This window comes from Lactuca virosa, chromosome 4, assembly GCF_052849685.1.
Source record: "Lactuca virosa cultivar CGN04683 chromosome 4, Lactuca_virosa_CGN04683_v6, whole genome shotgun sequence".
Lineage (NCBI taxonomy): Eukaryota > Viridiplantae > Streptophyta > Magnoliopsida > Asterales > Asteraceae > Lactuca > Lactuca virosa.
Genome location: NC_136429.1, coordinates 229,895,410 through 229,967,498, shown reverse-complemented (window position 1 = coordinate 229,967,498; position 72,089 = coordinate 229,895,410). Strand labels below are relative to the sequence as shown.

General features: G+C 35.7%; 1 protein-coding gene across 1 annotated transcript; it reads left to right on the top strand.

Moving 5' to 3' along the window:
• Nucleotides 1–43,672: 43,672 nt before the first annotated feature.
• On the top strand, nucleotides 43,673–44,580 carry LOC145108057 (uncharacterized). Its single transcript, XM_079045049.1, has one exon. The coding sequence runs from the start codon at nucleotides 43,749–43,751 to the stop codon at nucleotides 44,349–44,351; it is 603 nt and encodes a 200-aa protein (XP_078901175.1). The 5' UTR covers nucleotides 43,673–43,748; the 3' UTR covers nucleotides 44,352–44,580.
• Nucleotides 44,581–72,089: the final 27,509 nt, after the last annotated feature.

Genomic DNA, 72,089 nt, shown 5'->3' with positions numbered 1-72,089 from the left:
GATGGATTTTCTTGTCAATCTTCATTGGGAGCTTGGCTTCAGCATTTATCTTCGAATTCTTTACAGCTTCATGATGAAGATGATGAATCTTCAATAAATGACTTCATCTTGAGTACTTGGGCTTTTCTTCAGAATTTGGCATTGAACGCATGTTGGGTGAGGAGGCATCTTGAATAGATTCTTGAAAATTTCGCTTTCAGCTTGAGAATCTTCAGAGAGAATAGAGGACGAAACTTCTGGATCACTTCAGTAGGTTCATAGATAGCAGCAAATTGATTAAGGAGGCTTCAATGCAATATATCACATAATCTTCAAAAACAGCTTCACCTTGCTTCTGGGGTTGAAGGATTGAATGTTGAAAGAATAATCTTCATTTCTTGTTCCTTCGAATGAGAATTCTTCGATGCTCACGGATGAAGCCTTGGCTTAGAAATTTCGATACAGTCTCCATGAGTCTCATCTACATCTGAATTCACTTTTCAAGACAAAAAAACTAAAAGAAAACTTAGCACACAATATATTTTTTTAATTTTTCATTTTTTCTGGAAAAACATAAAGAAAAATATTTTTAGATTTTTTATTTTTCTGAACAAGAAATAAAACAGAAACAACCTTATTTTTGGATTTTTAATTTTTCTGATTTTTGTTTGACTTTTGATTTTTTTAATTCTCCCCCTTATTTTGCCAAGATCTATCCAAAAACGCAGAAATCCTTCAAAAATATGATCAAATAAGCTCCAGATCTGGAAAAATCGATTGATATAACCAAGCTCTGATACCACTTGTAAGTCTCCAATCTGCATGTGTATCAATCATATCCGTTTGATGGTGCGGAATCCCAATAAAACGGATGATGCCAGATCTAATAGAAGAGAAGGAGAAGAAGAATATGATAAATCTTGAATGTATTGAAGATATGAATGATGCTCCTTACACAAGATTCTCTCACACACACTATTCTTCTCTCTAACTTTCTCTCTCTACAATATGCTCTCCACACTTAGCCTCTTCACTCCTCTTGTTCATTAACCACTTCTCACCCTTACACCTATATATATAGGAAACATGGGCCGTACACGGTTTTACGGCCGTACACACCAAGTTGGTTGTGAACACAGCCGCAAACACATATTACACTTCAGAAAAATACAGTTGTCTAGAAAAGCAAAATATAAACCATAATTTTAGACCCAACAATCTCCCCCTTGGTTTATAGCTTTCTTTTCTAATGGAACCAATAAACTCCCCCTAAAAAGTAGCTGAATTTTCTTGTCAATCTTCATTGGGAGCTTGGCTTCAGCATTTATCTTCGAATTCTTCACAGCTTCACGATGAACATGATGAATCTTCAATAAATGACTTCATCTTGAGCACTTGGGCTTTTTTTCAGAATTTGGCATTGAACGCACGTTGGGTGAGGAGGCTTCTTGAGAAGATTCTTGAAAATTTCGCTTTCAGCTTGAGAATCTTCAAAGAGAATAGAGGACGAAACTTCTGGATCACTTCATCAGGTTCATAGATAGCAGCAAATTGATTGAGGAGGCTTCAATGCAATCTGTCACATAATCTTCAAAAACAGCTTCACCTTGCTTCTGAGGTTGAAGGATTGAATGTTGAAAGAATAATCTTCATTTCTTGTTCCTTCGAATGAGAATTCTTCGATGCTCACGGATGAAGCCTTGGCTCAGAAATTTCGATACAGTCTCCATGAGTCTCATCAACATCTGATTTCACTTTTCAAGACAAAAAAAACTAAAAGAAAACTTAGCACACAATATATTTTTTTAATTTTTCATATTTTCTGGAAAAACATAAAGAAGAATATTTTTGGATTTTTTATTTTTCTAAACAAGAAATAAAACAGAAACAACACTATTTTTGGATTTTTAATTTTTCTGATTTTTGTTTGATTTTTGATTTTTGGATTTTTAATTTTTCTTATTTTGCCAAGATCTATCCAAAAACGCAGAAATTCTTCAATAATAAGATCAAATAAGCTCCAGATCTGGAAAAATCGATTGATATAACCAAGCTCTGATACCACTTGTAAGTCCCCAATCTGCTTGTGTATCAATCAGATCCGTTTGATGGCGCGGAATCCCAATCAAACGGATGATGCCAAATCTAATAGAAGAGAAGGAGAAGAAGAATATGATAAATCTTGAATGTATTGAAGATATGAATGATGCTCCTTACACAAGATTCTCTCACACACACTATTCTTCTCTCTAACTTTCTCTCTCTACAATATGCTCTCCACACTTAGCCTCTTCACTCCTCTTGTTCATTAACCACTCCTCACCCTTACACCTATGTATATAGGAAACATGGGTCGTACACGGGTTTACGGACGTAAACCCGTTTACGGCCGTACACACCAAGCTGACCGTGAACACAACCGCAAACACATATTACACTTTAGAAAAATACAGTTGTCTAGAAAAGCAAAATATAAACTATAATTTTATACCCAACAATCTCCCATTTGTTTATAGCTTTCTTTTCTAACGGAACCAACAAACTCCCCCTAAAAAGCAGCTGAATTTTCTTGTCAATCTTCATTGGGAGCTTGGCTTCAGCATTTATTTTCGAATTCTTCACAGCTTCACGATGAACATGATGAATCTTCAATAAATGACTTCATCTTGAGTACTTGGGCTTTTCTTCAGAGTTTGGCATTGAACGCACGTTGGGTGAGGAGGCTTCTTGAAAAGATTCTTGAAAATTTCGCTTTCAGCTTGAGAATCTTCAGAGAGAATAGAGGACGAAACTTCTGGATCACTTCAGCAGGTTCATAGATAGCAGCAAATTGATTGAGGAGGCTTCAATGCAATCTGTCACATAATCTTCAAAAACAGCTTCACCTTGCTTCTGGGGTTAACGGATTGAATGTTGAAAGAATAGTCTTCATTTCTTGTTCCTTCGAATGAGAATTCTTCGATGCTCACGGATTAAGCCTTGGCTCAGAAATCTTGATACAGTCTCCATGACTCTCATCTACATCTGAATTCACTTTTCAAGACAAAAAAAACTAAAAGAAAACTTAGCACACAATATATTTTTTTTTCATTTTTCATATTTTCTGGAAAAACATAAAGAAAAATATTTTTGGATTTTTTATTTTTCTGAACAAGAAATAAAACAAAAACAACACTATTTTTGGATTTTTAATTTTTCTGATTTTTGTTTGATTTTTGATTTTTTTAATTCTCCCCCTTATTTTGCCAAGATCTATCCAGAAACGCAGAAATCCTTCAAAAATAAGATCAAATAAGCTCCAGATCTGGAAAAATCGATTGATATAACCAAGCTCTGATACCACTTGTAAGTCCCCAATCTGCTTGTGTATCAATCAGATCCGTTTGATGGTGTGGAATCCCAATCAAATGGATGATGCCAGATCTAATAGAAGAGAAGGAGAAGAAGAATATGATGAATCTGGAATGTATTGAAGATATGAATGATGCTCCTTACACAAGATTCTCTCACACACACTATTCTTCTCTCTAACTTTCACTCTCTCTACAATATGCTCTCCAATCTTAGCCTCTTCACTGCTCTTGTTCATTAACCACTCCTCACCCCTTACACCTATATATATAGGAAACATGGGCCGTATACGGGTTCACGGCCATGAACGGGTTTATGGCCGTAAACCTGTTTACAGCTGTACACACCAACCTAGCCGTAAACATAGCCGCAAACACATATTACACTTCAGAAAAATACAGTTGTCTAGAAAAGCAACGTATAAACTATAATTTTAGACCCAACAAGGGGATTAGTGAGTATTTTGGCATTTTGTGCCCATGATGTGGCCAAATAAGGCCACAATGTGGAGGGCTCCAGATTGGCAATTTTGACTATGACTTTGGCCGTTGATTTTTTACTAGTTTGACTTTTGTTCAGACATGAGTATAATTGAGCATTTTGCTACGGATTTATTTTGGTTTAGCTTTAGGAAGCTTGGGTTAGATGTTCTATTATTGATGAAGTTTTTGGGCTTCTGTTGAATATTTTTGGTGAGTCTTTTCACTTTACTTGTAGGCGAAGGCACCAATGTCGGCCCACTGGATTATATTTGTAGGATGATAGTTGTCTTTATGACACTTGGTGATATACATGTATGTGCTTTTTGACTTTGTAACTCTTGCTTATATAACTGCATGCTTAGCTATAGGGGTGAAGTAGACCCAGTATCGTCTGAAAGATACCGAAGGCGGTGAAATAGACCCAATACCATCTGAACGATGATGAAGGGGGTGAAATAGACCGAGTACCGGTTGAAAGATACCGAAGGGGTGAAATAGACTCAGTTTTGTTTCAAGTTGTTATGTATTTTTAGTATGGGATATTTTGGAGAACTCACTAAGCTCTATGCTTACAGTTTATGTTTAAAATCTTTTCAGGTACTGCTAGTTTCAAAGGAAGGGTCTGACTCGATCACACTGTATCCCCCAAAGATTTATTCTGCACTGAATGTTTACGAATTACTGTAATGTTTTGTGAATACTTGACTCTGTTCGTCTTTTGGAACAATAAATGAATGGTTTTAACTTATTTAAAAATTAAAATTTTACTTGGTATTTTTGGGACGTTACAAGTTGGTATTACAACCTTGGTTTGAGGGATTCGGGCACACTCTTGGGTGTGTCTGAACTCAAACTGAGGATTTATAAAATCTTTTAAAAGAAAATTATTTTCTAAAAAGGTTTTATAAGAAAAAGGGGTGCGATGTGTGCAATCAGCCAAACTCAAGTAAGTTTTTCCCAAAATACTCATGCATATGATATGCTTATTGTTTTTGTATGAATATGTGAGAATTACATGCTAGATTAGGGCTAAGGATATGCTCGGGATTTGCATGATAGGATGCTAGGAGAGATGCCTTTATATGCCTATTAATTGAGCTTTTGGAACTGCATGCTAGTATGGATTTCAGATTGTTTGATTGAATGGCCTGATTTAAGTGAGGAATTGGTTTAGATTACTCGATGCTCAAATGTTGCTTCCTTTGTGCTTTTACGGACCTCTAATAATATCAACTAACTATTAAACAAATACATTAGCTTACGTGTTTCGGGGATTACATAATTTTAGAAGGTTAGGTTTAACTCTATTATGCAGTTGTTTTTTTAGTCCAATCGTTGTAATGTAAGACCTAGCAGTCGCAGAATTATCTAGTGCATGTGGCATGTAATTTTATTCGTGAGGTAGTTATAAGGTATTAGGGGGATTCTCTTCTGCACCTGATGGCGGAGAGTGGTGTAAATGGAACCCTATGAAATCCTTGGAAGAATGTTAGTATGTTCTTGTGTGAGTCGGAGGTCCAAAGCAAGTTGACATCATATGTATGTGCTCTAGAATGCATGAGTTGTCTTCATGGCAACAAGTTGTTGGACAAGGAGCTCTGTGTAGCCAGTGGTTCCTTTTGGGATGCTAGTGAACTGATAAAGAGGCATTTGGGATGCTTGGGTTGAGTATCGATTGTTGAGGGATTCATCATCTCGTTGTGTAGGTTGCTATCTATAGACTAGACTGGGCAGTTATTGATCGATAAATCAGCTTCAGATCTTGGTGTGTTTAGTTATGCATGGGTTTTCGTTTAGTATTTTATTGGATCATTGGATCCATTCTCAATACATTCTCGATTGTTGGTCATTTCCTTCATCGTAAATGGTTAAGGTTCTTCGAAGGTTTGGAGTTGTATTAGTTGATGTTTAATGGATGCGTCAACCTATCGTCAAATTATGTATTCGGTTTTTCGGTATGGGTACCATCAATTACTGGTTATGAAGTATTGTTCATAGCGGGCTCAGGCTCAGCAGTTGTCCTTAGTTATTTGGAGTTCGTATGTCGATGCGGTATCCTTAGTTTTTTCTGTGAAACTCTAGATCAGTGTAGAATCCAATTTTAAGGCATGTCAAGGTCGGTATTGGATTGATCGGACACGAATTTTATCAAAAAAATATAGATAATTTTGGAAGTTTTATCGAGCTAGTTACCTATTAGGGGGATCTGTAGTGTTTCAATAGAGGTGTGTGATCTTGTATCAGTCGCTGAAGAGGATGTTTTTGCTAATGATTGAGGTTCATCATATCGTTAGATAAGTTGGTACCTCACCCTTTAGGTAAGGTTGTGAGGAAGAAGGAATGCAGTAGATCAAAGGTTGGTTATGTGTGTCCCTTTGGGGGTGTACATTGTGGTAGTGTCTCAATTATGGTCACGATGTAGTGTTTGTGGACTGAGTGTGATAGTATGAGAGCACTTGATTCAAATTACTTGCATGGTTCTTATTCGGTTTATAGCTTTTGAATTAGAACAAGAGTACGACTGCCTATCTTATTCTCTAATTGTATGTGACTATGTTTTCATATGATTTTGCATTGGTAACAGCCTGTACTGTGAAAGGAATTGTGTGTGATAAAAGGGTATGGTCCATCTTGTGTTCGGTTAACATTGACGGAGGTGTTGATTGGGTTCCTGCAAGTCAGTGAATTGGTGGTTGAGTCTCTTTAGGCTCCTGTGGTGCTGGTCGTGAGTCTTCAGAACCATGACGGAATAGCAGCGAGATTGGCATAGTACCGTGACCTTATTGGTCTAGTGGCTAGAGGTGCCACGATGTATCATGGAACAGTGGGTGTTTGGGTGGAACCCAATACTTTTTTACCAATTCATAAGGGTGGAACCTAATAGTTATCTGATTAAGACTCTTAGGTCTTGGATCGTTACTCTTGTTGGCATGTTTGGGTGTTAGTGCATTGATAGGAGTCGGGAGACTCAGTAACCAGCTGCTTTGGATCGTGTGGACAATAAAAGGTTTTTGGGAGTATTAATTGTGCATATACAGTCTCTTGCCGAGTGTTTGCATTATGAAACATGTTTGCTTTCGGGTTGTTCATTAGGATTTTGGTTATCGATGTTGGGTGTCGGTTCTGAAATCTCGAGTCCTGAAGTTCATTGTAATTGTCTCGAGTGATTTTTCAGATGGATATACATCTGAGCTAATGAGGGACTTGGATGAAACACGAGATTCTTGGATTAACCATCATGACGCTCATAGGAGCAGTGGGTTGGTGATGACTTGTCAGGAAGTCAAGTGTATGTCACTATTAGAAAAACTGCCTTTAATGACACACAATGCACGTCACAAAAGGAACAGATGACACGTAAATGCGTGTCAAGGAATCCCCTGTCATTAAGGAAGACGACACGCACTTTTGTGTCGTAACCTTACGACGCGGATTTACGACATGTATTTACGACACGCAGTGTGTATCATTAAAGCCCATGCCATAAAAGAAAGATGACACACATTTTTGAATGTCATAATTTTAAATATTTTTAATATATATATATATATATATATATATATATATATATATATATATATATATATATATATATATATATATATATATAGAGAGAGAGAGAGAGAGAGAGAGAGAGAGAGAGCTAGGTTCAAGTATTCTAACTAATTATTGTGTCGATATCGTATGCTATGAGAATGATAAAGAAAATATGTTGTTTCATAATATAAATACGTTCAATCTTACATAACTATTGTCATTAACATAAATTCTCACTAATTAAATCGTCTATAAGGTTATTATACACTTATTATTATTCTCATTTCTGTCAGAATGTTGTCAGAATGTTTTATTCGGTTGTATTGTGTCATAATGAAAATGAGTGAAAAACGATGTGTGAGAACAAAAAAAATAATAATAATTAGTGAGAATGCATGAAAATGACGATATTTTTGTAAGGATGAACGTATTCGCATTGCTAAACAACTTATTCTCTTAGTAATTCTCATAGCATACGATATCCGCATAGTAATTAGTTACAATAGAATAACCTAAGCCTATATATATATATATATATATATATATATATATATATATATATATATATATATATATATATATATAGATTTATTAAATTTCAAATTAAATAACACATTTAAAGACTCATAATACAAAATAAAATACCATCACAAGAAAGATATATCATTGCACAAAATATATTATCTCAAATACATATAATCATTCCAATGACTAAATCGAATAAATTGCTATTATTTAATAATATTTATTATAGTAAAACAAAACATAACATTAAAATGAACTCGTGTGTAAGTTATCCTTTGATAGTATCCATGACAGCTTTAAGGCTTGTAACTTCTCCACTTGATGATGCATCCATCTCAACCAGTTTCGACTCTTTTACACTTGGGGACATATATGAATCGTACATTAAAATAGTAAAAAAAATTCAAGTCAAATCAATTAAGGTATGCTGCTATTTCTTGCATATTAACTAAAAAGGCCTAAATGCATGAAATAGCAACTTATGTAAACTTATTTGTGGTACATAAGTCCTAAATGAAAGAAATAGAAAAGTACATTGTTATTTCATGCAATTGGGGGTAAAAGCAGATAACAAAATGAGTTAGATGATTAAGGTGTCTGGTACCTGCAAGATGAAATCAATCAATAAAAAATTATACTTTTTAACAAATATTTTCCATAAGAATTGAGTTACATCTTTTGTGTAGGTTTCCCATAATCCTTGAGGCATTTCATTGAACATTATAGATCTAGCAAAACTAAAAGTATGGGTATTCTCATGATCTTTAGTCATTGACAACCTTATAGTACCAATTAGTTCGACATATAATCAGCCATCCTTATCCATAGGATCTAAGTTTAAAAAAGAATAGTTAACATCAAAAAAATAAAATTAGACCTAGTTGGCTAGAACAAACAAATGCAACAAGTGAAGAATAAACTCTGACTAAAGTGTAAATTTTTGTAAAACTTGATTAACCATTTGGTCATCTTACCATATCCATAAAATATATGAGTTGTATCACAGCTAGAGAACGTCTTTAGCTCTTCCAACCTTTTCCCTTCATTATATATATATATATATATATATATATATATATATATATATATATATATATATATATATATATATATATATTTGGAAACCAACTACAACTCCTCATGATAAAGATGAAGCTCAAGACCAAAACGAGCACAATCTCGGCAAAATGCCATGGCTTCTACTTTCTGCAGAGGATCATCGTAGCCTACATTATCTACTGATGAAGTTTCAGTCGACTCCCAAAACATCTGCTCAAAAATCATCACACAAACTATATTATTCGGGAAAATTTATAAAATCGTTAGACTTAATGTAGAAAGTTGAATTAGTGTAGTAAGCCCTTCTTTCTACATCAACTCAAAATACATATTGGTTATGCATCTATGTTTAAACTATTCATCATATTATGCAACAATATTTTACTTTTTTACCAATTTATCCTACAACATTTTCATTCATTTACCAATTTATGAAACAATATTTCACCTTTTAACCTGTTTCAACTAGTTAAACATGTCACAAGTAAAATATTGCATCTGTTGATCATATAATGAAACACATCTGCATATTTTGTAGAAAAAAACACTTTGTTGCATAAAATTAGGAAAAGATTGATGAAATTTGTATTAAAAGAAAAGTACAAGTTATTACACCTCTGCATCAGTCCTATAGAGTGTTACCAAATAAGTAACTGTAACGCCCACAGATTCGGTCTAGTCAATTTAGAGACGATAAGCGTAAAAAAATGACTTTTTGATAGATTATTATTTATAATAAATAATCTTAACTAAGTTGTAGTATATGTCACAAGGTTTTTGTGCATATAAAGAACGCTGAAATCCGAGTTATAACGAAGAAGTTATGCTCTGTCGAAGTTTCGCAATAAAACCGGCACGACACCAGGAATCGTAAAAAGTGAGTTTATGATAGATTACTTTTTCGCCTTATGGTTCTAAATGAAAGTTGTAGATTACATCACCACCTTCACGTGGATATAAAGAACGTCGAAAACGGAGCTCGTATGCAAAAGTTATGGCCTTCCGAAGATGCAGCTGTTGAGAGCATGACACGTGGCTGAAACCCTAGCCGCCTCAAGTCACGGCATGAACATGAGATTCACGACGTGAAACTAGTCAAAGACACTAATCGAGGCTAGAAAACACACGTTAAGGCTACGTGATGACTCATGGATGTTCACGACGTGAATGGGCCCAGAACACCCTATAAATAGCTAGTTCAACCCTTTCATTCCTTACACCATTTCTTTTCTCTTTCCCTCGTTTGCTGAAGGCGTTCCGCGTCCTGAGCCCGACGATCAGGAACCGCTGACCGTTTCTAGTTAGATTCTATCAACTCACGCTACTAAGGTGAGTGCATATTATTTTCATCTTACACATAGATATGAAGTATTTTATATAAATTACGTGCTATGTGTGCATATTATCTGTATACTTGCCATCTATGATGGATGAACAATTTTATACATATTTTAATTGATTTAAATTGTATATGTATTTTATATCTACAAATATGTTGGGTAAAACATGGTTAGATGAATTAGACGTTGTGTGATGAAATAAAAATTGATGAGAGGTCTCGATGTTTAAAACGATCTAGTCATCTAGAAGAGTATAGACATAGTTATTTGGTATTAATCTGAGAGTATGGATTAAGACATAACTAATTGTACCTAGTCCGAGAGAATGGAATGGGCACAGTTATTGATCCGGGAGTATGGATCAGGTAAAGAGGTTAGTTTTAGATCCGGAAGTACGGATTAGGTATTTTTGAACTAAGTGTTCACTTGGTGTTTTTGAACTAGGTGTTCATTAAGTAATTTTGAACTTTGTGTTTACCAGATGTTTTGAACTATGTGTTCACCAGTTGTAATTTAAGAACCCTGGCAGCTGTGGACTTAGTGCCTTATATATGTACGTTGGTAGCTATGGATTTAGTACCGTATAGATGAACATTGGTAGCGATGGACTTAGTACCTTGGCATCTACGGATTTAGTGCTTGTTGTATAAATCTCAGGCAGCGATGGACTTCGTGCCTATTCCTTAGGTCAATCCTTAGGAATGAAGGATAGCTGATTCTTAGGGCAGATCCTTAAGATTAAAGAAGATAATGGGGATGGGTAATTGGGTTGATTGTTTGATGATTAAACATAACAATTACATTATTGTGGGTTGAAAACCCTATGTGCTCACCAAGTTTCCAAACCTAACCCACTCAATATATTTGTATCACATGTATAGATACGAAGCTACTTTACACTTAGAGATTTAAAAGAGATGTAGATCACTAGTGTAAATGAATGTAAGTTCTGTTTATGCTTATGTTTCAGGATTGACGATGACATCCCAAAGTTTTAATATGAATAAAATACATTTCTTCGGAAATGCTTTGATAACGTATTTATCATGTTTTTATGGGAATAAATTCAGCAACATTTTTATTAAAAGAAGTACTCTGATTTTTATAAAGCATAAACAAAATCGGTCTTTTTTGGCCGTGAAATTTGGGGATGTCACAGTAACAGAGATGAATTTTCCCTTTGTTGAATAGTTAATACTTCGGACTTTTCCAGACCATTTTGTAATAAATTTAAATTTAAATTAAATATATTATAATATAACCAAAGAAAGTAAGGTAAAAATACAATTTACAATCTTTGGCATAATACCTGGATCATGAAAATTCATAATCATGTTCACAATATTCCTGGTAATTAAAAAAGAATATCATATCAGTCCCTTATCTAAATGCTAAGTACACATCAATAACCATTTTAATAGTTAAATCATATTCTGAAACATTTTCAAGGGTAGACTACCATAAATATAAATGTATATATATATATATATATATATATATATATATATATATTGTAAGAAAAAAGCATTAGGATGTAGTCTAGGTATGATGTAGATAATATTGTCTATTAGCTGAGAGTGATAGTATTGAATGATTGAATTGGAACCCAAAGACTACAAAGCCCTAACTACCTTTTGAGAGGACAAACTCTCCCAATGAATGAGTAAGCAAAATTGAATCAATCAATGACTAACAAATTATCACTAAGTTATCCTAGAATACTATTATACCCCTGATACAGATTAAAAGACAAGCATAACAGAACTCAACCAACACATGACACTTAAAGGTAAAATTCAACCACACCAACTATTGTTTTCCTTTCGATAGCTTAATCTACTAAGATCATCGATATAACCTTACCTGGTAAAAAAATGAAGAATATGATACCTTGTGGAGATGATTAGGAGGGGTTTGCGAAGAGATATAACGAGCAATATCCATAGATGAAGGAAGAGGAAGACTCACCATGCTCTATAGAAGAGGAACAAAAAGTTTATCCCATTTTTGTTTTCCCATATCAAAAACCTTCTTCTTGTAACCAGGAATTGAAGAACAGCTGGTTGTTGAGTTGCTCGTAGTTGTAGTGGCCGATTGGAAGAGTTCGTCCAAGTCACAAACGCTATCCATCAAAAAGATCTTCTAGTGTAAATGAGCGAGATTTATGGTTGTAGTGGTTGATTGCGCGAGGCATTTAGGGTTTCCTTTGGTTACCCCCTTCACGTCTTAGACAATATTCATCTAGCGGAGGAGAGAGACGAGAGAAAACCTAATGGAAGGGGAGAGACGAGAATGTGGAGGCGTTGATTAGGGGTGGTCGAACTGGTAGCTCCGATTGGCAAGGAGATCTCATTCGTTATGCATTGTAAGATTCGTAGTTGTTGATCGACACTGAAATCGATGGGAGTTGCAGTCACTGATCCACTCAGTGTGATGATCGATGTGGAAGAAATCGAAATCCAGCGAGGAAATTGAGAGATGAGTTATACGAATAGAAAGGAGTTGTAGTGGTCGGTGTGTGAATAGAGAAAAGTTGCAGTCGCTGATGAAGTTGTTGTTGCAGATGAGCGTGAGATAATTATGTGTGAATAGAGACAAAGGGTACGGTTTTAGGAGATTTGAGAAGAGATCTACTAAAACTAGCAATTTTCATTTTTGTCTACGGAAGGAGGTGCACGAAGGGGCAACGACTTCAATTTTTTGGGTATTTAGTTTTTCTGCCTTAACTATTAAAGTGGAGGACGCGGGTTCTTAAAAAAATTATAAAACGATAGAAATTTTAGGTCACGCAAAAACGCGTGTCCTAGATCCTTCAAACTTTGGGTAAGCTGACATTATTTTTAGGACACAAATTTTTTCGTATCATAAAACAGTGTGTGTCATTGTTTGTGTGTCATTAAAGGATTGTTTTCTAGTAGTGTATGTAAGATTTTTGGGCATAACTTTCGGATTTCGATTGGTTAAAAATCATGATCGACATGTTTTGAGTAATTTTTTTTCATGATTTGGTGGTATTCCTAGTCAGGGAACTAGGGGTAGGTATGACAAATGGATGATCATCAGACGTAGGGTACGGTTTATGAACTTTAGACTGACGGGTTCCCGGTTACGGGAAGTATACTAATGGAATTGGTTTGTGGTTATGGTATTGAGAGTTTCCAGTTTGAGTGGTTCTCACTAGAAGTTGGGTGTTCAGTTAGGGAGAGAAATATACTTGTTACGGGTGAGTATTTTTCAAGTTTTTGTGTTGTTTGTTGGCATCTATGGGTTTCTGAGTGGTCTCTCGAGTTTTATTTATAATATGCATTGATTTCAAAGTTCTTAGAGGAAGCTTATGGAATGTGTTGGCATAGTTTTTAGAGATCCTAACCAAGACAGATTTCGAAGAGGAAATCCAGTTTAAGTGGGGGAGAGTTGTAACAACCTGTTTTGAGAAGTTTCTTATTCCGAGATTATGGAAAATAAATGGATCAGGTAAAGGCTTTGGGCTTCAAGAGAATGGGATTTAGACCTTATTGGATGATGATAATGTTGGATAAGTAATTAAAGCCTTGGTTTGTGTCTTGGAGTCAAAGTATAAAATGGGAAAAGTGATGTTTTATATTTTTTTTTAGGTGTGCTTTAAGTCAAGATTAATTAGATAGGGTTGTGGGGCCCATCAATACCTTTCAGTGCATATAAAGAAAGCTAAAAATGGAGTTGAAATGAAGAAGTTATTATTGTTTTAAGTTGGAGTAAAATTGGGTGAAAACTCGTTCTCACGGGGTGAGAAGTATTTCTCACGACATGAGATTCCTCATGAGGTGAAAATATATTCTCACGACATGAGAACTGTGCAACCCAATGCCCACAAATTTTTAGGGTTTTTAAGGTATTAATGGTACGGATTCATGTTTTAAGTTATTTTCTTAGCCTCCATCATATCAAAAACCTCTTGGGAGAAACCCTAGCCTTCATTTTCAAGATTTTAGCCTCCTATTTCCTCTCTCGTCCATATTTGGAGTTTTTGGTGGTTTTGGAGCAATGTTTTCATGCAAGAATGATCCTTAAAGCTTGGCAATTAAAGATCTCAACTTTCATGTACCTTCTAGAACATTGTAAGTTATAAAGATCCATGCTTTATTGCATTCCATCTTTGGATCTAAGTGTATTTGGTGTTTTGGTCCATTTTAATGAGTTTTAAGTGAGATTTGGGAATAAAGTTTGCAACTTGATTACTCTCCAAGGTCCCAACAACATTGTATGTTTTAGCTCTGGACTCCAACACCTTTTCATCAGTTTAGAATGTTTTCTTGTATCTCATGGAATAGGGAAGTTTTGATCTTTTGCCTTCCCTTTTAGCCATGCAAGTTATTTTGGTCATTTAGGGCATTTTGGTGTATTAAAGTTTAGATCTTGAAAGCTTGAGACATTATTATGAATAAAGTTGGAAACTTTATCCATCTAAACATCAAGTTGATTTAGATGTGAAGGTTGGAGACTTGGACTTAAGGGATTAAGTTGAGAAAAATGCACTTTTGGGTCCCTTTGAGACTTAAAATATAGATCTTGGTTGGTTGGACCTTCCTCGTGGATAAAGTTGAAAACTTTATCCATTAAGACCTTGGAATGGATCAGATTCGAGATTTTGAACTCTTGAAATAAGAAGAAAATGGATTAAGCTCATTTGAGTTGTTCAGACCAGTCCCCACCCCGTGGTCTTAGGTTTCCACGATGTCGCGACTGGGGGGTTAGTGACTATTTTGGCATTTTGTGCCCATGACGTGGCCAAAGAAGGCCACGATATGGAGTGTTGCAGATTGGCAATTTTGACTTAGACTTTGATCATTGATTTTTAACTAGTTTGACTTTTGGTCAAAATTGAGTAGAATTGAGCATTTGGCTAAGGATGTATTTTGGTTTGGCGTTAGGAAGCTTGGGTTGGATGTTTTGTTGCTGAGGTAGCAGTTGGGCTTCTATTGAATAGTATAGGTGAGTCTCTTCACTATACTCGTGGGTCGAAGGCACCAAAGTCAGCATATTGGATTATATTGGTAGGATGATAGTTGTCTTTGTGACAATTGTTGATATGCCTGTATGTGCTTGTTGTATTTGTGAATCTTGTTGATATGACTGCATGCTTAACTGTAAGGGGTGAAATAGACCTAGTACCGGTTGAAAGATACTGAATGGGTTGAAATAGACCGAGTAACGGTTGAAAGATACTGAAAGGAGGTGAAATAGACCTAGTATCGGTTGAAAGATACTGAAGGGGGTGAAATAGACCCAGTACTGGTTGAAACATACCCAAGGGGGTGAAATAGACCTAGTACCGGCTAAAAGATACCGAAGAGAGTAAAATAGACCCAATTTAGTTTCAAGTTGTTATTTATTTTTAGTATGGGGTATTTTAGGGAACTCACTAAACTTTGTGCTTACGGTTTATGTTTAATATGTTTTCACGTACTACTAGTTTCAAAAGAAAGGGCCCGACTTGATCGCACTGCATCCCCCGAAGATTCATTCTTCACTGAATGTTGATGAATTACTCTGATGTTTTGTGAATACTTGACTCTAATCGTCTTTTGGAACAATAAATGAATAGTTTTAACTTATTTAAAATTGAAAATTTTACTTTATATTTTAATGAAAAGTAAGTTTAGTTGCAATGAGTTCCAAGCAAAACATAATGGCACAATTTATTACAAAATAATAATACACGACTTTATAAGTTGAAATCAAAGATGAGTTGATGAATGAGTTCATTGAAAAACTATGTTGATTTCTACCATTGAAGGATCACATAAAAGTATTTGTGACTTCAAGAGTATACTTAATCAAGCGAATAGAATCTATGTCACGAATGAACACCAATCATATTCTCCAAGATATCTAACTATACCATTGAAGGATCACATAAAAGTATTCTCAAAAATTAAGTTTAGTCGAACCCATTAATAAATTCCTTCTTTTGAGCTAAGTATGAATGATCACACTTCAGCTGTAAGAATTTATTATTCTAGAAATGCGATTTTGATTTGGATTTTGTAATTGGATGTTGGAACAATGTAACAACAACTATAATATAATGTTTTGATATACTAGGATACGATCATCAGATCAATACTTTTTATGTTCTATATTAACATGTTTAATCTATGAATAATCTTATTATTCTAAAACTTTATAGCCAGTTATAATTATGTGGGCAATTATAAAGTAAGACTAATAAGAATTGGATTGGTTGACTCTCACCAAATGAAAGTAGGCAAGTGGTTGTAACCAAGTTTCATAGGTACTTGTCAGACAACTAGTATTGAACTGACCCGCATCAAGATCACCTCATTGATCGATATCATGAATGATACTTGATTAAATGGTACTATCTTTTTATCCTTAACAACTAAGTTACATAATGGGACTTAAGTGTAGTGGGTGGTGTGCTTTGATATAGTCAAATGTTGGACCTTAACTGTGCAATTATAAAAGCCATTTTTAAGTATCGTGTGAACTATGCAAGAGGATTATGTACTCAATATGAAATTTGTTCTTCTTACATGTTGAGAGTTAGACATCTAAGGCGCCTTACCAAAAGTTGAACACCTGATGAGATTGATGGCGATCTCTATCTAATGTTAATCAATATGTATGTAACAAAGGAATAACTGATAACATACCTTATACACCAATTGTAGCTTTAACCCTCTAGGGAATTGGGCGTTGATAGAATGGCACAAAAGGCGTATGTTGATGGGGGAAGTGAAATGTTGCTAGACGTTCACCACTATCTATATCAATCTAATACGAGTATTGTGCAAGTGTGATATAGAAAAATCTAGAGTGTTCAAGAGTCATATTAAAATGATATTGCTAGTTAACATATGATACTAATGAGTCACACTAGCAACAACTTGATGCAATTGATTATTTATTACAAATTGATTTTAATAAATATTCAATATATGCTTAAAATTATTTTTACATTATTTATTTCATTGAAATATTAATTTTTATTAGCACGTACCATAATTTTGTTGGATAAGGTGACTAAGTCCATAACTATATTTGGTATGTACTTGACCCGATTTAGCATGGTCCATTTGGGTTGCACTTCACCAGAACAATTTGGATATTGAAAAGAGGATATGTATGCTTTATTAATATATTTTAGTAATAATATATTAATACGAAATCATATTATTTAATTAGTATTGATCAATAATTAATTTGGAATTAATTTTGTGGTCAAAAGAGACTAATTAAATATATAGGGATTGATTGTGTAAATCATTCATTCTTATAATGTGGGCTAGTGATCCATGATTCCTTATGATAGGCTTAACCCATGTGGTGACCCATGGATGCTCCATGGAGGTTAAAACCCATGGATCATGAGGAATGTGGAAAGTCATGAGTTACATGGTGTAACCCTAATGTGCACACTATATAAGAAGCCCTTTCGTTTAAGAAAATGGCACCCTAGAGTATTGTCAAGAGTGTGGCCGATTTTGTGAGCTAGAGAGTTCTCTTCCAAAGTTTCCATGTGTTGGTGGTGATTTGTGATTCCACTTGTGGCATTCACGTTATCGGTGTTGAGCTCTTAAAGCTCCAAGAAATTAGCCACAACAAAAGGTACGTTTCCTAATTTGTTTTATTTACTAACAAAGTATTGTATGCTAGTTAGGGTAATACCATCGAAAATTCAAGTTTGCATGTATAATAGTGAAAACATAGATCCAAGGTATTTAGGTTTGCATGAACACCTTAGGAGTGTTAGTATGCTCAAAACCCATCAGTGGTATCAGAGCCTAGGCTTGCTTTCAATTATACTTGATGCTACTTGTTGTTTTAAATTGGAAAAATCGAGTTTTTGGCTTCCTGACTGATGAACTCGTCGAGTCCACTGCTGGACACGTCGAGTCCATGTACAAATTGAGCTACTCGACGAGTCCAGTTCATGGACTCGCCGAGTTGGATGGGCAGGGTGCAGAAAAATGATTTTTTGGCCTCAAATAGATAGGATCATTTTCCCAAACTGTTTTGAATCATAAAAATATGTTTTTTAAGATATGGTAATGATCATGTTAATCCATTTGTAAGGTGATTGTCAAAATTTCATGTTTTGTTTTAGTTTATATCAATAGTCTAAATTACATGGAATTTGTTTGAGTTGAATTGCCTTGATCATATGAGTTTAATCTAGAATTTGAACATTCTTGTTAGTTGAATTGTTGTTCTTGATAATGTTAATGGACTCCATAACTTGTCCTCAAGTTATGGAATTCCAAAAGTTTTTCCATTTAAATGAATCATTAAAAATCATAGGTTATAGAAAAATAAAGAGTCTCATTTTAAAAGACCATTAAACTCATATGTTATGAAGTTCAAAAGTTTTGAAGAGTTTCAAAACTTGCCCTCAAGTTTTGGAATTTGTAAAGACACACATTAAAACATTAATTCCAAACCCTAGAATTTTAAAAGGTTAAAATTCAACCCTTATACTATTATACTATTATAAGTTTAATAATATATATATATATATATATATATATATATATATATATATATATATATATATATATGTGTGTGTAAGTGTGTGTGTGTGTGTTTATAAGAACAAGTCAGTCCTAGCGTTAGTAGTCCTCATTCACGAAGTCGGTCTATAAGGCAGGTATAAGGTTGTTGCCTATAAAATGACAGCTTAATGGGTGTCCACTCTCACCCACCGCTTCCTTGACTGGTGGAGGGTGGTTAGCCGAATGGGTAGGACAAAGACTATAATTCTCATTAAAAGTATAATGATAAATATAAAGTAACTAAATGTTTTATAAATTCCCAATCTTAGTTGCTTTAGGAAAATGTGAAATTGATGCTAACCCATAAAATTACACTTTGAACCTTACCAAGTCGTTAGTTAACCATGGCACACTAACATGGACTCGTAAGTGTGGCAAAGGGTAGCTTAATGTTTGTCATAGATCGATGGAGCGTTTGTGGTTAACAGGCACATCGATTAGGTGATAAATGACATTAAGAGTACCAAGTATATTTGTATGGTTATTCACACCTTGTTTGTGATCCTCGGTATCCCCGTCAGAAACTTGAAGGGCATAATCGAGATTTAAACATGCCATTGAAGAGTTCAATGAATCTCAAAAGAATCTAGGAATTTCAATTCATCTAAAACCTAATAATTCAATTTCGTTTTTCATAGTGGAAATTGGTAAATCATCATTTACCTACCTTCAAATATTTTGCAGCTTGGATTACGGCATCCATCTTCCAAATTTTAAAATATTGTGTTGGGTCCTAGCCTTAATATTTCCTTTTGGGTGTTATATTAAGGAATCTATATCTAATCTAAAATTTATCTTTCTTCCTTTTCAGATGTCTTCCAACAATGTTGCTTCTAGCTCAAACCCTACCGCTCCTTCTCTCTCGTGAATCTTTGTGGGAGAGTCATATTTGATGGAAGTAATTTCAATGATTGGATTAGGAAAATAAGGATGTTCACTTGTTATGAGGACAAGGAATATGTCCTAGACAAGGAGCTTAAGGACATCGATGAGCCTTCTGCTACTCCTCAGGAGATTGCTAATTTTAGGGCGCCATGTCTCCTAAACTCCAAAAGTCCTATGAGGACTTGTATCCTTTTGAAATGCACCAGGACCTGATGGAAAGATACCATCAGAGTGCTCGTCAAGAGCGGTATAAAATCATCTCTTCCATGATTACAACAAAGATGAAGGATGGTGAACACATCACGGGCCACTTGCAGAAAATGCAAAGGTTTGTGGACTGTCTGCTCAAATTGAATGTGAACTTCGATGAGGAGCTGCCTCTAGACATTATTCTAAACTCCCTACCTCCATGTTATGATCAGTTCTGCATGACATATCATATGAACAAGGACGAAGTCACTTTGAGAAAACTTCAAGGCCTTCTAAGGACTGCCGAAAGTGGTCTCAAAGGTAAATCTGTTGTAACCACTCTTACTGCTAATGCCCCTATTTTGGCAATCAGGCAAGGCAAGGGAAAGAAGAGGAAGACCCCTTCCAATGGTGACAAGGGAAAGTCTCTTGATGGGTCCTCTTCTAGCAATACTAAAGTCAGTCCTGCTACTCCCTCCTCCAACCCAAAAGAAGTATAGTGCTTCTATTGTCATGATAAGGGGCACTGGAAGCGAAGCTGCCTGAAGTACTTGCAGGATGTTAAGGATAGGAAAGTAAAACCCACCCATGCAGTTATTTACACTATATTGTCTAATAACTCACCACATACTAATTCCTGGGTCCTTGATACAGGTTGTGGTATTCACATTTGTATTGATTTGCAGGGACTAAAAAGAAGTGAGGATGTGGAGCACGAGAAGATAAACATCATCATGGGGAATAGGAAAGCTTCACCTGTTACCAAGATTGGAGTTTATTCTTTATCGCTTTGTAATGGGTTAAAATTAGATATGAATAAATGTTGTTACTCGTCTGGAATGGCGAGAAATATTATTTCTTTTCATGGTTTGTACAAACAAGGTTTCACATTTTCTTTTGATAATGAAATTGGTGCAATAAATGCTTATTATAATGGTGTTTTTTATTTTAAATCATTACCTTGTAATGGTGTATATAAAACTGTGATGGTTGTAGATAGCTTTGAAAATAATGTATTGCATTTTGATTCTTCCACTAGTTTGGATAAAGCATCTTTGTGGCATTGTCATCTTGGACATGTCAACAAGAAGCGCATAGGCCAACCCCAAAAGGTTGGAGTCGTGGAATCATTTGATTTAAAGTTAGATGATAGTTGTGAATCTTGTTTGCTTGGAAATATGACTAAGTCACCCTTCACTGGTACTTGTGAGAGGGGTGAAGGTTTGTTGGACCTTATACACACATATGTGTGTGGACCCTTTAGAACTGCCATAAGGGATGATAACCGCTTCTATGTGACTTTTACTGATGATTACAACAGATATGGCTATATCTACTTAATCAAGCATAAGTCAGAAACCTTTGAGAAATTCAAAGAGTTGAAGAGGAAGTGGAGAATCAGTTGGGCAAGAAGATAAAGATGCTCCACTCCGATCGAGGTGGTGAGTATCTTAGTATCGAGTTCCTAGACTATCTTAAGGAATGTGGAATTGTTTCACAATTCACACCTCCTATGACACCACATCTTAATGGTGTGGCTGAGAGGCGCAATGGAACCTTATTGGACATGGTTCGTTCCGTGATGAGTCGAGCTTCGTTGCCTATCTCATTCTGGGGGTATGCCTTAGAGACTGCCGCCTATATCCTTACTCGAGTCCCTACTAAGAAGGTTGCCAATACACCTTACGAGATGTGGACAGGGAAGGTTCCTTCGTTAGCACACATCAAAATTTGGGGTTGCGAGGCTTTCGTGAGGCGCAAGATTCATGACAAGCTCGAACCTCGAAGTGAGCGGTGTATTTTCATCGACTACCCACAGGAATCCTTTGGTTATCTCTTCTACAGACTGAGTGACAATGTTGTCTTCGTTGCGAGGAGAGGAGTCTTTCGTGAGAGAGAATTCACAAGCCAAGGAAACAATGGGAGACAAATTGACCTTGAATAGCTTCAAGAGTCAAGGGGTGAGAGAACCTCAAACACTAGCGATCAACCTGAGGAGGAAACTCCTGTTGAGCCGATTGATGAATCTGTACCTCTGAGACGTTCCATAAGAGTTAGGAACTCACCTAAGTTTTATGGTTTCCATATTACTACAGAAGGTGATACATTTATCAGCGATAGTATACTGGTAAATTTGGATGAACCTAACACTTACAAGGAAGCCATGGCAGGCCCTGAGTCTGCAAAGTGGAAAGAGGCTATGGACAACGAGATTTAGTCCATGTATGACAATCAAGTTTGGAACTTGGTTGACAATGTACCACGTCGTAAGACAGTAGGGTGCAAATGGATCTTCAAGAAGAATACCGACATGGATGGGAAGGTGCACACTTATAAGGCATGACTGGTTGCGAAGGGCTTTACTCAAACTCCAGGAGTTGACTATGATGAGACCTTATCACCAGTGGCGAAGATTAAGTCTATTAGGATTATGCTAGCCATTACTTCATTTCATGACTATGAAATATTGCAACTGGATGTCAAAACCGCTTTCCTTAATGGAAAGTTGGCTGAGGATGTTTACATGAGGCAGCTAGAGGGTTTTGTCGATGCTAAGTACCCTAATAGAGTGTGTAAGCTTGAGAAATCCATTTATGGATTGAAACAAGCATCTCGAAGATGGAATCTTTGTTTCGATGAGAAAGTCAAAGAGTTTGGCTTTTCTAGAATTGAGTATGAGTCCTGTGTATATGTCAGATCTAGTGGGAGTATAGTTAACTTTTTGGTACTGTATTTGGATGACATACTACTCATAGGAAACGGCATCCCAACCTTGCAGGAGGTTAAGTCCTTGCTTGGGAAGTGTTTCGCTATGAAGGACCTTGGAGAAGCTGCATATATCCTAGGGAGAAGGATATTGAGAGACAGTAGTAAGAGACTAATTGGACTTAGTCAAAGTACCTACTTGGACAAGCTGTTGAAGAGGTTCAACATGGAGAATTCCAAGAAAGGTCACGTACCGATCCAACACAAATCCAGACTGAGTATGACTCAGAGTCCGAGTACAGATGCTGAGATATCTGAGATGAGTCAATTACCATATGCTTCCACTGTTGGCTCGATCATGTATGTTATGACCTGTACTCGCCCTGATGTGGCCTTTGCTTTGAGCATGGTCAGCAGATATCAGGAGAACCTTGGTAAGGCTCACTACACTGCGGTAAAGAATATTCTCAAGTACCTGCGAAGGACTAAGGATTGGGTTCTTGTCCTCGGTGGGAGTGATGACTTGAGAGTGACAGGGTATAGTGACACCAGCTTTCAGACCGACAGAGATAATTTCCGCTCTCAGTCAGGCTGGGTATTTACTCTGAATGGAGGATCAGTTACTTGGAAAAGTTCCAAGCAGGAGACCGTAGCTGATTCAACGTGCGAAATAGAGTACATAGCAGCAAGCGAGGCGGCGAAGGAGGCAATATGGCTAAAGAACTTCATTGGAGACCTTGGAGTTATACCAGCTATAAAGGAGCCTATGGAGATTTTCTTTGACAGCAACAATGTGATTGCCTTAGCCAAGGAACCAAGGGATCATGGCAGATCCAGACACATTGACAGAAAATATCACTTCATAAGACACAAGATAGAAGAAGGACTCCTCGTAGCAAAGAGGGTATCATCAGAAGAGAACCCGACAGATCCCCTCATGAAGGGACTGAATAGGGTTAAGCATTTGCAGCATGCAAGGAGCATCGGGCTGAAAGATGATATTAGTTTTAGACAGTTATCTCTGAAACTTGTAATAGATAAAATGTAATTGACATTTGATGATTAAATAAAATTTTTTGTTTATTTATGAGTAAAGTTACTATCTTGCGTCAATTATTTACTATTGTTTAATAATAAGATTATTCAAACTGTCCACAGTCGGTCATACTTCGGAATTAGGTATTGAATCAAGATTGTCATGGATTTGGCTTGTAGATTGTCTGAAATGGTTATACATTGCTATGACATTCATGAGTGCTCATAAGTTCTGAGTATTGGATTAAACCCACGCTCACTTGTATCACTTCATGGAATTTATCTCGAGTGATCGTGAGACGATAATATCGTATAAGTCTTCAAACCTAGATATATGAGTTGTTGACTATGAGTTGGTCGTACATTGATAGTATGAAAACGCATCGGTAACTCGATGTTATAAAACATGTTGTTGTGTATGATTCAATAAATAGTTAGTGCAATCATATATTGTTGAAGTTTATCTGTTCCTTTTAGTCCTTATAGGATTAAAAGCGATATCTTGGGCCTCTCGATGATTTTGTTTTGACTTATGTGTCGGGCCCGGTGAGAACTTAATTGATGTGTTCGATTAAGTTTTATGTCAAAAAAATCAGGAATTGGGAAACAAACAGCTGGAAAATAAGTATGACGTTGTTCCATGTATTTGTCCGGCTTATATCTTGAGAACAGAGGATTATATGATCACTTGTCTAAAATGGCGCATTCTAGTTCAACAGGTTTTAAGAGTTACGATTGCTGGTCGAATCCTGAAGTCGTACGTGCAATTATAGTTATTACACTTTTCCAAGTGGGAGACTGTTGCATAAGGTGTCTAAGTCCATAACTATATTTGGTATGTACTTGACTGGATTTAGCATGGTCCATTTGGGTTGCACTTCACCGGAACAATTTGGACTTTCAGAAGAGGATATGTATGATTTATTAATATATTATTAGTTATAATATATTAATATGAAATCATATTATTTAATTAGTATTGATCAATAATTAATTTGGAATTAATTTTGTGGTCAAAAGAGACTAATTAAATATATAGGGATTGATTGTGTAAATCATTCATTCTTATAATGTGGGCTAGTGATCCATGATTCCTTATGATGGGCTTAACCCACGTGGTGACCCATGGATGCTCCATGGAGGTTAAAACCCATGGATCATGAGGAATGTGGAAAGTCATGAGTTACATGGAGTAACCCTAATGTGCACACTATATAAGAAGCCTTTTGGTTCAAGAAAATGGCACCCTAGAGTATTGTCAAGAGTGTGGCCGATTTTGTGAGCTAGAGAGTTCTCTTCCAAAGTTTCCATGTGTTGGTGGTGATTTGTGATTCCACTTGAGGCATTCACATTATTGGCTAATGTTTTAGCTTTATGAAGGCTTTCATCCCTTCATTTTTTTGGATACCAAAACTATAGCTTTCATTCTCTCCCTCATTCTCTCCAATTTTTGTTAAACACTTGAAGTTACATGCTTGCATTTTGCTCTCTTTAAGTCATACTTTTGTTATGCACTTAAAGCTTAAGAGTTTTACAAGACTAGCATCTTAAATGAAGTTGGTAACTTATTGGTGTCTCAAAGATTCCACATTCCTCATCAACTTCCAAGCCTCTCTTATAGGATCCGAAGTCTACAATGGTTGTTAAACTCTTCTTCTTCTTTAGCGCTTGTTTTCCTTCCAAAATTTGCAAAAAGATCCATGGTTGGTTATAAACTTGTTTTACGTTGTTCAAAATCAAAGTCTTCCGTTCCTAAAATATTATGTTTTTGAAACTATTTTTGAATAAATACTTAAAAGAATGGAATATCTCGTCTTGTGACCTTCATCCATGACTAGCTTCCTAGTATCACAGAATTTTGGAACCCAATTCATGAAATATCTTGCTCTATTTTCCTTAATTTCAAGTTGCTTTTCCATTCCTCGTAGATCCTCCGTACTGATGTTTTCTCCCGTGAAAGCATCCCTTTGAGCATCCAGAATCTGTGTGTTCAGATTTGACTTAATCGTCATGGTAATTGCTCTAATTCTTCGGGGTTTGGCTTGCACCCTTCGGCTTAAGGCATCAGTCTCTACATTGGCTTTTCGTGGATGATAATGGATCTCACACTCATAATTGTAAATCGGTTATCGCCATCTTTGTTGTCTCATATTGAGACCTTTTGATCAAAGATGTGTTGAAGACTCTTGTGATATGTGTAGATTGTAGACTTCGTTCCATAAATATAATGATGTTATAGCTTTAGGGAAACAACTATAGCTCGCAACTCCAGATCGTGGGTGGTGTAGTGTTCTCATGCACCTTGATTTGTCGTGAGGCATAAGCTATAAATTTCCCCCCTTGCATCAATATGCATCCTAACCCCTAATGGGAGGCGTCACAATACATGATGAAGTCTTCGGTGCCTTTTGGGAGGGATAGTATTCGTGCACTACACAACATTTCTTTCAGCTTTCTGAAAGCAGTTTCTTGTTTGTCTCCACAAAATTTTTTGTATCCTTCTGAGTTAATGTTGTGAGAGGTTTGGATGTTTGGGAGAAGTTCTTTATGAATCTCCTATAATATCCTACGAGACCTAGGAATTGACGCACTTTGGTTGGTGTCTTTGGCACTTTCCAGTTCTTCATAACTTTTATATTGGAATGATCAACCTGAATTCCTTTATTACTAACTATGTGCACTAGAAAGTTTACTTCTCTAATAAAAAATTCACACTTAGAGAATCTTGGCATACAACATTTTTTTCCTTAATAACTCCAAGATCATCCGTAAATGCTGCCTATGATCTTCCTTGGTTCGTGAGTATATTAAAATATCGTCGATGAATGTGATCATGAATTTTCCCAAGTAGGCTTTGCATACTCGGTTCATAAGATCCATGAAAAATGTTGGGGCATTGGTCAAACAAAATTGCATGACCAAGAATTCATAATGACAGTAGCATGTCCTAAACTCAGTTTTTGGAATTTCCTCTTCTATGACTTGGAGTTGATGGTATCTCAATCTGAGGTCGATCTTAGAGAAATAACTTGATGCTTGAAGTTAGTCGAAAATATCGTCGATTCAAGGGAGTGGATAGTGATTCTTGGTGATCAATTTATTCAACTCGCGATAGATGATGCACATCTAGAAAAATTCATCCTTTTTCTTTACAAACAGTACTGGCACTCCCCAAGGCGAAAGCTTGGTCTGATGAATCCTTTTTCAAGAAGTTCTTGTAATTGGATAGAGTGCTCTTCCATATCTGATGGTGCAAATCTATAAGGAGACGTCGCTACTAGGGTTACTCTTAGAATTAGATCTATCCAAAATTCGATTTGACATATAGGTGGTAATCCTAGTATATCCTCAGGAAATACATCAGGGTAGTCACTTCAGAAATCTCTGGGAACTAGGCTAGTTATTAGCATAACCTACTATCCACAAACCGACAAGTAGAATGAGAGAACGATTCAAGAATTAGAAGTCATGCTAAGAGCATATGTGATCGACTTTAGCAAAGCATGGGATAACCCATTTACCAACTAGTCGAGTCATTTACCATACTAGCATTTAAAGTTGCTCCATTCGAAGCCCTCTATGGCCCCAAGTGCAGATCACCTCTGTGTTGGGCTGAAGTGGGTGATACACAGCTAGCTAGAGGTCATGTTCCAGACAGTACTCTCACTGGTCCGGAAAGCATTCGTGAAACCACGGAGAAAATCGTACAAAATCGGGAGCGACTTAAAACTCCTAGAGATAGACAGAAAAGCTACGCTGACAAAAGGAAAAAACCTTTGGAATTCCAGGTTGGTAACCGCGTCTTGTTGAGAGTCTTACCCTGGAAGGACATGATAAGCTTTGGAAAACATGGCAAACTGAACCCAAGGTACATAGGACCGTTCGAGATTCTTGCCAGAATCGGTCTAGTATCTTACAAACTTCGACTACCATAAAAACTGAGTAACATACATCCTACCTTCCATGTCTCTAACTTGAAAAGGTGCTTATCTGACGAGACTCTTGTGATTCCACTCGATGAGATCGAGATAAACAAGAGCCTCAACTTTGTGGAAGAACCCGTAGAGATCCTAGACAGGGAAATCAAGAGAACCAAACAAAGTTGTATCCCGTTAGTGAAGATTCGCTGGAATGCAAAGCGGGGACCTGAATTCACTTGGAAGCAGGAGGATCAAATGCAACAGAAATATCCGCATCTTTTTCCCTAGTCTTTCTGTAACGCTTTAGTCCTAATTTCGGGACGAAATTCTCTTTAACGGGGGGATAATGTTACATCCCGTTATTTTCTACTTGTAAAGTCAACCCTAGTCAATCAAAGTCAAACTTGGGTCAACTAAAGTCCTCTTTATTGTTTGTATTTTTATTAAGGTTAGAATATTAACCTTTGCATATTAAAACTCTAAGAAGATTAGGTGTTTAAGAAGGGAATTAATTGAATCCGAGAACATTCACATCATCTTTCTGATGGGTTTTGTATACTACAACATCCTATGGTGCACATACAACCCTAAAAACCTTGGATCTATGTTTTCACTAATTATACATGCAATGATGTTTCCAAGGTATTAAGCCTATAACTAGCATGCAATTGACATATACCATACAAGATAGTAGTTAGGGTAACATACCTTTTATGTAGCTTGAACTCTTGATGTATTTGGCCTTAAGAACTTAGCCCCAATACTGTGGAAGCCTCAAATGAAGTCACAACACATCATGAACAAAGGTGGAACTTGAGAGAGAATTCCATGCACCTAAAAACCTCAATGTTTCTCTAAGAACTAGAAGTACACGTTTTTGGTCATGAAGCAACCTATTTATATGGTGGATTCCAAGGGTCATGGGTATAACCCAAATCCATACCCATGGGTTTTATTATCCATGGTGTGGCCCAACTCTTTATGTATCCATACATAAACTTGGTCCAACATGGATCATAAGCCCAACACATATAAATATAACTAATTACCATAATTAGTCCCCATAGATTTAATTAGTCTCCTTCGATCACTAAATTAATTCCAAATTAATTCTTGATCAATACTAATTAAAACATATGATTTCATATTAATATATTATAACTAATAATATATTAACAAATCATATATAACCTTCTCTCAAGAATCCATCCTAACAAATTGTCCTGATGATATGCAACCCAAATGGACCATGCTACTCCCGGGTCGAGTACATAGCAATAATAGTTATGGGCTTAGACATCTAATCCAATAGTATCCCACTTGGATAAGTCTAAAACTATTATTACAAGAAAGACTCCAAAACCCGACTAGCAATCGTAGCTCTTAAAAGCCGCTGTCGAACTCTGACCTAGTCAATGACGTGTCCATTAGATAAGGGATCATATATTCCTCCATTCTAGATATCATATGGACTGAGACATGGATTATAATCATTCTCTTTGTCCATCTGTTGTTTCCCGATTTCTGATTTAAAACGACCGACTAATTAAACAAATCAAATCAGTCCAGGCCCGACCGAGCACTTACGTTTGTCATCACTAAATTATCGAGGGGCCCACAGATATCTCTTTTATCCCTACAACGGTAAAAGGAATGCATAAACTTCGACTCATATTCTTGTACTAACTACTTGTTGAATCATACACAAAGGCACGTTTTATAACATTAAGTTACTGATGCGTTTTCGTACAATCAATGTAGAACCAACTCATAGTCAACAAATCATATCTCTAGGTTTGAAGAATATAAGATATTATCGTCTCATGATCACTCGTGATAAAATCCATGAAGTGATTCAAATGAGCGTGGGTTTAATCCAATACTCGAATTTTATTCCAGGAGCACTCACGAATACTGCAGCTATGTCTAAAACATCTAGACATACTACAGACCCATTCATGACAGTCTTGCCTCAATACCTACTTCCAAAGTATGATCGACTGTGGACGGTTTGAATAACCTAGTTATTCAGGAAGTCAAAACATGCAAAGTGAAACACAAGAATAATACTAATCCTATATGGCCCCAATACTTGTGAGAGTAAATAAAACACCTTTTATTTAATCACCATATTGATTACTCAGTATTCATTGTATAATGTTTCGAATAATCAACTTTATACTTGAATCAAAACAATAGTTGTCACATGCTCCAAGCATGCACACTATGTTTACCTATGGTCCTTTGTTTGCGAAATAGATTAATTGACAATATTTCAATGATGCTCATTTCACAAGTCCAAATCCTTATGATAAATGTAAGAATACAAGACTCTTTGCCATTTACTAAAATCTGTTAGATTCTAAACTTATATGCAATGATCCTCTTGTAATGACTATGCACAAAAGTCACAAAGACTTGGCTACAGACATTACAAAGTATTCCAATGGAGAGCAATTCCATGGAAACGAAGTCTCACATTCAAAGTACATTCCTTTGAACATCCTTCTTGCATTAAGTTTTCTAATCTTACACAGATTTGAAGAACAACTTCCACCTATGGAAACATTTCCATATTCCCATTTTGACTATCACTTCTGAACAAGAGTTGCCTCTTTTCAGAATATGTCAATATGGTCCTTCCAAAATTTACACCATAGTTCCAACTGTCCATGAGCAACCAATCTTTGGTAAACCTCATATTGTCCTCGACAATTGCTTAATCATTTTAGTCATATCCAGTTCTATTCCTTTTTCCCTCATAATGCCCTAGGCATTTGGAAAAATTAGAACGGATGAATATTATAGCACATGTAATCGATCCTATATCCAAAGCATATGGAACACGATTCATGATGTCTCACATAAAGACATGATACTAGACCAGTCTTTTGCTATAATATTTCTATTTCTATTTGCCATGTTCTCATAATTCGAATTATGAAAAGGGATGCCGTAATCATAATCGAATTTTAGAACGCAAATAATGTAATCATGACTAAATTTGATTAAAGACTCACAATCTAAGCTTTTAGAATTGGAATGAAGTATAATATCATCTCCCTTAATTATAGCAAAACTACTTTTCAAACCCTGCAACTTTGAAAATTGAAACTTTTGTTTTCTATAATTAACATTGCTAACTTGCAACACCTAACTTAATAATCATGCTCCCACTAACATGATAATTATTAGCATAACACTTATGCTCCCACTAGCTTTGACATGTATCCATAAATCAGCTAGACTTCTAGAAATCAATACTTATTGAATTTCTTACCAAAGTTCAGATTTCTGATACGAGATGCTTCGATAAAACTTTATCTAAGCTTCCCAAAATCATACGCCTTTCCATAGATAGCTCACATGTGTGTCTAAACAATTATGAAGAGGTATGTCATAATCATAATGTTTAGACCTTTTGCCATTCTCACTAGTCCATGTTAGTGTGCCGGTTAACCACACATGCTCCACTAACGACTTTGAGAATGCAAATATCACAATTGCTATGTACTTAGCGAAAGCGTTTCCTCACCATCATTTTCATGAATCGGAGAGAAACCTTATGACACTTACATTTTAATGGTGTATGTGTTCTTATCCATGTAAATTTGTCATAACCATAATCACAAGACAAGGTTAGTGACATATCCAAATTCATATGGACTGAACTTGTTCAATCTTATTTTTTCTTGCCACCCGGTAGCATAAGGGCCTACCATTGCTTCCAGGTTGTTATGCAAACAGTTGAGAACTCATAGAGCTCATATGCATAGTCAACTTTAACTGGGATGGGCACAGAAACAAAAATATGTCAACACGATAGGTTATAAACCTCAACTCGTGTGATAGTGATAAACAATACCCTTGATTAGTTCTTGAAAATTTTCAACATCTTTAAGACTCCCACTGACCTCTTGACATATAATATTCTCTTGTCAAGAACCATTCCTTGACAAAGCAAATATTCAAGAGTTAGTGCGGATTCTTATCAAGACAAACGCTTCACACAATTGGCCTTAGTTGGTTTTTGTTTTATCCAAAACATCACAACTCACCAATTTCAAATGTACAAGAGTAGAATGCTATTTACTCTACATTTGACAAGTGTTATAAACCTTTCTTAAGATTATGTCACTCGAGTTACAATCTTGGAGTATGACTCTAAGACTTATTTTGGAACGAAGTATGACTCATCTTCTTGATTTAACATTTTCAACAATTCGCGATTCCTCTTCTTAGCCAAACAAATGCACCAAGATGTCCTTAGAGGATCAATTGTGATATGGCTTTCCATAATATTTAAGATGATCATAAAACATGATATTAAATTACTCTCCCATCTTTTCAGATTGGAGAAACTTTTATCTTTCTGCCTAATTCGATTCTTCTCATTCGTCCTGCCATACATTGAAACTTTTCCAATGTTTCAGAATTATACTTAAACTTGTAAGCACAACCACATTTGCTAAACTTTAGTAAATCATGACGAATATCCTTATCGTTCTTTGTGGTGGACCTGATCAGAGCACAACCAAGTGTACCCGATCTCCTAGTCCTTCACTTGACTCACATATACATGTGAGCAAGGAATTAGTTTTAATTTCCCAAAGATGATAATTCTCTTTCATCATACAATACAAGTTGCATGATTCCAAGTTTTTCTCCAACTGAAACTTCGGTGATGAAAATCGTTCCTTATTTGGTAAATTATGACATTACCACAAACGGAAGAATCAAATTCATATTGCTATCAATGAAATCATATAAACAACAACTGTCACAAATGCCATTGTAAGGAAACTTAAAAATAAATAAATTTCAAAAAAAAAATTCTTTTATTTTAAAATTGTGGAAACAAATTATCCTTACAACGCAAATACAAGTGAAAACTATGTTGTTATGTATTCCTAAGCAATCTATCATAAATCCTAAATAGTGGCTCAAAATTCTGATCATCGAACCATGCGATCAAAATCCATATATTCACGATCAGAATCAGCATACTCTTCCTTTAAGTTCCCTTTCATTTCTTCGATTCTACAAAACATCAAAAGCCGACCTAGTCACATCATGTATTAAGAATCTCCAAATAAGAACTTAATAGATTTAGACAATGGTCTTTACCTGAAGTAGAGTTACACACTCTGACTATACCATCAGGTAAACATGGCAGCTTCGCAACCAATGCCCCTTCTCTTGGCGATAGAAACATATGGACTCTTTTAGTAATGGTACATGGGACTATCTCAGACTAAGCCTTTCTCTTTACCATTTGGTCAACCGGGTTGACTATGTCCGATCCCATTCTATTGGGAAAAGAAGACTTTTCTAGACTTCCAATGATCCCATTGTCAATGTCCATGGAAGTTTGGGAAGTAGATCTTCCAATCAAATTTGCTTTACGAGTGCTCCAAATCATTTATGATTCAGCAGCAACAAGCAATTTGGTAAAAATCGATGAGGGTTATGTCGTGATCTTGTCATCAGGGAGTGACTGAAAAACCAAGTCAACAGCCAGCTTCCCCAAGACTTCGACACCCAACTCTCCCAACTTGTCAATATGTGACTTCATCTCCAAGATGTGAGAACATATAGACATTACATCCTTCTAATAGGGCTTTGAGTGACCTAGAACTTGTGGGTTAGGGAGAATAATTGTAGGAGGTGGAGGAAGTGAAGTGTGATTTCCAGTCCCATTAATACACAACAAGGTATTAATCTTTCACATTGATTTCCATTTGGGATATCATCTTCATTAGGATAGCTTTATCCAAAAGGATAAGGAGGACCATAGTTGTCATAACTAGATATCTATGAGGGAGAAATTCAATTTTAGATGATTTAAGTCCTTAATATAAAACCCAATATGAAATACTAAGGCTAGGACCCAACACAATATTTTATAATTTGGAAGAGGGATGTCGTAATCCAAGCTACAAAATATTTGAACGTAGGTAAATGACGATTTACCAATTTCCACCATGAAAACCGAAAAGGAATTTTAGGTCTTAAATGGATTGAAACTCCTAGATCTTTTGAGATTCATTGAACTATTCAATGGCATGTTTAAATCTCGATTGTGGCCTTCAAGTTTGTGACTGGGATGCCGAGGATCACAAACAAGGAGTGAATAACCATGCAAATTAACTTGGTACACTTAATGTTACAACCACCTAATCAATGTGCCGGTTAACCACACACGCTCCATTGATCTATGATTAACATCTAGCTTCCATTTGCCACACGTTGTCAGTCCCAGATTAGTGTGCCGGTTAACCACACACGCTCCACTAACGACTTAACAAAGTGCAAAGAGCAATTTCATGGGTTAGCACCAAATTCACATTTTCCTAAGTAACTAAGATTGGGAATTTATAAGTGTTTAATTACTTAGTATTTATCATTATACTTTTAATGAAGGGAGAATTAATGACCTGTGCTACACGTTCGGCTAACGACCCTCCACCAATCAAGGAAGCGGTGGCTGAGAGTGGACACCCATTAAACTGCCATTTTATAGGCAGTAACCTTATACTCCCCCCCCCCCTTATAGACCGGCTTCGTGAATGAGGCCTACTAACGGTAAGACTGACTTACTCTTATACATATATATATATATATATATATATATATATATATATATATATACATATTAAACTTATAATATTATAATAGTATAAGGGTTAAATTTTAAACTATTAAAATTCTAAGGGTTTAACTTGGAATAAAAGTATTCATGGGGGGAAACTTTACAAATTCCAAAACTTGAGGGCAAGTTTTGAACAATTCAAAAAAACCTTTGGAATCCATAACATATGAGTTTAATATGGCTTTTAATGGCAAGACTCTTGAAAATCCATAACTTAAGGACAAGTTATGGACCTCATAAAAAAATTTATGGGAAAAGACTCTGCAATTGCATAACTTATGACTTTTAAAGACTCATTAACAAGAAAGACTTTTGGTTTTCCATAACTTGAGGACAAGTTATGGAATCCATTAAAGGCCATTTAGATTATCTAATAAACAAACAAACATGTCAATAAAAACTATGATCTAGATTAAACTCATATGAACAAGGCAATTCAAATCAAACAATTTCCATGTAATTAGCCTAACCATTAAACTAATACAAAACATGAAACTTTTGACTATTATCTTTTGAATTGGATTAAAATGATCATTACCACATCAAAAACAGGTTTATAAGTTGAAAAACAGCTTAGGGTAATGATTCTAGTCCAATTCTAGCCTTAAAAGTTGAAAATCTACACTCTAGGCCTCCTACTCGCCGAGTGTATGAACCTAATCGACGAGTAGGATGATTTTACTCTTGGACTCGGCGAGTCCCCCAGTGGACTCGGCGAGTCCACAGTCCAGAAAGCCAGTTTTTTGATTTTTTCAGCAATTGCATCAAGTATAATTGAAAACCAAGTCTAGGCTCTGATACCACAGATGGGTTTTGTATACTACATCCTATGGTGCACATACAACTCTAAAAACCTTGGATCTATGTTTTCACAAAATATGCATGTAATGATGTTTCCAATGTATTAAGCCTATAAGTAGCATGTAATTGACATATACCATACAAGATACTAGTTAGGGTAACATACCTTTTATGTAACTTGAACTCTTGATGTATTTGGCCTTTAGAGCTTAGCCCAAATAGTGTGGAAGCCTCAAATGAAGTCACAACACGTCATGAACAAAGGTGGAACTTGAGAGAGAATTCCATACACCCAAAAACCTCCATGTTTCTCTAAGAACTAGAAGTACAGGTTTTTGGTCATGAAGCAACCTATTTATATGGTGGATTCCAAGGGTCATGGGTATAACCCAAATCCATACCCATGGGTTTTATGATCCATGGTTGATGTGGCCCAACTCTTTATGTATCCATACATAAACTTGGTCCAACATGGATCATAAGCCCAACACATATAAATATAACTAATTACCATAATTAGTCCCCATAGATTTAATTAGTCTCCTTTGATCACTAAATTAATTCGAAATTAATTCTTGATCAATACTAATTAAAACATATGATTTCATATTAATATATTATAACTTATAATATATTAACAAATCATATATAACCTTCTCTCAAGAATCCGTCCTAACAAATTGTCCTGATGATATGCAACCCAAATGGACAATGCTACTCTCGGGTCAAGTACATACCAATAATAGTTATGGGCTTAGACATCTAATCCAACACTTTCTTCTTACTTTCCCTTCGTACCGAGACCTCGCAACCGTGAACTGCTCACCGCCTTCGGACTGTGAACGAGGTCGTGATCAGCCTTCAGCCATGATCAGGCTTCGGGCCGCAAACACTTCTGATTCTATCACCTCGGAAAATGAGCCTTATCGCTTTGGATCTCGTTCTCGGTCGTAATCATTTCTTGATCTTGTTATCACTTCAAGAACATCCTCCAATCTTCATATACTAGGCTGAAATCCGTTAATTTCACTAGTTTTCACGAAGAACACGCGAAGTACACGAAGAACACCCATCTGAAAACCTTTGAATCTTCTTAGAAACTTGCTTAGGATCTTCAGGTGTTCTTCATTCATCAAGAACACAGGGTCGTGAATCCTTCATGTTTGGTCCATGAACACTCAAGTGTTCTTGGGCCGTGATCACTCCATAGGGTCGTGAACTCCATTTCAGCCTCCTATCTTGTTTCAAACACTCCTTTGGTGAGTTATTCTTTCATCTTAGGTTGTTTACTAAACACTTTTGTGGTTAGATTCATAATTTCATGCATGTATGTATCATTATATGTTATTTAGGACTCGTTTGTGCTTTGGGACTTCACTCGTGAAACTTATCATCCTATATCATATATTCAATCGAATCACCAACATAAATTGAGTTCATACCCCTATTATCTATCTTTTTAATGAGTTTAAATGCTTTTTAGGGGGGAATACAAGTTGAACACAATTAAATTGTGTTAATATTTACCTATGATAACAATCACACAAAAGGTTTCTTATGGTTTTAATTATTGTATTTACAATAAAAGATTACCAAATACTTCCAAAAAGACTTAAAGTCATGTAAACTCTTTAAAGTCATGTAAACTCTTTTTAAACACTGTTAAACTCTTTTAAAATGTTTTATAAAATCTTTGAACTTATAATTGTCAAAATCATGTTTATATATGTATAGGTATATAAATAAGACTTAAAGGACTAAGGACTAATGAATTGCCTTATTTCCTTTTCCTTGTTTGGATGTGGGCTTAAGGTGAATCTATAAGTATGAAGATCGTTTCCTTCTTAATTATATATATTATACATATAGGAATATAAAAGGTTACTTTAGTCAATATCATTACCTTTGTATCACGCTGAGCAAATGGGTACATTCATGAGAGATCATGCTAATCAGATAGAACATATAAATTATAATAGGTATAATTATGAAACAAACGAGAAATCTATTTTCTAGCTAAGTATATGAGGTTTAAACTACTTTGTTATGAAAAGGATAAAATTCAATCTTTACTTAAATCTGGATAAACCTAAAATGTTATGGTACGATTTCAGGACATAGCAATACTTGGTATGTTACACTCTTGTAACCAGAGTCTCATGTAGGGAGAGCGGGCATTGTGTGTATAGCTCTATATGGAACTGACAATCCCACATCCCGACTGTTAGCTACAGTTAGGTGGGCAAGCCAAGGGATGAAAAATGTCACATTCAGTTTCAACGCCAGAAGGTCATCATATTTATTCTAGTCTATCAGCATGGTTACAACTTTATCACATTTTAAACCCTAATTAACCAGTTTAATAATAGGGTAGTTATTACACCAGTAGTGTATTTTTAAGAAATACTACTGCACCAATCACTTTCCACAAACAATGCATAAAACATTCTCCTTATAATTTTATGATGAATTAAAATTATGTCAAACTATGTTATAAGTACACTAACACTTAAACGGAACATTTTTATGGGATTAAAACTACTTTTCAGTTGTAAAACGGAAAACATAGGATTTCCTATGGGAAACATTGTTATCTAAATGTAAACAGTCTCCATTAGAACTTTCTGAAAACAATAACATTTATTACCCAAAACAATGTTTCACAATAGAGTTAGTGAAACTAAAAACTTACTTATAAAAGGTTTAATACTTCTTATTGAACTAGTATAATATAAAGGACCTTAAATGGTTAAGGCTATAATTCCTTAGTTTATACATTAGAGATATATATAATTAATATCCGATAGACAGTGGAATGTGTGATTTCCGCCTTACTTCCTGTTCCTTGTTTGGTTGTGGGCCTAGGGCAGATTCACACATTTAACTATTTGTTCGATAATAGATTATATATAGCTAGTATAAACTAAGTGATTATAGTAAGAACTATTGTGGTTACCAATTTACTAAAGAAAATATATGACTTTCTTAAAAGAATATTTCTATCAAATGTCATAGAACTATTACAATTAACTCCGTAAGCACCTAGTGAATACGTCAGGGTTATATACGATGAGAATCTAAAAAACAATGTAATGTGTGACTTCCGTCTTACTTCCTGTTCCTTTTCTGGTTGTGGGCTTAGGGCAGATTCACACAATCGAGTGTCTGTTTGATTCGGATTGTATATAACATGTATTCGTTATGTACTCATAGAAGGAATTGTAAGAGTCATTTTTACTTATTATTCATCACATCAGAAAATATATGATTTTCTGGAGGAACATGCGAACTTTCCCATAGAACTTAAGAGTATACTTTTTATAACAAAAATACTTATGAACTCACCAGCTTAAATGCTGATCCTCTCTTGCAAAATAACTTGTATTCTTAGGAATCCAGTAGACAGGTACACTCCCGAAGCTTTTGAGAAGATAGCCTAGTATCGTGCTGCGTCTTTTGTCTTTTACTATATCTACTTTTGATGTTTGAATATGTAATGTTTAAACACTTATGTAAAAACAAGTTTGAACTCACCTTGAGGTTTGTTGTTTCGGTTTTGGAGAGAAATGGAAGAAGATGATGTGGTTTTTGGCTTGAATGCTTTCTTAGAAGAAGTATTGAAGTTTTGATGGTCCTAGAAGGCATGATCACGAAATGAAGCCACATGAAAGAGTGTTCTTAGCTTAAAGATAGAAATCAAAACTTATGTATGATAACAACTTACCAAGGATGGTGATACAAGTGAAAGATCTTCTTGAAGCACTACTAATTTTCGAGATTCTTGAAGTAAATAAGAAGATGTTCTTGCAAGATTTGAGAGAGTTGTAAGAGAAAATTTTGAAGATGTGTGTGGGTGTTTACCTTTGGCTGAGAGTTAAAGAAAAAGAGAGAGAAGAGATGAGTTTGCATGGAAACATGAGATGGCTTGGATGTTTGGAGTGTAAAGTGCTTGGTTGTCCATCAAATAAAAATGAGGTGGCTAGCCCTCATTAATTCTCCTAATTTCTCTCTACTTTATTTTCTCTTTTTTTTTCATTGGCCGAGAATGGGCTAAAGAGAGGAGAATTAGATTAATTTGGCCCACTTCTAGCCTTGGTTCGAAACTATGAGGTCCATACAGAAGCTTTCGGCCCAATGGGCCTTTAGGGTAGTTCACGGCTCAATTTTGTATAGAAGAATGGATTTATGGCCTATTAGGGCTAACTGGATTTGTTATGGCCCAACAAGGCCCATTGAAGGTAAACTAATCCATTTTAGGACCATTATGCCCCATAATGTTAATTTTCATGAAAGTGGGTCCAATTAGAGCCCATTTAAGGGTTCTAAGCCCAAAATAGTCAAATTGAATGCTTATTGGTCCATTAGGCCCAATAAGATAATCCTAGTCCATTATAAACTTGAACCGGGATTTTTAAGGTTTTCAACTCCCAATTGACTTTCTGAAATGTTTTGCATGAAGTTTGGGCTTTATAATTGGATTTTTGATGAAAGTTTGTTGCTATTGAATAACATCATATGCATATCAAGTTATGGTTACAATTTGTTGTCATTGATATTGTTTATAAAAGTATAGAATTTCCTAGCAAATTTGCTAGTTGTGACAAATATCATATGCAACAATTATACTTTCCCTGCCCAGTGTTTCATTACTTTTTGTATGGGAAATTATTTGATTATAACATCTGGTTCTAGATCTTTTTACTTGTAAGGGTAACAATCCATATTTATTCTTCATATTTCCTATAGAAACCTCATGTAAATGAAAAAAATTAATCATCAAATTGCATTTTTTTTACTGATTTTGCAAGAAAAACACATTTTTTATTAAAAAGGTAAAAATGGTCATTTTATGTCATTCAATTTAATATGAATATTTGGCGCTTTGATTACCATTTCAAGAAAATCACATTCTTTCGTTGGATGGATAAAATGGTCATTTGCTTTCATTTCTTATAATATAAATTTTTATGTGCTATGAAATATGATAATGCTGGGGAGAAAATCACATTTTCTGTTGGAAGGGTAAATTGGTTATGCACATTCATTTGATCGATAAACGGAACAATCTTTCTTAGTTTCTATACTTAAAAGTTTGTTTCTGTCTTCAGGTATTATGCTATTTAAAAAGAATAAGAAATCATGATCAAAATAGGGTTGTCTGAACCAAGAAATTGGTTTTACTGCTCCATAATATTCATCCCATGTTCACATTGAAATTGCATATCTTTTTGATTTTTTATTCTTGCACTTGGTGAAAATAGAAGAATATTAGTTCAACTTTATAAAATTATGTGCTAATTGCTTAGGGTCATTGGGTTATATTTTAGAAAAATGCTTCATTTTCTGAACCATTAATTTGTAATTTATTATGTTGTATTTATTTATTTTTATTACATTTATGTTATATTTAATTTTTCGAATATCAATGATTGTGTTTTTTTACACTCTATTCAAATTTATATTCCTTATATAAATCATAATTTTATTAAATGTTTACACATACAGAACCTATATTGGAGATTCAAATTAATATATATTATATATACGAGAGATTTTAAATAATCAATATAAAAGTCATATCAAAACTTGTATCTTATTAGTTCAATAAAATTTTATAGATTTTGGTTTTCATTATCATTTTTAATTATAAATATTATTTTTCTTTCTTTCCCGTGGTTTCCACGGGTTGTAACCTAATGACTATATATATTGGAGTATTCTCTCTCTCAAAGATTTCTTATGGAAAAATAGTCTCTCTCTCTCTCTCTCTCTCTCTCTCTCTCTCTCTCTCTATATATATATATATATATATATATATATATATATATATATATATATATAGTCTTGAACTCAACATATATCTTGGATCTATATTCAATAATTTATTAGACTAGATGCATACAAACATCTCCAAAAGCATGTAGATGTTCATGTAACCTCAATCAACAATCAACATACGGCACATCACTTTGTGCACGGAAAGCAAATAAGGACGACGGCTTTTGAAAAAAAAAAGTAAAAACCAGTACAATAAGTCTGGAAGAAACGCCAAATCTTGCAAAAAGCAACCAAGCCAATATTGGTCGCAACCTACACACGACTTTGTCCTTAATTAGGTATATATTAATCATGCATGTACCAAAATAACGTGCTGTGGTTTGCCAAGGCTAGTGTCCGCACTCTCCTTCATTGCATGGAGATTTCGATTGTTTTGCTTTATGCATTTTGGTCCTGGGCTATTCCAAATTTACCATGTTTCAGAAAAAGAGAGAAGAAAGGAAATGTGGTGAAATATAAGTGTTTAAAGAAAGTAAACATTTCGATGGGCCAGAAAAAAAATACAAAAAGATAAAGTGAAACAAGAGGAATTCCTTGCCTTACTGCGTGGGTAGCTTTGGAACACAAACTTTAAAGTTAGAAAGTGGAAAGAATAAGTTTCTCTAAGGAAATTTTATGGAAGAAGTTACACCGAGTCACCCTTGAAACAACAAACATATCATAATGTACGAATGAATAATGTTCGTTTACAACCGTTAAAGCATCAACTATATATGACGAGATACTTGTTATATATCCATCTATTGACAAACAAAATAAATCAAAATAATCAATAATCCAGTATAGAAAATTAACACACTCGACTGTAATTGGTGGTATATAATTATATATGGTCGGAGGTTTCTTGGGATAACGGCGTTTAATAATGAGGTGGCAGGTGCAACGTGGCTGAGGGGTAGTGCAAACCAAACCTCTATCGCTAAGTAATCGCCTTTTCCCCCTCCACGCCAACAAGGTTAACCCACCAAATGCGGTACTGCTTTTGGTAACAGTGACAGCTTTGTTTTTATTTTTATTTATTTTGGAAATGGCTTTTTCTATCTCTATGTTATATATGCTTCTTACATGTGTAAAAGTCATGTTCATTACAATTAAACAGTTAAAACATTTATCGAAACTCAATGTTTTAATAAATGGTTTGTTGTATAACGATTGTATTATTAATGTACAAACCTAAAATGCGAGATATATATACTTTCCTCCAGATGTCGTTTAATCCATATAAATTAGTAAATGACTTTTTTTTTAACGGCAAGACTAAAATTAAAACTACCGAGAAGCCCGAGTAAAATTAACAAATTACATACATAAATCCCAAGACGAGTTATCAACACCTTCGACTCTACAGCTAATTAACCTAAGAAAATGAAAAAAAAAAAAAAAAAAATACAACCTATGCAAGATTGCAAGTAAATGAGATATGGTTTTCGTCTTGGCTACCTCAAGCGGGGAGAACAATGGGTTGAACGGGCCTAAAATTAGATTGCCAAGGGAGCTGATAGACACCAAATTAAAGAGACTCGTCCACCTCAAACCCAGTTTGGCCAAATTAGGGAGACCATTAGTAAATGAGTAGGTAAGCTACTCTAATACTTACGAAGAGAGTTTCAAGATTCAAGATTCAACGTTTGAGTTAATACGTAGCTAATTACCTACGGATTAGCTACAGAATATGCTTTTCGTTAGAATTCCGTAGATAATCCGTAGCTAATTAGCTACGGATTAGCTATACATTTTTCTTATTTTCGATTTTTCGGGCACTAAACGTCGTTTTTTTCGCTCCGTTTTTTTCACACCTCTATTATATATGATTATCTATATTTCCACCAATTCATAGCTATTAATATCATTTATAAAGTCGTGTGCATACACATAATGCTTATGAATACGTACACATACATCTCACAAACACGTATACATACACATATACACATACATATATACCACAACTCATTCATGTATATAAATATACATATACCAACATAATTCATCACAATTTGGTGAAAAGTATATGTATTACAATGTTAAACTGTGAAACGAGTACTTGATCCCGAAGGGGCACACGACTTTATGAACGATATTAATAGCTACAAGTTGGTGAAAATAAAGATAATCATATATAGTAGAGGTGTGAAAAAAACGAAGCGAAAAAACCGACGTTTGGTGCCCGAAAAATTGAAAATAAGAAAAATTCGTAGCTAATCTGTAGCTACTTAGCTACGGATTAGCTACAGAATTCTAACGGAAAGCATACTCCGTAGCTAATCCGTAGATAATTAGTATCCGTAGGTATTCCGTAGTCATTCCGTAGCTAATTAGCTACGGAAATCCGTAGCTATTCCGTAGCTAATTAGCTACGGAATAACTACGGACCCGCATCCGTAGCTATTCCGTTACTAAACTAGGGCATCTCATTCTGTAGTTATTCCGTAGCGATTCCGTAACTAATTAGGTATGGAAATTTTCCGTAGCTATTTTCCGTAGGAAAACGCCATGTTTTCTAGTAGTGAGATTCAAATTGAGATAATTATTTTTGAAGACGGTGGTTATTCATATACATTGTTGAAGAAACCATTTATTTTCTATTTATCAAGTTAAACAATAAGCAATCACATGACCATGATCTTATCCAATCCAAAATATGCCGCAAATAATCTCTGATTGAACAGTGGACATGAAACAAAAGCGGTGTCTACAGTAAAGTAAAGTAGAAAACTAAATAATTTATTAAAATAACGAAAGCACCAGCAAGTCAGGTTAACTTAACATCAAAGGACAACTCACGTTTCCTTCCCTTTAAATAGCCTCACTACCTTCCTTCATTTCATCAACAATTTTCTGCATCTTCGTCATATCTTAAACAACAACAGCCGATAATTTTCCTACTTACAAAAATGGAACAAAATCTACCGGTTTTGCCCAAGAAAGTTTGGAATCTGGTTTGTGTGGTTTACTTCATGCTGCGAAAAGGCATATCCAAGAGAAAGTTGTTGCTGGATCTCAACATGATGATAAAGCGTGGCAAGATCGCCGGAAAAGCCTTACAGAACCTTATGTTCCACCACCATAACAACCGGGCATCTTTCACCACCAACCACCGCTCCCACCACCTCTCTTTCCTTTCACCTCCGCCTGGTGAATATGAGTTCAGCTGCAGCAACAGCCCTGCGCCCACTAGTAACCACCCTTTCTCTCTATTTTCATTCCACAAGAAACATCACTCCAACAGCAAACCATCGAAGGATCATCTTGATATGATGGCTGTTAACGCTGTGCTTAAAGCCATGGAGATGATTCACAGCGACAATTCATCACCGGCGCTTCCAGGGTTTGGGAGTACACCGATGGTTAGGCAGCTGAGGGTAACCGACTCTCCGTTTCCGTTAAGTAGTGTGGACGAGGACAACCAGGTGAATGATGCGGCTGAGCAGTTCATTAGCCGGTTCTACCATGACTTGCGGGTGCAGAATACGAATGCGTCGTTTGGATCATCGTGAATTAACAGATACCTTAGGGGGTTTTTTTTTTTAATCAATTGTTGTGCAATATTATACAGCTTATTAGTGAATTTTCGGTAGGACTTCAACTTGTAAAAGTTAATTGTAAATGATTGTGGGATATTCATGGGATGCAACTGTTGAAAGCTGTTTGCATTTATATGTACACTCTTCGTTAAATTCGAAAATTGGTCCATATGGTTTATAAAAAAGTACAATTCGAATCCAATCTATTTTGTCGCATGCTCTGTCGAAAATTGTAAATTTTATGCAAAATTGGTCCCTCCACTTAACAGTCATGCAAAACACATGTTAAATCCAACTTCTTTCCCGATTGCATAATCTTAATTATCAGTTGCCCCCTCCTTACCATCATTGAAAGAGCTTTTCCTCATTAAAACCCTAATCAAGCTTCTTCAGTTTGTCATGTTCCTTGTTCACGAGCTTTAAAATGTAGTAATTTCGCCATAAAAACATAGAGTGGACCCCAAAGCCTTCTGCTATAACTTGATCATCTTTTTCCAATTATGAAAAAATTAGTAAAAATGTGACCTTCTTTCTCCATGTTTTGAAGATGGAATGTCTTCTTTGTTTACCATTAAACTTTATCACGGTGGTGAGTTGACTAGATTTTTAAACATGAAGTACAATGATGGCACTATTTCGTACATTGATATGGTGGATATTTGATGAGTTTTTGGTTCACCAACTTGATATAATGATGAAAGGTTTGGGCTATGCTATACAATCTACTAGCACTTCCTCATACCTAATAGTGACTGCCATTTTGGACTTCATGTTTTGTGTAACGACGAGGATGTATACAAAATTGCTCAGTTTGTGAAGGACAACAAGATAAAGGTTATTATTGAAGAGATTAGTGAGAGAGAGGACATAAATTAACCATCCTTGTTAATAAAGTTCAGTTGCCTAAAAGAGAGACCTCCCTTGTTTTAGTTCACTACAAGGATCGAGCCCTATGCAGACGACACCTATCCAGACGACATATGTCGTCGGCAAAAGTCGATCTATACCGACGACATGTCGTCGAGACATCGTTTTCAAACATTGACCATATGTGGAAATTGATAGCATCGGGGGACCTATAGATTCATAAATACAAATGGCAAAATCTTGACAAGGTTTATCTCAAACTTTGTGGCAGATCATGTACCACTCCATTATAGGACTTGGAGACGTGTTCCTTTCCATTACTATGAAGCTATGTATCCTGAGATTGAAGTAATTACAAAATACTTTTTATACGTGAAAAATTTTGTACTTTTTAAATATTTTTTTACTAATTAAATTTATTTTTTTATTGCTGACATTTTTTAATCTTGATATGTATCGGTGTACAGATCTGTGGGAAGCCGTTCGAGCGACTGTACAGAGCGACTGCCAAAGAGCTTATAAAGAGCACAAACATGAAGTGAAAAATTATTTTGATAGGGTTGTTGGATATAAGGATGTGGAAGGTGCAAGACAATGTCCACTGGATGATATGGACGACGAAGCTTGGGATAAGATGATTGATCTTCTTTTTTTGGATTAGGGTTATAGGAAGCAGTGCAAAGAAGGTAAAGAAAGCAGGTCCAAACTTCAATTTGGGAGTTCTCATGGTAGTAGAATATATGCAGACAGACGATGTGAGGAGGTAATTAAATTTATTTGTATTTTATAAAAATTTTATTAACACTTATATAAAGATATTAATTGTTTTTGGCTTATTATAGAGAGAAAAAGGAGAAGACCCGCAACATATCGACGGTTGGAGACAGATGCGATTTAAAGAAAAGTCGGGGTTGGTGTACACCGCAAGCAGAAGTAGTTTGGGTATGTAATAAACAAAGTTAATAAGTTGTTTGATAAATATGTTATTATTATTATTATAGTTAGTTTAAGGTATATTATTATTATTTTAGTGTATAAATTTAGTTATATTTTTTAGTTAATGTGTTTTTATTGTTTTCTTTATTTTAGGAAAACATTCAACGAGAGAAGATGTTGATGCAATCAGAGCTCGGGGAGAACGAAAAATTAAATGAAGAACAATGTCTCGCTCGTGCCCTCGGTGAGAGACGTGGACATATTCGCGGAATTGGAAGGAAACCAAGCATCAACAATAATTTATTTCCAAACGAACATACCAAACGTCCCAAAGCTTCCACATCCCAATCTTCAAATAATCCCCAAGTTGTTGTATTATCCCAAAAAATTCAGAGCATGCAACAAAAAATGCTACAAATGAACCAAATGTTTAATAACACTTTCGTGTCCGTCATTCCAAACTTCCAACCACAACCAATGCCACAATTCCAGTTTAATCCCAATATGTTTTCACAAAATAACCCCAAAACATCCAATGAACTCGAGGAGGATGATGATGATGATGTTGATGATGGTGGTGATGAGGACGATGCAGAGGAGAACTAGAATGATAATGACAACAATGTTTGTTAAAAACTTGTTTTTTTTTGTATTTTGTTATGTTGTAGAATTCGAATGGTATGTTATGTTTATTAAGTGTTTTTGGATTTTAATGGTATGTTATGTTATAATTATATTATTCTGCAAATATCCTTTTTGGATTTGTTTTAAAAAAACATATTTGGTATATATAACAAAACCTGTAAAAAATATTAAAAAAAAAATAAGGCTATACCGACGATATGTCGTCGGTACAACTTTATAACTGTAAAAACGGTTTTCCCATTCCAGACGAAATGTCGTCGGTAATATTAGAATGGAAGTTAGGTGCACCTATTTTTTCCGACGACAGGGCGTCGGTATTGCTCATACTTTTCACGACGACAAGTTGTCGGTATAAGGTCACCCTTGTCTAGACGACAAGTCGTCGGTATAGGGTCTAAATAAAACTTTTTCTTATATCCTCTAAAATCAATCACGATGATCCTTTGCCGACGACATGTCGTCTCGATTGGTTATTCTATACCGACGACTCTTGTCCCGACGACATTTTCGAATTTTACCGACGGAGCTATGCCAATGACTTTTTACAGACGACATGTCGTCGGTATAAGCTTTACCGACGACACGTCATCAGTATATAATTCTTAATTGCCGTCTGCATAGGGCTCGATCCTTGTAGTGGTTGTTGAAAAATGAGAGGTTGATTTAGCTAATGTGAATGCCAAGAGTATAATATTGTCTCCAAAATATAAGAGGAAATGGGTTTGATAACAAGACAAATTTGTTTCATATTGTAGTACGAAGTTGAACATGGACCATGTGATTCGCATAAGGATAAGAAATGATGAGGTCATCAGTGATATGGGCAGGGGTAAAGAACACCATGTAATTGGTCCTAACTTTGATGGTGTTGTTGAGGTCAATGATGTTGGCATGTTGATAAGAGATGATGAGGTTAGTGACATGTGTAAAGGTCAACAACATCAAGCTACCATGGATTATGAATATACCATGGACCACCAAGTCGTAATGGATAACACAAATTTTATTGAGGAACAATTAAGATACATTATACCAAGAACACCATGAAGATGACATTGACACCTAGTTGCAATGGATCGCACAGATACCATGGACCACCAAGGTACCATGAACCAGGAAGATGCAATGGATCATAGAGATTTTCTTGATAAACAAGTTGCGTTAGATCTAAAAAACTTGTTGGAATTCATGGAGCAAAGATGATTTTATGATAATATAACATGTTTTGTAGAATGAGGATATGGTTCCAGATAATTTCATGGACTACCACGGTTTCATGGACCAAGAAGAAAGAGAGAACGATGACCACAAAGATGTTATATGGAACAACGAGAAGACAATGGCCAAGAAGAAAGAGATAATAATTATAGTAGTCATGGTAGTGATGGAAGTGAAGATAATGATGATAGTGTTTATTAAGTAGATGAAGAGAACATTATAGATGATGAAGAGATGGACATGGATGATTTCTATATGAATGGTGACACACCAGTTGAATTTATTTGTGAAGAAAATAAAAAGAACAATACAACTGAGATTGTAGAGGATAGGTCAGATGAGTTAGATGTGACACATTGTTTTTACCGTGGCAAGTAAATGACACATTTTAAAAAAACAAAAAAAAAACAAATATCATTGTAGTTGGTCAGATTTGGCCACATTTTTTTTACAGTGGCAAGAAAATAACACATCTTTTTCTTAAAGTGCAGCCAAAGCTTTCAAAACATTATGCAATGGTCACATGAATGAATAAAATGTGTATCTAAAACTAGGCTAGAACTTTATTAGTAACCTTTAACCACTGAAATAATCCAAAGTATGGCAGAGCTGTTTCAAAAAAAATGTGAGCGTATGTCATTTTTGTACTAATGTTATTCATATAGGATTTCTCGATAATCACATATGAATAATGAACAATAAATATACATATTTGAATAATCATAAATGATATAATCAATATAGAATTAACATATTTATATGTAAAGAATTTATGATTATTCTATATATATATATATATATATATATATATATATATATATATATATATATATATATATATATATATATATATATATATATATATATATAGAAACATCCCAAAAATATAGCCCAAAAATTTCATTTTAAATCATTAATAAAACCATAAATATCATCCATCATATAAAAGTCATAGATCTTGTATCTCAAAAATATCATAATATCTATCAATGTATCAAAATCATTTGTCAAAACATCAGGGTGAATCCTCCCAGGCTAAAAACTGTGGTGTGTGTCATGCAGTCATCTGGAGCTCTTCCCCTTACTAGCGGAAGTACCTGAAACCAAAAAAGAAAACTATAAGCACGAAGCTTAGTGAGTCTCCCCAAAATACCACATACCATACACATAACACATATATCATACATTGGGCCTCGCCCTACTACATCGGGTACTACCCGACATCGGCTTGTCCGACATCGTACCCCGCCCGACATCAGACCGCATTCGGCATCGGGCCCTGTCCGGCATCGAGCACAGCTCGGCATACATATGAGCATAAACTATTAACACATATAACATAATCATAATCACTTAACTATAAACATTTTCCTCGGGCCCCGCCAGCATCGGACCGAAATCCGGAAACAATACAAACGTTCCTCGGGAGCCGCCCCGGCATCAGACCTTGGTCCAGAAACACACAAATAGATACACATGTAAGAATCACAAAGACATCAAGCATACTAACATCCTTTGGGTACCGTCTCGTCATCAGATCAAAATCCGGAAAAACATATAAACCTACATCAGGCCCTGCCCGACATCAGATCCTAATCTGGAACATACTAACATACATAATCGGGCCGACCTTGGTGCCTTAGACCCGTTCCTACTGGAGGAAGACCCACCTCAAATGTCAAGTGAAGTAGCTGAACGTCTCGGCTCCTGCGACCGGATCTACTCACTCCCTATACAAAACAACCCCTTAGATACCATTTCTTATGTCAAGACCCCTTCACGAGTCAACCTTGGTCAAGCCAATGTCCCAGTCAAAGTCAACGCTCAGTCAAAGTCAAAGTCAACAATTTGAGTTGACTCAACTCGTCGAGTCAATCCCTTGAGTCGCCGAGTTCCCTTGCTATACGTAGTCGTGAAAACACGAACTAACTCGTCGAGTCCCTTCACAGACTCATCGAGTTCCACCTTGTACAGGATCAGGCCATGCATGGAAGGGAAGTTAGGAGCTTTAAAAGGCCAAAGTAACACCCTAAAACTTGCATGGGGGTTCCAATGGCATAAAGTTTGCACCTTTATGCCATAACAACCCTCAATGATTCCAGATCTTAAGGGACCCTTGCATAGGACGTCCATAACCTAAGGACTAAACTTCTTGGACCAAAAACCCCACAAAGTGAAGATAAGGAGATCTATCAAGCTACTAAGCAAGTTTGGAACTTTCATACCAGAAAATGAAGAGAATGAGATGTTTTTTTTTTTTCTGGATCTACAATCTTCTCCTGGAACCCTCTAGCTTCTTCTTCTTTTACAAGCTTAAAATCACACAAAGTTCACTAAAAAATGGCTCACAACTCACTCAAAGCTCTAGGGTTTCGTGGATTAGGGTTTGGGACTTGGAGGCTGGAAATGAGGCCAGAAAGTGGGGATTAAGATGCTTAAATAGGGTGCAAAACCCCGAAATTAGGGTTTCATTATAGCAGACCTACTCGTCGAGTCGAGGCTCTCAACTCGTCGAGTAGGTGGCTTAAGATCCTGTGTCCAATCTCATTTTTGCTCGACGAGTATGGGGCTCCCAAATCGTCGAGTAGCTCTTCAAAAATCAATAAATTATGATTAGATGTGTACCAGAAATGTCACACCCCCAAACCGGAACGGCGGAAACATTCGGGGGCGGAGGACATCATGTACAGTATCAAAACAGTTGAATAATAGTAATCAAAGCAACAACAACCATTGTATTGATATTAAAATGTTACATTGTATTCAAATCATATATGATTTATTCCAAAAGTAAATAGTAAAGTAAAGACTTGAAGCTACTATGCTCCGTCTTCTAGAAACATGGGGCTTGTACCTGTCTACTAGTGTCCTGAGAATACAAGTAGTTTTTAAAGAGTGTCAACATTAAAGTTGGTGAGTTCATAAGCGTTGGTTTTAGAAAAACAGGTTCTTTGTTCTTTGTAAAACATGATGTATTTCTCCAGAAAATCCTACATTTTCTGATGTGATGAATGATAAGTAAAATGACTCGTACTAGTTCCTTCCACGAATACTTAGTATATACAAGTTATATACAATTCAGATCGAACAGACAATTGATTGTGTGATTCTGCCCCAAGCCCACAACCAAACAAGTAACCGGAAATGAGGTGGAAACCACACATTCCACTGCATGTCGGATCCTCATTGTATATCACTCTAGCGTATTCACTAAGTACTTACAGAGTTAACTGTAATGGCCCTTTAATATGTGATGAATGTGTTCCTTCAGAAAATCCTATATTTTCTTAGTAAGAATTATGATGATACCAATTCCTTCTATAACCACTTAATTTATACTAGTTATATATAAACTAATATCGAACGGACAGTTGAATGTGTGGATCTGCCCTAATCCCACAACCAAACAAGGAAATGGAAATGAGGCGGAAACCACACATTCCACTGCCTATCGGATATTCTTCATATATAACCTGGATGTATAAACTAGGGAATTATAGAATTAACAATGATTATTCGTTAGTTGAATGGTAAACCGTATGCTTGTAAAATACTGATGTTTGTCCTGGAAAATCCTATATTTTCCATAAAAGTGAATTGTTGTCTTAAATGTTTCAAAACTGAAAAGTACAAGTATTTTCCCATACGTAAGTTGTTAAAGTGTACCTTTATTATTAAATAAAACTAGTCGAAAATGTGTTTGTTCTGTAAAGTGGAAGTGATGTTAATACCCTCTTGTGATCACTTAGTACATACGAGTTATAGAAATCTAGATCGAACAGACAGTCGATTGGGTGATTCTACCCTAATCCCACAACCAAACAAGGAACAGGAAATGAGGCAGAAGTCACACATCTCACTGCATGTCGGATGTTAATTTCATATCACCCTGATGTATATACTAAGTAATCACATAGTTACGAACCCTGATGACTGTTTGTTAAGTATAATATTATTACGTGAACGAGGCCATGTTATATCCAAGTGGGTTATTATAACCATACTGATGGACGTTAAACCCTACGACGTTCTTCGGACGTTGTTAATGTTAATGACGTTTGTCACCCAGAACGACTGTAGCTAATAGTCAGGGTGCGGGATTGTCAGTCCCGTATTGATCTATACACAAACTCACGCTCTCCCTCCAGGAGACTCTGGTTCATAAGGTTAGAATTCCCTTGGTACTTAGGTAAGTACTCGAAGACGTGTCTCACAAATTTGTTCCCTCAACGGATTCACGAATAAGACAATGAAAACCTTTTTGTAAATAACGTGTAACTTTGTAAAAGTAATTCGTTTGTTCGTTCCATAAACTATAATTAAAATAGTTTATAAGTTTGTTTTCCGTGTTATAATCTGTGCTTCTAAAATAATTGTGTCTTAACATGTTTCGTAAGTTGTTTGTAAGTCTAGTAGTCACAATGTTTTCTGTATTTAATACGTTTCGCGTTCAAATGCATATTAACGGTAAGAATATATAATAAGAAAATTATATTTTTAAACACAAGATTACTTGTGTTTAACTTGTATTCCCCCCCCCCCCCTAAAACATTGAAAAAGGTTGGAGAAGTATGGGGGTATGAACTCACCTTGAATATGTACGCTCGGTTGAGTTGCGAAGTGCTAACGGTAAAGCCTCGGTTTTATAATACATCATAGTAGTCTTATCCTAAAAATAATTATCCCCGACGTCGTATTTAAATTAATAAGATATTAATTTAAATAATAATTAAATAGTGATTTAATTAGTTAAGGGATACATACAATATTTATTTGGAATTAATTGAAATGTTGAAAGGGGTTCACGGTTGAAAAAGAAAAGGGGTTACGGTTGGAGGTTATGGGGTTCACGGTTGGATCTTGGTGTTCTTGAGGAGTTTATGAATATTTGAAGATGTTATGAATGTTCTTGGTGAATTGGTTGAAGATTTGAAGATTTTGGGCGTAAACCTTTGCAGATTGAGAGGAAATGGGGCTGTTCACGGATGAAGATTGAGAGGATTTTGGAGTGGTTCACGGTTGAGAAATGAGGAAATGAATTGATTCAGGGTGAAAATACACACACACACACACACACACATATATATATATATATATATATATATATATATATATATATATATATATATATATATATATATATATATATATATATATATATATATATATGGGCTGAAGTGGTATTGGGATTTAGTTTACTGTCTACAAATGGACTTGAAATGGGGATTACAGCCCAATAAGAGGGGTTCACGGTCATAAAGTAACCATGAACACCGTTTGGTTCCAAGTCCCAAACCGTGAACTCCCTATTGTTGAATCCCTTGGACCGTGAACTCCATGTTGGAGTGACTTTTGGACCGTGAACTACTTCTGTGAGTTATTTTTGGCCGTGAACCCTAAGATCTAGATACTTTTGGGCCGTAAACACTTTCTTTCTAGAACTTCTTGGTCGTGAACGCATCTGTGATGTGTTATTTATGTTTTAAACATTAATCATTTGCCCAAAGTTGGATTATACCTTCCTAATTTAATTTAGTTTTCTTTCTATACTTCTTTGTTAGCTCTATAAACAAGCCCTAAGGCTATAGAGGATACCATGCAACAAGGATTGCAATGTGGTTTACACTAGCACTTGGTTAGGGTTTAGACCATGCTAGGTCTGAAATTTGGAGTTGTGACAAGGATTCAGGCATTACAATTCTCCCCCACTTGGCTTAGACTTCGTCCTCGAAGTCTGCTGTGTCTGGAAACAACTCCGGGTAGTGCTCCCTCATCTCCTCCTCGGGCTCCCAAGTCCACTCCGAACCCTTGCGGTGCTGCCACTTCACCCTCAACATGCGCCTCTCTAATCCGTTCCAGCAATGGAGTAATCACTATCATCCTCAAGCATATATCTCGAATTGGAGCTGCCACTTCATTGCGGCTCAAGGCATCAGCCACCACGTTGTCCTTGCCCGGGTGGTAAAGGATCTCACAGTCGTAATCCTTCACCACATCTAACCACCGACGCTGCCTCATGTTCAGATTCGGCTGATCCATGAGGTACCTAAAACTCTTGTGGTCCGTGTAAATGGTACAACGAACCCCATAGAGGTAGTGCTGCCAAATCTTGAGGGCGAAAACCACAGCCCCCAGCTCTAAATCATGCGTCGGATAGTTAGCCTCGTGAGGCTTCAGCTGCCTCATAGCATAAGCTATCACGTGACCCCGTTGCATCAATACCACACCCATGCCCGTGATCGAAGCGTCACAGTAAACCATGAAGTCATCGACGCCCTCCGGCAATGTCAAGATCGGTGCCTCACATAACCGCTGTCTGAGAGTCTCGAGAGCTGCCTGCTCCTCAGGCCCCCAACGGAATGTCACCGATTTCTTGGTCAGTCGGGTCAAAGGGACATCGATCTTGGAGAAATCCTGGATGAATCTCTGGTAATAACCCGCTAGACCAAGAAAACTCTGAATCTCAGTTGGATACCTTGAACCTCCCACTGCATCACGACCTCTATCTTGGCCGGATCGACCAGAATCCCCTTCCGTTTGACAAGGTGCCTCAGAAACTGCACCTCGTGCAACCAGAACTCACACTTGGAGAACTTTGCGAAAAGTCTCTCCCTCCTCAGAGTCTCCAGCACCTCCCTCAGGTGCTCCTCATGCTTCCCTTGAGTCTTGGAATAAACCAATATGTAATCAATGAAAACTATCACAGACCGATCCAGCATCGGTTTGCACACGCGGTTCATGAGGTCCATAAACGCGGCTGGAGCATTGGTGAGCCCAAACGGCATCACCACAAACTCATAGTGACCATAGCGAGTCCTAAAAGCTGTCTTTTGCACATCCTCGTCCCTGACTCGCATCTGGTATCAATCTTGGAGAACCAAGATGCACCCTGTAGTTGGTCAAACAAATCATTAATCCTCGGGAGGGGATAACGCTTCTTCACCGTTACCTTATTCAGCTCCCGATAGTCTATGCACATCCGGTGTGACATGACCTTCTCCTTCACAAATAGGGTCGGGGCTCCCCATGGCGAACTACTCGGCTGTTGGGTTATGAGCATTCTAACACTCCTATGGTGTACATGGATCCCTAAACACCTTGGATCTATGTTTTCTCTATTTTACATGCAAATATCAATTTTCCAATGTATTGTTCTAACTAGCATAATATAAAGTACATGTAATATAAAATCTAGTAGAATTACATTCCTCTTTGTTGTAGCTTGATTCCATGGAGCTCAAGAGCCTAGTGCCCCAAGTGTGACACCACAAATGGCTCACACAACATCAAAACAACTTGGAATAACCATGAGAAGAGATACTTCACTCTAGAAATCGGCTTGCCCTCTTGTGTATGAACTAGTGCCGATTTCACCAACCAATGGGGTCTGTATATAGTGTGCACATTAGGGTTACACCATGTAACCCATGACTTTACCCATTCCTTATGCTCCATGGGTTTTAACCTCCATGCAGTATCCATGGGTCACCACATGGGTTAAACCCAACATAAGGAATCATGGATCATAAGCCCACATATATAAGAATGAATGATTTACACAATCAATCCCCATATATTTAATTAGTCTCTTTTGATCGCTAAATTAATTCCAAATTAATTATTGATCAATACTAATTAAATAATATGATTTCATATTAATATATTAGAACTTATAATATATTAATATGTCACAAATATCCTCTTCTCACAAAAGGTCTATCCAAATATCCCGATGCCATGCAACCCAAATGGACCATGTCGGTTCGGGTCAAGTATATACCAATTATAGTTATGGGCTTAGACACTAATCCAACAGTCTCCCACTTGGATAAGTCTAATAACTATTATTGCAAGTATGATTCCAACCTGGCCAGCAATCGTAGCTCTTAAAAGTTGTTGTCGAACTCCGAACAAATCACTGACGCCTCCATTCTAGATATCATATGGACTGAGACATGGATTATAATCATTCTATCTGTCCATTTGTTGTTTCCCGATTTTTGATTTATGACGACCGACTAATTGAACAAATCAAATCAGTCCAGGCTTGGCCAAGCACTTAGGGTGTCATCACTAAATCATCGAGGGGCCCACAAATATCCCTTTTATCCCTTTAAGGGTAAAAGGAATGGATAAACTTTTACTCATATGCTTCTATTGACTACTTGTTGAATCATACACAAAGGCACGTTTTATAACATCGAGTTACCAATGCATTTTCGTGCAATCAATGTATAACCAACTCATAGTCAACAACTCATATCTCTAGGTTTGAAGAATATAAGATATTATCGTCTCATTATTCACTCGTGATAAAATCCATGAAGTGATTCAAATGAGCGTGGGTTGAATCTAATACTTAGAACTTATGAGCACTCATGAATGTTGTAGAAACTTTTGCTATGTCCAACACCTTAGACATCTACAAGTCAACTTCATGACAGTCTCGCCTTAATACCTACTTCCAACGTATTATCGACTGTGGATGGTTTGAATAACTTAGTTATTCGGGAAGTCAAAACATGCAAAGTGAAACACAAGAATAATACTAATCCTATATGGCCCCAACACTTTGAGTGTAAATAAAGCACCTTTTATCTAAGCACCATATTGATTACTCATTATTCATTGTATAATGTTTCGATTTATCAACTTAATACTTGAACAAAAACAATAATCATGCCATGCTCCAAGCATGCACACTATGTTTGTCTAAACAATAGCTATGTCGTACTCCAAGTATGCACACTATGTTTGTCTTATGATCCTTACTTTGTGAAACAGATCAATTGACAATATTTCAATGATGCTCGTTTCACAATCCCAAATCCTTTACAATAAATGTAAGAATACCAAATTCTTTCCATTTACCGTAATCTTGTTAGATTCTATACTTATATGTAATGATCCTCTTGTAATGAATATGCACACAAGTCACAAAGACTTAGCAACAGACATTACAAAGTATTCCAATGGAGAGCAATTCCATGGAAACGAAGACTCACATTCAAAGTACATTCCTTTGAACACTCTTCTTGCATTAAGTTCTCTAATATTACACAGATTCAAAGAATAACTTCCACCTATGGAGACAATTCCATATTCCCATTTTGACTATCACTTCTGAACAAGAGTTTCCTCCTTTCAGAATATGTCAATATGGTCCTATCTCTATACTTCCGATTGTCCATGAGCAACCAATCTTTGGCAAACCTTAGATTGTCCTCGACAATTGCTTAATCATTTTAGTCAAATCTAGTTATATTCCTTTTTCCCTCTTAACGCCCTAGGCATTTGGAAAATTTAGAATGGATAAATATTATAACACATGTAATCGATCCTATACCCGAAGCATATGGGACCCGATTCATGCTATAAATTTTTTTATTTACCATGTTCTCAAAATTCGAACTATGAAGAGGGATGCCGTAATCATAATCGAAAATTTGAGACTGCAACATATGTAGAATTTCCTTATGTTGAACCATTCCAACATAACATTCATATATATATCCTTGACTAAATTTGATTAAAATCTCATTCTAAGCTTTTAGAATTGGAATGAAGTATAAATCCTCTCCCTTAATTATAGCAAAACAACTTTTCAAAGCGCATTGAACCTTTTGTTTTCTATAATTAACATTGCTAACTTGCAACACTAACCATAATAATCATGCTCCCACTAGCACAATGATTATTATCTTACTAGCACAACACTTATGCTCCCACTAGCTTTGACATGTACTCAGAAATCAACTGGACTTCTAGAAATCAATACTTTATTGACTTTCTTGCCAAAGTTCAGATTTTTGATACAAGATTGCTTTGATAAGACTTTATCAAAATCATACACCTTTCCTTAGATAGCTCACATGTTTGTGTAGACCTATTGCCATTCTCACTAGTTAGTGTGCCGGTTAACCACACACGCTCCATTAACGACATGAGAATGCAAATATCACAATTGCTATCTACTTAAAATCTACTTAGTGAAAGTGTTTCCTCACCATCATTTTCATGAATCGGAGAGAAACCTTATGACACTTAGATTTTTTTATGGTGAATGTATTCCTATCCATGTGAATTTGTCAAAAAACATAATCACAAGACAGGGTTAGTGACAAACCCAAACTCATATGGACTGAACTTGTTCAATCTTAATTTCTTGCCACTTGGCAGCTCAAGGGCCTACCATTGCTTCCACGTTGTTATGCAAACAATTGAGAACTCATAGAACTCACAAGCATAGTCAACTTTAACTGAAATAGGCATAAAAAAAAAGAATATGTCAACACGATAGGTTACAAACCTCAAGTCGTGGGCTAGTGATTAACAATACTCTTGATTAGTTCTTAAAACTTTCTCAAGATCTTTTAAGACTACTACTGACCTCTTGACATATAAGATTCTCTTGTCAAGAACCATTCCTTGACAAAACAAATATTCAAGAGTTAGTGCAGATTCTTATCAAGTTAAACACTTCATACAATTGGTCTTAGTTGGTCTTTGTTATATCCAAAACATCATAACTAACCAACTTCAAATGTACAAGAATAGGAAACATCTTACTCTACATTTAACAAGTGTTATAAACTTTCTAAAGATTATGTCACTCAAGTTACAATCTTAGAGTATGACTCTAAGATTTGATTTTGGAACGAAGTATGATTTATCTTTTGATTTAACCATTTCAATAATTCACGATTCCTCTCCTTAGCCAAAAAAATGCACTAAGGTGTCCTTAGAGGATCAATTATGATATGGTTTCATAATCACCAAGATACTTAAGCACTCTCCCACCTTTTCAGATTGGAGAAACTTTTATCTTTCTGCCTAATTTGATTCTTCTCATTCGTTCTGCCATACATTGAAACTTTTCCAATGTTTCAGAATTACACTTAAACTTGTAAGTATAACCATATTTACTAAACTTTAGTAAATCATGATGAATAATCTTATCATTCCTTGTGGTCGACTTGACCAACGCACAACCAAGTGTACCCAATCCTTTAGTCATTCACTTTACTCACATATACATGTGAGCAAGGACTTAGTCTTAATTTCCCAAAGATGAAAATTCTCATTCATCACAGAATACAACTTGCATGATTCCAAGTTTCTATCCAACTGAAACTTGGGTGATGAGAATCTTTCCTTATTTGGTAAATTATGACACTACCACAAATGAATGACTCAAATCCATTTTCCAATATCGCTTATCAATGGAAACATATAAACATCAATTTTTCACAAATGTCATTGTAAGGATACTTAAAATAAATAAATCAAAATTTTCTTTCATTTTTAAACTTTGCGGAAAAATCTTATCCTTACAATGCAAATACATATGAAAAACATGTTGTTATCTATTCCTAAGCAACATATCATAACTCTTAAGCAACAGCTCAAAATTCTGATCATCGAACCGTGCGATCGAAATCCATCTTCGCGATCAGAATCAACACACTCTTTCTTTAAGCTTCCTTTGATTCTTCCAAAACATCAAAATGTAATTACATTACATCATGTATTAAGAATCTCCAAAAGAGACTTCATACAGTTGGATAATGGACTTTCACCTGAAGCAAAGTCAAACCTTTTTTACTTTTACCATCCTTATGAACTTTCAGGTAAATTTGGCAGCTTCGCAACCAATGCCCCTTCTTTTGGCAAAAGAAACATATGGACTCTTTGGAAATGGTACACTTGATTGTCTCAGACTTAGCCTTTCTCTTTACCATTAGTCAAATGACTTGACCATGGCCAATCCCTTTCCATTGGGAAGAGAAAGATTTTTTGGACTTCCATTGTCACTATTGTCAATGTCCAAATAGGTTTGGGAAGTAGATCTTCCAGTCTAATTTGCTTTACCAATGCTCCAAATCATTGCTGATTTAGCAGCATCAAGCAAATAGGTAAGATCACTAAGGGTCATGTCGTGATCTGTCATCAGGGAGTGACTGAAGAACCAAGTCAACAACCAGCTACCTCGAGACTTCGACACCCGACTCTCTCGGCTTGCCAATATGTGACTTAACCTCCAAGATGTAAGCACATATAATCTTTGCTTGCCAATAGGGATTGAGTGACTTAGAACTTTTCAAGTCTTGAAACTTGTGGGATAGGGAGAATTATTGGAGGAGGTGGAGGAAGTGAATCATGATTTCCAGTCCTATTAATGCACAACAAAGGGATTAATCTTTCACCTTGATTGCCATGTGGGATATCATATTCATTAGGAAGGCTTGTTCCTAAAGATTTGGGAAGACCATAGTTGTCTGAAATAGACATTTATGAGGGAGAAATTCAAGTTTATTTGATTTAAGTCCTTAATATAATACCCAATATGAAATATTAAGGCTAGGACCCAACAAACTATTTATAACTGGAAGAGGGATGTCGTAATCCAAGTTATAAAATATTTGAAGGTAGGTAAATGACGATTTACCAATTTCCACCATGAAAAACAAAATAAATTATTAAGTTTTAATTGGATTGAAACTCCTAGATCTTTTGAGATTCATTGAACTTTCAATGGCATGTTTAAATCTCGATTGTGCCCTCTCAAGTTTGTGACTGGGATGCCGAGGATCACAAACAAGGTGTGAATAACCATGCAAATTTACTTGGTACCCTTAATTTTATCACCTAATTGATGTGTCGGTTAACCACACGCGCTCCACCAATCTATGATAAACATTAAGTTACCCTTTGCCACACATTGTCAGTCCCATGTTAGTGTGCCGGTTAACCACACACGCTCGACTAACGACTTAACAAAGGTGCAAAGTGCAATTTCATGGGTTAGCACCTTTTCACATTTTCCTAAGTAACTAAGATTTGGAATTTATAAGTGTTTAGTTACTTAGTATTTATCATTATACTTTTAATGAAGGGAGAATTATAGTCCTTATCCTACCCGTTCGGCTAACGACCCTCCACCAGTCAAGGAAGCGGTGGGTGAGAGTGGACACCCATTAAACTGCCATTTTATAGGCAGTAACATTATACCCCCCTTATAGACCGGCTTCGTGAATGAGGCCTACTAACGGTAAGATTGACTTTATCTTATACATATCTATATAATTAAAATTATAATAATAGTATAAGGGTTGAATTTTAAACTTTTAAAATTCTAGGGTTTGATTTGGAATTAAAGCATTCATAAGCAAAACTTTACAAATTCCAAAACTTGAGGGCAAGTATTGAAACTTTTCAAAACTCTTGGATTTTCATAACGTATGAGTTTAATTAAAGTTTTAAAAAACTTTAATGAAGAGACTCTTGAACATGCATAACTTGAGGACAAGTTATGAAGTCCATAAAACTATTTATGAGAAAAGCACTCTTCATTTTGTAACCTATGGCACTTTTATGAGTTTTAAGATTCATAACTGTGACTTTTCATATAACTTGAGGACACGTTACAAAAACACATTTTATGAACTGCTTTTAGATTAATTTGGATTGAAAACAACTGACACATAATTTTTTCATTAATCTAAATTAACTCATAAAACAAGGTGACACAAAAAACTTTAGGTAATCCATAACTTGAGGACAAGTTATGGAGTCCATACAATTTCATTAGGATCAAGAATTACGCTAACAAACAATTAATTCCTATGATCTACCAAAACTCACAAGCATGAACAATCCATATCAACAATTTTCAAGAATCATATATACATATATAAAACTTGAAACTTTGATAATGACTTGGAAATTGGTTTACCATAATCATTACCACCTCAAAAACAGGTTTTATAAGTCCAACAAAGGTAATGATTCTAGACCAATTCCAGCCTTAAAAGTCGAAAATATGTTGTCAGGGGCTTCTACTCGTCGAGTGTATGAACCTTCTTGACGAGTAGGATGAATTTCTTCATGGACTCGGCGAGTCCAGTGCCTAGGAAGCCAGAATTTTCGATTTTTAAGCTATTTCAGTATGTATAACTTGAAAACAAGCCTAGGCTCTGATACCACTGTTGGGTTATGATCATTCTAACACTCCTATGGTGTACATGCAACCCTAAACACCTTGGATCTATGTTTTCTCTATTTTACATGCAAATATCAATTTTCCAAGGTATTGTTCTAACTAGCATAATATAAAGTACATGTAATATAAAATCTAGTAGAATTACATACCTCTTTGTTATAGCTTGATTCCATGGAGCTCAAGAGCCTAGTCCCCCAAGTGTGACACCTCAAATGGTTCACACAACATCAAAACAACTTGGAATAACTATGAGAATAGATACTTCACTCTAGAAATCGGCTTGCCCTCTTGTGTATGCACTAGTGCCGATTTCACCAACCAATGGGGTCTTTATATAGTGTCCACATTAGGGTTACACCATGTAACCAATGACTTTACCCATTCCTTATTCTCCATGGGTTTTAACCTCCATGGAGTATCCATGGGTCACCACATGGGTTAAACCTAACATAAGGAATCATGTATCATAAGCCCAAATATATAAGAATGAATGATTTACACAATCAATCCCCATATATTTAATTAGTGTCTTTTGATCACTAAATTAATTCCAAATTAATTCTTGATCAATACTAATTAAATAATATGATTTCATATTAATATATTAGAACTTATAATATATTAATATGTCACAAATATCCTCTTCTCACAAAAGGTCTATCCAAATGTCCCGATGCCATTCAACCCAAATGGACAATGTCGGGTCGAGTCAAGTATATACCAATTATAGTTATGGGCTTAGACACTAATCCAACATCGGCCTGATAAATCCCTTGTCTAGCAGCTCCTGCAGCTGCGTAGACAACTCCTGTATCTTGGGAGGAGCCAACTGGTATGGTGCCTTGGTTATCGGAGCCGCACCAAGGACTAGGTCAATCCTGAACTTAACCTGTCTCTCCAAAGGTATCCCAGGAAAATCCTTCGGGAATACATCCGGGTACTCTTGCTCGACCGGTACATCATCCACTTACGGCTTACCCTTATCCCTGGTATCCATAACATATGCGACATATGTTGGATATAGTGTCTAAGTCCATAACTTTATTTGGTATGTACCTGACCCGACCCGGCACGGTCCATTTGGGTTGCATGGCATTGCAATACTTGGATAGACTAGATGAGAGAATAAGGCACTTATGATTATTAATATATTATAAGTTCTAATATATTAATAATAGTATTATTTAATTAGTATTGATCAAGTATTAATCTAGTATTAATTTGGTGATCAAAGTGAGACTAATTAAATATATAGGGTTGATTATGACAATCATCAATTCTTTTATGGTGGATTAATGATCCATGGTTTATGGGTTTGGTTATAACTATATGGAGCTCCATGGATAGTCCATGGGAGTTACAAACCCATGGGTCATGAGAAATCAAGAGTCATGACAATTAAGGGCATTCATGTGTAAACCCTAATTGTGACAACACTATAAAAGGAACCCTATGGCTAGCAAAATCTGGACCGAGTGTTACTAGAGAGGGCATAACCGATTTTGAGTGCTAGAAGTATTCTCTCAAGTTATTCCAAGTTTTGTGGTGTTGTGTGAAGCATTTGAGGCACAACATTTGGGGTGCTAGGCTCACAAAGTCTTGAAGGAATCCAAGCAACAACAAGGTATGTATTTCTACTAGTTTTATATTTTTATGTAATCCCCATGCCATGCTAGTTAGGAAATAACCTTGAAAGGAAATTTGCATGTATATAGAGAAAATATAGATTCAAGGTTATTAGGGTTGCATGTACACTTAGGAAGTGTTAGAATGCTCAAAAAGCCATCAACATATCCTACGCAACCCTGCTGAAGGTAGTGCCTCACCTTCGCTGTTGAACATAAAGTCGGTCCATGTTGCGGCCTCTCGCCCAGAATCACTAACTCTCACCCACTTGGAGTCTGAACTCTCACTAGCTGCTGCTCGCAGTCGATCACCGCCCCATTGGGGCTTAACCATTCCATACCCACTATAACCTTATTCTCTCACAGGGGAATGGGGACCAAATCTATGGAAAACTGCTCGTCGAATAACTGTACTGTGCATCCCCGATGCACCCTCACAACCCGAATGGTCCTATCATATGCTATCTCTACATCTAGAGGACAGTCTAGCTCCCCTGGAGCTCCAACAAACCGCCTGCTAATTTCAAGCGACACAAAAGATCGGGTGGCCCCTGAATCGAACAATACCAGGGCTGATATACCGTTCACTAAGAACGATCCTATAACGAAACAAGTAAACATAAGCGACAATCAATCCAAATAAAGAGATAAGGAGAGAATACATACCCGTCACAACATCGGGAGCCGTACGCGCCTCCTCTGCAATTAGCTGAAAAGCCCTGCTCCTCGCCGTAGGCGCCTCTAGCTCATGAAATCGGCTACACATGTGTTCTTTGGAAGAGCTAGCCAAATTTCAGTGCAAGACACCTTCTCTCAAGTTATCCTTTGTCCTAGGTGTGTTATGATTCCATTTTAGGCATTCACATTATTGGTGCTAAGTTCTTAAAGGTCCAAGGTTTCCAGCTACAATAAAAGGTATGTCATCTAACTAGTATTTTGTAATAAAGATACTCCATTGTGTCACACCCCAAAACCGGAACGGCGGAAACGTTCTGGGGTGGAGGACGTCATGTACAGTATCACAACAATGCATAATAGCAAAGACAAGCAACAACATCCATTGCATTAATATAATAATTGTAATACAAGCGTGTTCTGTATAGTTTCTAAGACACCAAAAGTAATCAAAATAAAAGATGAGTCTTGTATGTGCTCCATCTTCTCAAAAGCTTCATTGGTACCTATCTACTGATGACCTGAGAATACAAGTTATTTTGAAAGAGTTTATCAGCTTAAAGCTGGTGAGTTCATAAGTATTTAGTGTCATTGCATGTATAAAAATGTTTGTAACAATGTAATGTGGTAACTGGTTTCAAATGTTGGTAAATAGTGTACTCCCTAGAAAATCCTATATTTTCCAGTAAAATGTAGTCTTCTACCAAGACCCGACTGTTTGTATGTTTGTTCTTTTGTAACAGTAAGAGTTTTTCCCAGTGAAACTATCAGTATGAAAATATAGTTTTAGACTTCACTCAGTTAAGGTGATTACAAAATAACTGTAATAGGGGAAAGGAATGTTTTACCCCAGCAGTATCACTGCTGACTAGTAGTGATGAAAATGCAGACTCCAGGTAGTATTAAATGTACAATACACCTCGGGGAGTCCGTTTTGCCTTTAATTCTTAATTGGTTAATTAAAGGTTTGAATGTGAACTCGTATGTAACCATGTTGATCGACAGCTGAATAACTGATGACCCTCCAGGTCATATGTAGTGAGGTAACATTCTGTCACCCCTTGGCCTTTCAACTGGGACTGTAGCTAGCAGTCGGGATGTGGGAGTGTCTGTCCCATATAGATCTATACACACAATGCCGGCTCTCCCTCCAGGAGACTCTGGTTACAAAGTGATACCACGATGAAGTGTCGTATCGAGAAGTAGTATGTCACATTCTGTTATAGTATTCAAATGTTTGTGTAGTAATTCATAATGTAGTGATGTTTTCTCCTTACTAGTATATAGTATGTTCCTTTGTATAGTGTATAGCATGTTCTCTTGTATAGTGTATAGTATGTACTCTTGTATAGTGTATAGCATGCATTGTTTCTCAATGTAGTACTTATGTAGTAACTCGTAAATGTATTGACTCTTGTATGTATCTTTGTAATAGTAGTAGTGAGTAGTAATCCCTTAACTATACCTATTATAGGTAAATAGTAATATTGTTTGTATGCCTTCGTTACACAAAGGCATTGAAGTGAATTGAAAGCTTTTATATCTAACATATATATATATATATATATATATATATATATATATATATATATGATATATAACTAAGAGTTCAACGACATTCAGACAAATAACAGGATACCCTAAGTCCACAACCAAACAAGGAACAGGAAATAAGGCGAGCTATCAGTCCTAAGTCCTTCAAGTCTTATTTATATAAATATATTAGTGTAGATATGAGTTTGAAAACAATGTAAGTTTAAAAGAGTTTGGAAAACAGTTTTAGTATCTACAAGTTTAATAAAAGGTTTTAAAACGCTTGAAAACCATAATTTTGATAGTAATTTGAAAGTAGTAGTAAATCTTTCTGTTTGTTCTAGTTATTAATCACATGTGATTAAAACAATAACTAGAATATTTCAACTTGTATTCCCCCTATAAAAGTATTTAAAATCATTTCAAAGGTTGATTAAGGGGTATGAACTCACCTGTAGTGAGTGGTTTGGATGGAAGTGTCGGACAGGATGCTAAGTGTCAAGTGAAGACTTGAACACACACACACGGATCCTATTTAACATGTAATGACACATATATGTATCTAATTAGTCATTTAACAACTAATTAATGAAGTAAGGACACCCTAAAACATGGAAAACACTTTGATTCAAGTGCTAGGAGTATCAATGGGTTGCATCTAAGGAGAGTATGGCTTCATATTGGAGTTTACTGCCCATATGGTAACACCATATGAGTTTACGGTTTATGGTCATTTCCCCCATGAGTTTACGGCCGTAAACTCATGGTAATTATTACCATTGTGTGTTTTAGGGTCTCATAAGTCTAGGTTAAGCATCCTATAGTCAAGTCCAAGCCTTAGGAAGTCATGGTGGCACAATGGCACCACTTTATAGAGTTTACGGCCCATGGACAATTCCTCATGAGTTTACGGCCGTAAACTCTATGTGTTCTTGGTCTTTTTGATGTTTAAGGTCCTAAACACTTCAAGGAAGTGATCTAGACTAGTATCCAAGGCTAAGGAAGGGACTAGGGCTCATATGGCCCCCTTATTAGGGTTTACGGTTCATGGACCATCTCCCATGGAGTTTACGGTTTTGGGTTTACGGTCTAAGTGGGTTTACGGCCATAAACCCATGGTAACTCCTACCATTTCGTGGTTTAAGGTCTTTAGCTCATGCATGCAAGGTTCTAGTCCATTATCCAAGCCCTAGAAGGTAATGGTGGCTCATATGCACCACCTTATCGTGTTTACGGTCCAAGGAGATTGCCTTGGCCGTAAACCCATGTGTTATTGGGGGATTCTTGGTGTTTTTCCATGGTTTAACAAGTATTCTAAGTAAATAACTAGTTAGGAGGAGTGTACTTACTTATAGGAAGCTTGAAAGAGTGTTTAAGGTCCAAGAACACTAGTGTGTGTTCTTGGTGTTCTTGGTGTTTTGAAGAACACTTGAAGATCTATGAAAAAGACAAGATTTCATGGATGAAATCATGTATAACTACTAGATGAAGTGTTATAACAACAAATCAAGAGAAGAAACACTTACATTTTTGGAAGATTGGAAGGAGTATGTTATGATACTTGAGAGAGAAATGGAGGTGTTCTTGAGCTTGGAAGTGAGAAGTGAGGAAATGAGGAGTAAACTCATGCCTTAAGCATGAGTTCATGGTCAAAGGGGAGTTTACGGCCCAAAATCCCAAAGTTTAGCCGTAAACACCTTGTTATGGTGTTAAATGTTTATTTGTCATACATTACTCCTAGAAGATACTTCCTTTTATTTGTTCGTTTGACGAATTTATAATAAAAACACCCAAAACGGACTTTAAACCGGCTAAAATTAATAGAGATGAATTTGACTGTTATTTGTAGTGCTTGATTGAAGGGTTTGAGCAAATAGAAATTTCGGGTTGTCACACATTGTATGCTAGTTAGGAAGATGCTTTGGAAAAACAAGGTTTGCATGTATATTAGAGAAAACATAGATCCAAAGCATCTAGGGTTGCATGTTTTCGAGTTCTAAGGCTGGAATTGGACTACGATAATTACCCTAAACTGTTTTTGAACTTATAAACCCGTTTTTGATGTTGTAATGATCATGCTTATCCAATTTATAAGATAATTATCAAAGTTTCATTTTTTGTATTAGTTTATATGGTTAGGCTAATTACATGAAGTTTGTTTGATATGAATTGTCTTGTTCTTATGAGTTTAATTTAGATCATACACGAATTTTTTGATTTTCTTGTTAGAATTTTTGATCTAAATGGTTTTGATGAATTCCATAACTTGTCCTCAAGTTATGGGAAATGAAAAGTTTTTCTTTTAAAGAGATCATTAAAATCATAGGTTATGAAATTGAAGAGTCTTTTTCCCATAAATGGTTTTATGAACTCCATAACTTGTCCTCAAGTTATGGATTTTCAAGAGTCTTTTCATTAAAACCTATATTAAAATCATAAGTCATGGATTTGAAAAGTTTTGACAAGTTTCAAAACATGCCCTCAAGTTTTGGACTTTGTAACGTTTCACCTTTTGAATAATTTAGTTCCAAACCCTAGAGTTTTAAAATTTTAAAATTCAACCCTTATACTATTATAATATTATATGTTTAATATATATATATATATATATATATATATATATATATATATATCTTTATACCTTAATAAGCATTTACCATGTTTTGCTGAATTTTAAGAGGTACAAGGTTAAATGCAATATGAACTTTCCTTTTATGCAGTAAAATCTTATCCGGTCAAAACAAATCAAAATGTCAAAGGAAAAGATAAGATTATGCTCATTTTCTTCCAACTGAATCGGCCAGGTTAATATATGAAATTCAAATTTGAAATCCCAATTTTGAGGCTCATATATCGGCTCCATTCCCCTATACTTCCCTTATCTCGATGCTCTGTACTCAATTCGGAGTACCTGGTTTAATTCTTTGTTTTGAAACCCAGAGTAAGTTTTTATTGAACTCTCATGCTCTCTTTTTTTTGTCTCTATCTGCTGCAGGAAAACGTTACGAAAGTCACCACCAATATCACATCCTGCACCAACATCGCTCCCCTGTTCGGTAGTACCAGGTATGGTCCCTAAAGCAATTTACGTTTTCTATCCCTATGTTGATATATTCAAGTTTCATTTCGATTTTGGGTTCGTGCACGTTTCGATTTTCTATATTGATCGTGGATTTCATTTACTTTTTCATGTTTTCTCTGATTGAAGATTGGAAATGAACGAAGTGAAGCCACCCTTCCTCTGCAGAAATCGGCCAGCGCCAGAGATTTCTAGGGTTCTGGTGAGATCCGACTATGATGCAGAACCAACACGACCACCATTCTCTCAAATCCTTCTCCTTCGAAACCTTAAATGTTATAACCACCATCACTGCCACTCTATATCTCATTACAATCGAAACAAAAAGAAACTCTAATTTTAGGTATTAAGTAAAAAAAATTCTTAATTTACTTTTTTCTAATTGAATCGGTGATGGATTAGACAATTTTTTTCATATACGCTATGTGGTTTTGTCAATGCAGCGAAAGGCTTTTGAATATTTTTTTTGTTAAGGGTTAAGATAAAAAAACATTACACGAGAAGAAGCACTATTGTTCCTTTAACATATTTCATGTCTAACTTTGTTTCATTTTCTCCAACAAGCATTATTGAATGACAACAGGCATCTGATATGTTACTATTGTATTTTGTTTAGCCTAAAATGCTAAAATAATATCATTTATTGGTTATAATTTTAGGTCAATTGATCCAATTTCTCCAACTAGAAGCTTGAGTCGGGTCTTTAAATTGGTGAACCATCTTATAGATTATTTATTCATCTATTGACTGCATTTAGGTTTTGCAAGGGAAAGTACATTTTGCTTTTTCAAGTAATTAAGTTTCACTACCACTTACTTTATAAAAGGGTCTCACTGGTATTCACCGGTGTTGTCTATAATTTTTTAACTTCGCATTTATAATCAACTTTCAACTTATGATCATATTTTGGCAAAAGGGTATTAAGTTGGATGATGCTTGAGATTCTGGTTGATTCAACAACCCAAATGAAAACAACATCAAAGACCACCTGGGTCAGGTATGAAGGCTCTTGGTTCCGTCATAAATGTTAATCAATAACGATATATGTTTTTTCTTTCTTGATTGCATTCAACATAAATTGATATCTTATTCCGGACATGAATGTTTATGCTCCTGGAAGAATAAGGCATAGTTTTATATGTACTGAATGCACCTTTGTTTATTTTCATTGATCTAGCATAAATATTATATGAATATTCATGTTTGGCATGTGGTTCATATAATGAAGTTTGGGTTTGACTTTGTAAGGATTGCAAATCCCACCATGAGTTTCAACTTTTGTTTCTTCTACTTATCTTATTTGTTCATGTTTTCATTAATGATGTTGCCATGTATTTGTGGATTTACCTACTAAATTTATTTTTTTATTTCCTATTAAGGTTTGGACCATTAATGATGATCTTAATTTGATTGGGAAAGCTAATACTAGCTGGTGAATTCCATGATTCTTGCCTCGTAGAAGCATTGAAAGATAATAAGTGTACCTCCCTCCCTTGCTAGCAATTTCATTTTAATTTTTTTTTTCTAATTTTATGGTTTATATCAGCCTTTTGGTAAAAGATACAACAATTTTCCTTTTTTTTTCCTGCTTTCTTTGGTTTATTTCAGTCTTTTGCTAAAAGATACAGAGGTCGTGTGGTTAAAGAATAGAGAGCAAGGGTTACTGTTGAATTGGTCTATGTGGTTATTTTTCCTTTTGAGTCCCTTAAAAGTGTGGGTGGGTTTATCTGTGGTCTTTTTGGTAATATGTTATCTACCGCAGGGTGAGTTTGGTGTGTGTGTGTGTGTATGTGTGTTTATTTACTAGGTAGACATGCTTTAAGAGTTGGTTGTAGTTGACATCTTTTAGTTTACAGGAAATATCTATGTTTTATTGGCTAATTTTGTGGAAGGTTGACATGTATCAAGTTATTGGCTTGAAAAACTAGGTTTGGATGGGCTAATTTCAGAATTAACTTGGTCAGGAAGAAGTACTATCTCTTACATATAGGTGTATCCGTGTATGGGAGAAGGCTGAAGTGCTGCTGGACTGTTATACACCTCAACTTAAAAACATTTCCGATTTTACCCTTGGGTTTGGAGCAGCATCAAGTGTTGCACACTTTTCCTTTTCACAAGTTGGCATTTTGGGACTATAGTTAGAGTTAGATCATGCTTTAATTCTTAAACTTTAATGATGTAGTGTAGGAGTTGTTAGCATTGTACTTGCCAAGAAATCTAAAACACAACAGTTAAGAGTTTGTTAACAAATGTAGTTATATTTTTGTTTTAACACCAAACACATATATATTAGGGTCCGTTTCTCTTTTTCTACTCTTTATGTTTCTCATTATTTTCATTTTGTTAATATTTTTTTTGTATTACAAGTCTTTAGCCTAATTTTGTTGTATATTTTCTTTTTCCTGTTCTTGTAAACATTCGATAATGGAGATTCATATTGATTCATATTTACCAAAATTTACCCTTATCATTGGAATGAGAATTAGTCTTTGTGATGATTTATTCCATTAGCGTATTTATTCCATTCCCCTAAATGTTCCATTCGATTCATTTATTTGTCTCACATTGAAGGGCATCTTAGATATTTATCAAAATACTCAAAAACTTTACTTAAACTGTGATACCTAACATTTTAGGGGATTTACCACTAATTAATATGATTTTTAATGTTATCGGATGGTTTATAGCATGACAGACCAATGAGTTCTAATAATGTTAAAAAATGGCCAACTGAAATTGACTCATAAGGAGTCTCCCCAATATTTTTTTTATGTGCTATTATTATTATTATTATTATTATTATTATTATTATTATTATTATTATTAAGTTTCAACGATTTAATTGCAAACACTTTTGTTTTTGTTTTTGTATTTTAAAACCATATTTGTGGTCACCAAACATGATCTTGGGATCAACTTTTACAAAATTGTGAAAGGTTTAGCCGAGTTTAAATGGTCTAAGTAGCGTTCACTCAAAAAATAGGAAGGCAGGTTGTCATTTGAAGCTACTTCAATAAGTATCCGGAGCTTTATGATAATCTGTGTAATGGGATTTGCTATTTTTATGTTAAAAATGTGAGGTCGAGAGTTTTTACCATCTTTTCAAAACTACAATATCCATATAAGTATGA

Coding starts and splice junctions, on each gene's coding strand:
- LOC145108057 (XM_079045049.1), top strand. CDS start 43,749: ATGGAACAAAATCTACCGGTTTTGCCCAAGAAAGTTTGGAATCTGGTT.